Consider the following 72,089-nt stretch of genomic DNA (forward strand, 5'->3'; position numbering starts at 1 on the left):
ATCAACTTTTGTCGAGTATGACAAAAGAGTTTGCTATCGCTGCAATAAGATCGGACAAATGGCTAAACAATGCAAGAAAGTTTTTGAAAAACCTGCCGTAAAAGCTGTTGTTCAAAAACCTCGACCTAAGTCACCAATTGACAAAAAGGGTAAAAAAACAATGGTTTCACCAATTCGTATCTTAAAGAGAGGTGAATCTTTGAAGTCGGAAGATAAGCCGAAATCGACCTTTGAGGTTGGTGAATCTTCAAAGACTCAAAAGACTTCAAAGATTTATCCGAAAACGAAAGTTTTCGAAAATCAATCATGGATTGTGAAATCAAAACCATCGGTCGAGGAGAAAAAGATGGAAAAGATTTTGAAAAATGAAACAAAAGGTTTGGAAAACGATGTAGTTGAGTTTGAGTCTGAGTTTGATAAGTTTCTTGCAGAATTTCCCCCGATCACAAATGAAGTAAAACCAAAAGTAAAAACTGATGTTCCGAATGTCACGTTTAACTTTCCAAAGATTGATGTGCCGTGTGATTTAGTGTTTGGAAGTGTGTCAACCGTTAAGAGGTCATGGGTATCGTTGTTTGAATGAGTTGCTATAATGTTTGTTGGGTCGAAAGATGTCGGTAAACATGAAGTGAAAATGATGCAAAAAGAAAGTGTCGAAAATGATCAGGAGTCAAGGATTGAGGAGGACAAATATGAGAAAGTGTCTGAGTCAGGGTCAAAAGATGTCGGTAAACAGGAAGTGAAAACTGCTCATGAAGCAGAGATTGTTGAGAAAGTGAATTCAATGTCTGAAACCCCATGCCAAAAGTGTTTAAAACCTTGCATGGAGTGTCTTGAAAAAGACGCTAAGCTTTAGGAATTGAAACAACATGCCGACATGTTAAAATTTGATCTAGGACAAGTCAAAGAGGCATATGATACACTAGCCAGATCAGTTAAAAAGATTCAAAAAGAAAGTGTCGAAAATGATAAAGCCACGAAACTAGCAAAAGCAACACTTTTTGATAAACAAGTGGAAGTTAATTTTCATCTTGACACAATCGCATCATTAAAGAAAGAGTTAGAATTAACTAAAATTGAAAATGAGCGAATTGATAAGAAATTGATGAGCTATGTTGCATCGTCCTATGTCCTTGAACAAATTGTTCCACAACAGCCCAATGCAACATCGGTCTTTAACAGCGTTCCACCCCCAATGTGGAATCATTATACTCAAAAGTATCCAGATGGGGTGGAAGCTGCATTGAACCTCAAGCTGAGGACAATTGAGGATGAGTTGCCAGAGAGCATTGACATTACATTCTCTGCATCTGACACAGACAACGAGTCACAGGTCATCAAGACTGTTGTCGACCAGGTGTTAGATGAAGAGAGTGATAACTCAGAGGTTGAAATCTCATTCTGAGAAGTCTGTGGGTGATTCTGAATACGACGGTAACTTTTTAGACCATTTCATACTGAAATCAGATAAAGGTGCGAATGATGATCCGATCATGGTGGTTTACACTATGATTGGAACTGACAAGCTTTACTCTGATTTTGAGTATCCGCTTCAGAACGCAAAGATGGAAAATGTTGAGAAAGTTTTCAAATTGGTTGAAATGGACATTGCTGAAGTAAACAACAAAGAATTCTTTTCAAAACCGAAAAAATCGTTTGTTACGTCACGTTCTAACAAATCGGGTAAAAAAGAGTGGGAAGGGAATGGTAACAACAAGAAAAATGGTAACAACTTTAAAAACAAAGGAATTGGTTTTGAGAAAAAGATGGCTAAGAAGGTTGTAAAGCCAAAAGATAAAATGAATGATATCTTTGTTGTTGGACCAGTGTTGATGAGGAGAAAGAGTACATTTTTACTCAGAAAGCCGTTGACGATTTCAATGCGGTGAAAAAACTGAAAGAGGAGTCATTCAAATCAACTTTGTCGAGTATGACAAAAGAGTTTGCTATCGCTGCAATGAGATCGGACACATGGCTAAACAATGCAAGAAAGTTTTTGAAAAACCTATCGTAAAACCTGTTGTTCAAAAACCTCGACCTAAGTCACCAATTGACAAAAGGGTAAAAAACCAATGGTTTCACCAATTCGTATCTTAAAGAGAGGTGAATCTTTGAAGTCGGAAGATAAGGCGAAATCGACCTTTGAGGTTGGCGAATCTTCAAAGACTCAAAAGACTTCAAAGATTTATCCGAAAACGAAAGTTTTTGAAAACCAATCATGGATTGTGAAATCAAAACCATCGGTCGAGGAGAAAAAGATGGAAAAGATTTTGAAAAATGAAATAAAAGGTTTGGAAAACGATGTAGTTGAGTTTGAGTCTGAGTTTGATAAGTTTCTTGCAGAATTCCCCCGATCACAAATGAAGTAAAACCAAAAGTAAAAACTGATGTTCCGAATGTCACGTTTAACTTTCCAAAGATTGATGTGCCATGTGATTTAGTGTTTGGAAGTGTGTCAACCGTTAAGAAGTCATGGGTATCGTTGTTTGAATGAGTTGCTATAATGTTTGCAGGGGCTGCCCAGGTCAATCATTTCGAAATGGATTATGGACAGCGGGGCCTCAAGACATATGACGGGGATGCCTGCACTGCTTTACGACGTAAAATCAATCAACGGAGGTTACGTGGGTTTTGCCGGAAACCAGGGTGGCAGGATTGTGGGCCAAGGAACCCTGACGAATGGAGTCATTTCGTTTGAGAAAGTGAACTACATCATAGAATTGGAAAACAACTTGCTTAGTATTTCTCAAATCTGTGATAAATCGTTTACTGTACATTTCACGAAAAACGAATGTCTGGTTTTAAAACCTGGGTTCCCTGATGATATGGTGCTGTTGTGCGTTGCACGGGAAAATGACTTGTATATTCTTGATATGAGTGTCGCAACACCAACAAATCATCAAAAACAATGTTTTATGTCGAAAACGAAAGCTACTGAAAAGGAGTCTATTATGTGGCATCGAAAGATGGGCCACATTCATATTAGAAAAATGAATTTTCCGGTGCATAACGATTTAGTAGAAGGTGTAAATTTAAAGAATTTTCATTTGTCTGAAGATTGTGTAGCTTGTAAGAAGGGAAAACAAACTCGGAAGTCACACCCACAGAAGTTACTGAATTCGATTAGAGTACCGCTTGAGAGACTCCACATGGATCTCTTCGGGCCGGTCAATGTGAAGAGCATCAGTGGAGATTTGTACTGCTTGGTAGTAACTGATGATTATACAAGGTTTTCATGGGTAGTGTGCTTGGAAAGAAAGGATCGGACGTTTGAGTCGCTGATGGTTCTTTTAAAAAAGATGGAGACGCTGTATAAGTTGCCTATCCGAAGAATACGAAGTGACAATTGAACGAAATTCAAGAATAACAAGATGCTCGAGTTCTGCAACGAAAAGGGGATTCTTCATGAATTCAGCGCGCCATATACACCACAACAGAACGGCGTTGCTGAAAGAAAGAATCGGACCCTAATGGAAACTGCTCGAACGATGTTAGCCGATTCCAAGTTACCGATTTTCTTCTGGAGCGAAGTAGTGGCTGCAGCTTGTTACACTTTGAACTGTGTGCTCACCGTCAAGAAGTACAAGAAAACAAGTTTTGAGTTGTTACACCGTTACAAGCCAAATCTAGAGTTTCTGGAGCCACTTGGGTCTCCATGTACTTTTATTGATGAAAATGGTAAATTCGGTGCTAAGTCTAATGATGGTTTCTTTGTAGGTTACGCGAGCCCATTGAAGAGGGTGTTCGTACCTTGCCTGGGAAAAGTAATACAAGTTCAGCATGTGGATTGTCAGAAGCACACTGCTTCACCACAACTTCCCGGACAAAGATTCCTGTTCGATTATGATAAACTCTGGGAGTCGTTTCATCTTCCGACTGAGCCAAGTATTGAAGAACTTGTTCTGCTATATCAACAGCAACAATCTAGTTCATAAGATCAAGTGCCAAGGCCTTTGGTAGTTTCACAACCTGAAGTGGATACAAGCATTCCTACAGGTGGCACAAACGATCACGAAGCCGGTCCAAGTGGAACAGCTCACGAACCACCAGAGGAACCAGCTCCAACATTTCACAACTCTGACGACTCAGAAGAGGAATCTGCTCCTACTTTTGACGAGGAACCAAACGTTACTACGACGGAAGCTGAGGATCACACCGGTGATCTTGACATAACGAGCTTGCAATCGGAAGTTGACGTGCCTGACACCGTTATGCCTCGAACCTTGTCTTATCATCCTTCAGAGCAGATTATCGGTGACCTACAAAGTGGTGTTAAAACAAGAGATCAAATCAATAGAGCTCTTACTTGTTTTTATTCGTCTGTTGCACATTTACAGGAAGAATTCTCACTGAAATGTTTTATCCATCGAACCCAGAACATATACAGAAGCGTTGACTGAAGACAGCTGGGTGAATGCTATGCAGGAAGAGCTGCAACAACTCGAGAAACTGGGTGTTTGGGGATTAGTTAATCTGTCGGAGAATCAAAAGTTGATCAAAACGAAGTGGGTATTTAAGTGTAAAAGAGACGATAGAGGAGTCGTGGTTCGGAACAAAGCACGATTAGTGTACAAGGCTTTAGTTAGCAAGAAGGCATCGACTATGATGAGGTTTACGTGCCTGTTGCTAGACTCGAGGCTATTCGGATCCTCCTGGCGTTTGCGTCATGGAAAGACTTCAAAGTGTACCACCTGGATGTTAAATCTGCCTTCTTGTATGGAAAGACTAAAGAAGAAGTGTATGTGGGACAACTACCGGGGTTCACTGATCCACTACACAAGAACATGGTCTATCTGCTGGATAAGGCGCTCTACGGACTTCACCAGGCCCCGAGAGCCTGGTATGAGACACTTTCCCAACATCTGCTAGCCAACGGGTTCACCAGGGGGACAGTCGATAGCACATTGTTCACAAAGGAAGTTGCAGGCCATCTCCTAATTGTGCAGATCTACGTAGATGACATCATTTTTGGTTCCACGAACGACGATTTATGCAAAGAGTTCGAGAAGGTTATGAAGAAGAAATTCGAAATGAGTTCGATGGGGGAGATGAAGTTCTTCCTCAGGCTGCAGGTAGAATAGATGCCCGGCGGAATCTTCATTCACCAAACAAAATATGTGAAGGACGTGCTGGAAAAGTTTGATATGGCTCAATGCAGTCCAGCAGCAACCCCCCTAGCACAGAATCATGGGATTTGTCCTGACGAGAGTGGTGTAAAGGTGGAGGAGACATTGTACCGGTCAATCATCGGATCCTTAATGTATCTCACTGCTTCCCGACCAGACATCATGTACCCAACATGTATTTGCGGCAGATATTAGTCGAGCCCGAAGCAGTCACACCTGACGATTGTCAAAAGGATATTACGGTATTTGAAAGGCTGCCCAAGCATCGGCTTGTGGTATCCTTGATCGGGTGACTTCTCTCTAACATGTTTCGCTGATTCTGACTTTGGAAGCTGCAAGCAGAACGCTAAGTCCACCACTGCTGGGTGTCAGTTCTTCGGAACTCGACTTGTTACCTGGCAGTGCAAGAAACAAACCTCTGTGGCGCTTTCTACTTGTGAGGCTGAATACGTTTCAGCCTCCAGCTGTTGTTCACAGATCCTTTGGATCCAACAACAAATGCGCGACTTTGGTTTGCAATTCTTGGATACACCAATATTCGTGGACAATGAAGCAGCAATCAATATAACTAAAAACCCGGTTCACCATTCTAAAATGAAACATATAGAGATCCGTCATCACTTCATCCGTGATTGTCACGAGAAGAAGTTGATACGGATTGAACACATACACACTGATGATCAGAAGGCTGATTTCTATACAAAACCGTTTGATAAAAAGAGATTTTATTATCTTTTAAAATTGAATGGGATGAAAAATCTGCGTTCTGGGAGGGTTAAAGAATGTGAAGCCGAGGAGGGCGGCGATCAGATGTGAACTACGTCGTGTTGTCAATTTTGTTTGTACAGTTTATTTTCTACTTTTCGATAAAAACAAAAACACAAAAATATGTTTTTATTTTTAGGGGGAGAAAGTTTGCAGAAAAACACAAAAACATGATAAAATTTCAAAAAGCCAAAAACAATAGAAAACTTGAAAAATCCAAAAAACATTGAAAAATCTGAAAATGAGTTTGTGTATAATAGGGGAAATGATAGTACATCAGCTAGACAGACACAGTACGCTAAAGAAATGTAATGTTTAAAATGCGTTAAGCAATCTCGCTGATGATGTGCCGATAGGTTTTTACAAAATTAGTAGATTTGTTTGGGATATAAACATAAAAATTACTTGCTTTTACATGGGGAAAATCTCCAGGATATATGGGTAACCCCCGAAATCTTGTTTGAAAGGTCCCTCTTTCTGAGATACTAGGTCTTTATGCTTAGTGATATCTGGGGTATTATCCCGGGACTTCTTCTGAATGGAAATTCTGACCTAGTCCCCGTATAATACTTTACGCAATGCTTTACTTGTAAAGCCTCCCCTCAGCATAAAAAATGATCACACATTGCAAAATGTTAATCATGTTCTGTTGTAAAAAAGATTCCCTAAAGGGAACCCATCGAAAGTCGAGCCGATCTCTCTGCTGAACGGAAGTTCTGACTTGAGCTCTCACGACCTCGCAATTCATCCCATTACAGATATCATCTAGGTATACTCACCTGTAAGACTGAATATTGGGATCTGGATACGGGAGTATATACTGAGGTGGGACACATGTAAAAGTTTAAGTCTTAAAACACTAAATCTGTATCCCGAACAAATTGAAAGTTGTGTGAAAATTTAAGAGGATCAGTATATCGACAATCTAAGCAAACTGTTTAAAGCTGAGGATGAAATATAAGCTTAACGGTGCTTGTGTCTTGTTGGCAGCTGATATGATCCCCTAACACACTCACAAAAATATTGTATGTACAGATTTATGCTTATCAGTTTCTAAAATCCGAAAAGATTTTATTTTGATCTTATTTTCGACAACAGACGTTGGGGATCAGATGATCAAAGTCTTGTGCAGAACATGTCTGCATCATGAGGGCTGGATAAGTAGGAGATTCTGAAAAGTGACTGGTACATGTTTGAAAGTTTGAAAAGTTCATAAGTTCATTAATTTGAACTTATTTCAAGATCAGAAAGTCAGCATACTTCATAATCTGGTCAACCAAGGTCATTAAGTTGGACTTGGTGGACTGAATAGTTGACCAAGGTCATTAACTTGGACTTGGTTAACTGGGTGTGTCGGTAAAAAATCAGAAAAAGTTTAAAAAATAAAAAATTTGAGTTTTAAATTGTAGTTCCGCTTGAAGCTGCCTCTTATGTGATTCCGCTTGAATGCTTCATAAGTGATTCCACTTGAAAGCTTCTATGACCATTTCAAGCGAAATCAGATAGCCTATAAATAGCTATCTGATTCCGCTTGAACGCCATTTCTCTTATTCCGCTTCAAGTGTTTGTGCTCCAGGCGAATTCAAGCGAAACCCTAGAACTTCCAATTTCCAGCCGAATTTCTGTCCGTTTGTGATTAGATTTGTTGTTCTTAGTTGGTTAACACAACTACGAACATGGGAAAGGTGAGAAATCGAACAAATCTGACCCAAATCATGTCTAATCTTGTTTGTCGGCGGTGAATAGTCCTGAAAACGTAGATTTAGGGTTTAAAGTTGATAAAAATGAACAAAGAACTTGAAGCTGCGAAGGCGTTGAAGGAACATGAATTTTATATGATGAACAAAGTGATAGAGAGTATGCTCGGGAAGTCGATAGAGCAAAGATTTGAGGAAATTCAAGTAGAGGAAGTAAGGGCTAAACGCCAAGCTGAACTGGAAGCTCAAATGAGAGATAAAGGCAAGAGTGCTGCAGGCAGTGTTGCAGTAGCTGAAAGATCAATTGTTCCATCACTAGTTGTTGAAAATCCTGTTCCTATATCGTCTGTGTCAGCTATTTTTGAAGAAAATTGATCACTCGAAGATATTGCTGGGAATGACGATGAAGAAGATGAAGATGAAGGGGATGATGATGAAGGAGGTGATGGCTGAGAGGATGATGATGATGAAAAAGTGTTTTCTGCAAGTAGTCATGGTTCTGATGATGACAATGATGACGATGATAATCAGGGAGGTACATGTGTTACTGTGAATGAAGCTTCAAATGAAAAGACTGTTGATGACTACATGAATGATGATGCGAATGAAGTTTCAGGGGGAGCTGATGGAGAGGGGGAGCATGTTGATGATCAAAATGTTGATCAAGTTGAAAAGTTGATTCTTCGAATAGAGCCTCATGTTGAAGAAGGTGAGATCAGGCATACCTACACATTGGATGAAGTCCTGAAGATGTTCAATGTCAATGAAAATGAATTCATGTTTGATTTCGAAGAAGAACTAAATGCGTTCGATATCAACCATCAACCAGAGTATGAGTACAAATATGTTGAAGATGCAGATGTGTATGATAGGGTTGAGGTTGAAGACTGTTCTGATGAAGAGGGTGTTTCTGAAGATACTTCTGAACTTCCAACACTGATGGCGTTCTTTTGTGACACCTGGGTCACTGAGACCATCAAACAAATACCAAGCCAATGAAATATTGTATTTCATACTTGGGATCTGTATAAAAATGTGTATCTTTTGCACATATCAACCTTTGTTCGATTTTAAACTCTACATCGCTTTCTAGAGAATTATACGCAAAGTGGTGCATAAACGTACTCAGTTTAATGCGACAAATACTCTGGAACATCATCATATACTTAGCATACCTTAAATAAACTTTACATAACTTAGAAATAAGTTTTGAAGGCTTTGGTATGGCAAAAACAAGCTTAGAAATAGGCTTTGAGGTGTTCGGTGTGCTAAAATAAACTTTTGGATCATTCAGTGACTAAAAGTGTCAAAAAGTGCATAAGTTTGCATTTTCGCGCATAACTTACATTCTGAATACATCCGGACATCCAAAAATTTATGTATGCATCTTAATATTACGCCTTAGTGTTTGGCATGAGAAAAATCCATTCGGCGCGTCGTTTGGATTGTTTTTCGCGCTTATGCGCGTTCCGTCGTAATTAAGCGAACATCGCGATCGTACGGCCAAACGAACCGACATCCGGCATAATTTTTAAGCATGTTTCATGTCCACAATGTTTAAGCATCATTTTAGGTTCTTAAAGATGGCTTAACAGGCCTCAAACATGTCGGAAATGCCCTTAAACCACAACAGGGACCTAAACTGTCATTTCTGAAACTTGTTTTCTGATCTGGACATCCAGGCGGCCCGCGTAAGCCCAGTATGATCTTTTACGCGGCCGGCGTCAGCCTCCCAGACCAGATTCAATGTTTTTAATCAACTTGCAACACCCTTTCGATCACCCAAAGGGCAACGCCACTTGTCAAATCCCTATGGTGGGGGCAAAATAAGCTACCACAACATTGCGACAAGTGTACGGGTAAGATCAAGGCACGATATTCAAGAAACGATCCTAACGGTCTTGCATATCCTATATCCCCCCCCCATTTTGGTTAAAAACCCACAAATCTGATCAAAGAGCTCTAAGTTGATGCCATTGCTTCATACCTGAGCTCCTGTATCAAGATTAGCTTTCGGGGACCCTTCGTAAGTGTTCTTTCGTTCTTTTATTCGCTTTTCGAGTCCGAAAGTCAAGCTTTGTTTGACTTTCTGCGTTGACCAGTTTATGGTCAACACTAAGTTCATTTGAACTTCATAACGTAAGCGTAATCACGATGGTTATAGTCCCTAATGACTATACCTACTGATTACCACGTTATCTAGGCTCAGTGACGAATCGTAGTTTCGGCCAAAATGCGCACTCTTGCGTATTTCGTAACCAAACTACTCATAGGTATCAAAACCGTTTGTTTTGATACAAACCTATTTTCTAAACTTAGTTAAGCATGTTTTAACATGCTTAGCTCGTCACTTTTAGTTTAGTGCTTAAATAGGGTCGTAAGGTAAGCGACCTAAGCAACCGCTTATACTTTCGAACCCGACCCTTTTGGTCGATCATTAGGATCCAACCAAACGCATTAGGTGACCACAGTTGTATAGGGAATAATCTTCCGAGGTTATACCTTATGGTCACGACGTTAGGCGTTCCAAACGCGTTTTACGCAAACGACGCGTTAAGATGGCATAAGCTACCTAAACGGGTCGTAATGGGTCGTATGCAAGTAGGTTAGGTTTCATTTTAGTGTGTGGGCTTTGATAAACCATATTACACGAGTCTCCATACTCGTTTGGTTCACGAACCCTCATCCTATCCAATCCTCCGATTTAGGTCCGGTATATTAACATAGTTACCTATATTAGATGCCGTTTGATATCCGTGATCTCTAGCATTGTTTGGTTGTTATACAAGGACTTCAAAGCAATCTCAAGTGAGTACATTGAACCCCATCTTTTAAATGCTTTCAAGGTGTATATGTGAGTACATATACCCCTCTTTCACTGTCTTCCAAACTATTTTGGGGTGAAACACATGTGCCTACTTGCTACTTTCATGCTTTTCTTGCCTTCATATCACATGATTGCTATGATTGTTAGTACATTCATAGTACATGATTTCAATACATTTTATGCTATGTATGCCCATTGCGTGCATACTTAGTACATCACTTAAAATACATTTCATGCTATGTACGCCCATTGTGTGCATACTTAGTACATTATTTTACATTACACTTATGCTATGTACGCCCATTGTGTGCATACTTAGTACATTGTTTTACATTGCATTTCTGTTGCATATGCTCATCCAGCATATGAACACATTATACTACATTTTGAACCGTTGTAACCATTTGACTATGTGAACCGTCTTAACCCTTTGATTATATGAACCCTTTGTAACTATTGAACCGTGTGAACCTGTTGTATCTGTTGACATGATTTACATTTGACAATAGACATTTGACTATACATAACCATTTCTATGATTGTTAAACATTTCATCATGATGGTTTGGTTTGACCAAGTGATTTAAGTAACGAGGCGTATGCAATATGATACAAGCACGGTGGATACGCCGCTGGTACTTCCTATATATAAGTGTTTGTATGGTATTACATATCGTAGCGTTATTTGAATCATTTCAATTTGAGGCATATAACACTTTATACAAATAACATACTTTTTACTAGACATTGATTTGCAAACAACTTATCTTATACAAACTCATTTTACATGGTATTCATTTAACCATACATTATTCTCTTATTTAAACATATCATCTGATCTTATCGTTTTTCAAATGATTTACAAGACAAAGCAAATTACAAGGTTCATGACTAAACATTTTCTCAAACATAAGTCATGAATTCTGTTTTCACAAAACTTATGTATCTCACAGGCATTTTTATGCTGACGTACCTATTTTCACATGTGTTTTCAGGAGATGATGCATAGGACTTATCAAGACATACTTAGGCGGACCTGTGCCTTAGTGACTTAAAACGAGACAAGAACTAGTTAATTTATGTTATGTACTCTTTGGTTCTTGTTTAAAACAATGTAAACTTTCATGTTTGATTAATAAAACGAAACTTCAATTGCCATGGATTTGAAACAACTAATTCTGTTACAACACTCCCCGACGTTTCCGCCACGTTTGGTTGTCCCACGTGGTCGGGGTGTGACAGAAAAGATGGTATCAGAGCCAATGGTTATAGGGAATTAGGTTATTAGTAATGCTTTGACCTAGTCTTTAACCTTCCTAGGACCCTAACGCGAGTTTACTTGCGTTTAGTCATAAAACGATACCGTCACCTATCCTTAGGCGACGACCACAACAAGAACATAAATTTCAAAACCGCTTTGAAAACTAATCATCTGTTCTAGGATGATTGATTACTAGGTTTTGAACCCTCTGTTATAAGGTTTTGAACCCCCTTTGAATTTTCAAAACTCTCGTCAAAGTTTTGGGTCCTAAATAGTGTGAACACGTGCAAACTGGAAGAGTGAATGCCTGTACCCTGGGTTTTCTGTCTAAGGCTAGAGTGTTCGTACAAATCCACATAATCGGACCAGTCACTTTTACCTGGGAACTCTTGGGGTGAGTGTCCACTTATAGGCGAGCATGTCTTCTCGATACAATATGAGGATCTATTTGCTTTGATTCAGCCTTTGTGTTGTTTGTTTGCTTCGTGGTTCAAACAAATGACCATCAACCATGATTATGGTCGGTAATTGTAACATCCTATTCTTACCCAATGCCATTTCATTTGTTTTCTTTCTTGTTTCTCTTTTAGAATGCCTCCTCGACGTGAAAACCAGATATAGCGACTGCCGAACTAGCAGAAATCATTGCACGCTGCTCAATTCCCAAACCTCTTTGCTCAATGGAACCAAGCCAACAACAACAATAATGCCTCCGGCAACTTCAAGACGTTCAACTCGGCTAAGCCATCAAAGTTTTCTGGGTCTCAAGGAGCAACTGCACTTCTGCAATGGTTCGAGAGTTTAAAGAGCACCTTCAGATATGTTCAATGTCCAAACGAGCGAAAAGTAGAATTCGCGTCTAGCGTCTTTGAGAAACGAGCTTTGACATGGTGGAATTGTGTGATGAGAGATAGGGATGCCGATGTGGCATTGGCTCAAACATGGCAAGAGCTTCGAGCTCTGATGATGAAGGAATTATGTCCTCGTCACGAGATCAGGGCCTTGGAAACGGAGTTCGGCGATCTTAAGCAAGTTAGCAGTGAGCATCGAGCCTACACGGATCATTATGAGGAGTTAAGTTTGTTATGCCCGAATATGGTTACGCCTTTGGATAAGGCAATCGAAAAGTACATTGATGGCCTCCCTGACTCAATACAAGACATTGTGACTGGTAGTAACCCTACTACAGTTAGACAGACCATTGAGCTATCTGCAACCTTGACTGAATCAAAGATCAGGAAAGGTAAACTTTTCCGAAAAGGTGACAAGAAACCGGTCGAGGAATCGAACCCAATCGAGGAATCAAATACCATGGATGAACAGACTGGATCCCCTAAGAAGTCAAAGAAGCGAAAGGCTTCTCAGAACTTCACCGTGGTCGCTCACAATGGTCAAGCCGTCCCCAACCAACCAGCTCAACCCCCTGCTAGAAACCATACAATGGAACTGCACCCTTGTGCAACCAATGTAGCCTCCATCATCATGCCAATGTAATGTGCCGCAAATGCCAGACTTGTGGACTTATAGGCCATACAGCAAGAGTCTGCCCAGCTGCAGCTGCGCCAAACGAAGCTGGCAACAATCCCGCTCAAGGTCGTTTCCTACCAGGTTCTTGTTTCAACTGTGGTGAGATGGGTCATTTCCGAAGAAATTGCCCAAAGCTTGCTAATGCAAATCCAGCACAGGGATGAGCATCTGACTGACCAAAAGACAACATCGTTTAGAAATAATCACGTCTTATGTATTATTTTCTTTTGTTGTCAAGGTCCATGAAACAGTTGTTATCATTGTTTATAAATAAATCTTTTATTTACATTGCAATGTATTTATGTGGTTGTATGTATAAAGAACATATCCCCTACAATACCGACAAACGAGGAATCATATTCCTTGAAAAGCAAACTACCCCTAAAATTCTCCCATTCTATGATCTCTTGCGTTTTCCACAAAATTCCTAAGCACCCGTTTCTTCTAAGGAAAACGAAGTACAAGGCACAAGTTACAACACGAGACGAATACCCAAAGTACCACTATAAATCCTTAATAGGGTACCTAGGGGTATTTCCGTAAATCCTAAAATTGATGTGTTCCTTAATTCGAATATTACGTTTCTTTGAAAACAAAATCGAATTTTTTGGGAGATCTTCCTATCTTTTCAGATAGATCCTAGAGGACATTGTAGCCCATCGACTAGTTTCCATATCCATTCTCAATCGATAACAAATTAATAACCAAGTTAAACAACTATGTGATTATGTGCTTATGTGTTCCTTTTATGTTTTTGGTGTAATCCAAGTTTTTGTTATCCAAATCCTCGTAGAATCTTCCATATCTACGAATAAGGGATTATAATAGAATACCCAAAGATACTACATATAATCCTTAATGGACTTCTACGTTGTAGTTAAGTCCCTTGGATTATAAAGTACTACTCCATAATTAGACCCCTTGAGTGGTCTAGTTAAACAGATTGATCCAAAAATCTGGTTAGGAATATCATGTGATGATACAGCTGGAAAGACTCCTTGGTGGTCTAATTAAAGAGATCATCTGTCGATCTAATTAAAAGGACCCTATGGTAGTCTAGTCACCCTCATCACAGGTTTGATTTTCCTCCCCTAAACATTACAAGACAAACTGTGCGGACTATGCAAGGAATTACGTAATTATGGATGCATACATAATTATGGAATTTAGTGCACAGAAACCACAGCGAGCTTTGTCATGTGCCTATAAGTTAACTCTATTCATTTCCGTTTCTGAGGAAGCACTCGTTGAAAATGACTCCGTTTGTTCATTTTCGTTTCTGAAGATTGTCCGTTGAGGAAATGAATATCCGATTGATTATCCTTTTCATTTCCATTTCTGATGAAGCACCCGTTGAAAATGACTCCGTCTGTCGATTTTCGTTTCTGAAGAATGTCCGTTAAGGAAATGAATATCCGTTTGATTATCCTTTTCATTTCCATTTCTGATGAAGCATCCGTTGAAAATAACTTCGTTTGTTGATTTTCATTTCTGAAGATTGTCCGTTGAGGAAATGAATATCCGTTGATTATCCTTTTCATTTCCATTTTTGATGAAGCACCCGTTGAAAATGACTCCGTAAGTTCATTTTACGTTTCTGAATATTGTCCGTTGTGGAAATGAATCCCCGTTTGTTTATTCCTTCATTTCCGTTTCTGAAGAATACTCGTTAAGGAAATGACAGGATTATGCCTTGTATATCTGGTGGTTACTTGACACAAAATCACAGATGGACTCCTACGAATAAATTTCGGGACGAAATTTCCTAAAGTAGGGGAGACTGTGACACCTGGGTCACTGAGACCATCAAACAAATCCCAAGCCAATGAAATATTGTATTTCATACTTGGGATTTGTATAAGAATGTGTATCTTTTGCACATATCAACCTTTGTTCGATTTTAAACTCTACATCGCTTTCTGGATAATTATACGCAAACTGGTGCATAAACGTACTCAGTTTAATGCGAAAAATACTCTGGAACATCATCATATACTCAACATGCCTTAAATAACCTTTACATAACTTAGAAATAAGTTTTGAAGGCTTTGGTATGGCAAAAACAAGTTAATTCGCTTACAGGGACTAAACTTGACAAACTGTGAAAGTATGCCAATTTGAACTGTAACAGACATTCCAGAACATGCCCATAAGTTAAACACACCATAAGTATCCTTTACATAGCTTAGAAATAGGCTTTGAGGTGTTCGGTGTGCTAAAATAAACTTTTGGATCATTCAGGGACTAAAAGTGTCAAAAAGTGCATAAGTTTGCATTTTCGCGCATAACTTACATTCTGAATACATCCGGACATCCAAAAATTTATGTAAGCATCTTAATATTATGCCTTAGTGTTTGGCATGAGAAAAATCCATTCGTTGCGTCGTTTGGATTGTTTTTCGCGCTTATGCGCATTCCGTCGTAATTAAGCGAACATCGCGATCGTACGGCCAAACGAACCGAAATCCGGCATATTTTTGAACATGTTTCATGTCCACAATGTTTAAGCATCATATTAGGGCCTTAAAGATGGCTTAACAGGCCTTAAACATGTCGGAAATGGCCTTAAACCACAACAGGGACCTAAACTGTCATTTCTGAAACTTGTTTTCTGATCTGGACATCCAGGCGGCTTGCGTAAGCCCAGTATGATCTTTTACGTGGCCCGCGTCAGCCTCCCAGACCAGATTCAATGTTTTAATCAACTTGCAACACCCTTTCGATCACCCAAAGGGCAACGCCACTTGTCAAATCCCTATGGTGGGGGCAAAATAAGCTACCACAACATTGCGACAAGTGTACGGGTAAGATCAAGGCACGATATTCAAGAAACGATCCTAACGGTCTTGCATATCCTATAAATACCCCCCCCCCATTTTGGTTAAAAACCCATAAATCTGATCAAAGAGCTCTAAGTTGATGCCATTGCTTCATACCTGAGCTCCTGGATCAAGATTAGCTTTCGGGGACCCTTCGTAAGTGTTCTTTCGTTCTTTTATTCGCTTTTCGAGTCCGAAAGTCAAGCTTTGTTTGACTTTCTGCGTTGACCAGTTTATGGTCAACACTAAGTTCATTTGAACTTCATAACGTGAGCGTAATCACGATGGTTATAGTCCCTAATGACTATACCTACTGATTACCACGTTATCTAATCTCAGTGACGAGTCGTAGTTTCGGCGAAAATGCGCACTCTTGCGTATTTCGTAACCAAACTACTCATAGGTATCAAAACCGTTTGTTTTGATACCAAACCTATTTTCTAAACTTAGTTAAGCATGTTTTAACATGCTTAGCTCGTCACTTTTAGTTTAGTGCTTAAATAGGGTCGTAAGGTAAGCGATCTAAACAACCACTTATACTTTCGAACCCGACCCTTTTGGTCGATCATTAGGATCCGACCAAGCATTAGGTGACCATAGATGTATAGGGAATAACCTTCCGAGGTTATACCTTATGGTCACGACGTTAGGCGTTCCAAACGCGTTTTACGCAAACGACGCGTTAAGATGGCATAAGCTACCTAAACGGGTCGTAATGGGTCGTAAGCAGTTAGGTTAGGTTTCATTTTAGTGTGTGGGCTTTGATAAACCATATTACACGAGTCTCCATACTCGTTTGGTTTACGAACCCTCATCCTATCCAATCCTCCGATTTAGGTCCGGTATATTAACATAGTTACCTATATTAGGTGCCGTTTGATATCCGTGATCTCTAGCATTGTTTGGTTGTTATACAAGGACTTCAAAGCAATCTCAAGTGAGTACATTGAACCCTATCTTTTAAATGCTTTCAAGGTGTATATGTGAGTACATATACCCCTCTTTTACTGTCTTCCAAACTATTTTAGGGTGAAACACATGTGCCTACTTGCTACTTTCATACTTTTCTTGCCTTCATATCACATGCTGCTATGATTATTAGTACATTCATAGTACATGATTTCATTACATTTTATGCTATGTATGCCCATTGCGTGCATACTTAGTACATCACTTTACAATACATTTCATGCTATGTACGCCCATTGTGTGCATACTTAGTATGTTGTTTTACATTACACTTATGCTATGTACGCCCATTGTGTGCATACTTAGTACATTGTTTTACATTGCATTTCTGTTGCATATGCTCATCCAGCATATGAACACATTATACTACATTTTGAACCATTGTAACCATTTGACTATGTGAACCGTCTTAACCCTTTGTATATATGAACCGTTTGTAACTATTGAACCGTGTGAACCAGTTGTATCTGTTGACATGATTTACATTTGACAATAGACATTTGACTATACATAACCATTTCTACGATTGTTAAACATTTCATCTTGATGAATTGGTTTGACCAAGTGATTTAAGTAACGAGGCGTATGCAATATGATACAAGCACGGTGGATACGCCGCTGGTACTTCCTATATATAAGTGTTTGTATGGTATTACATATCGTAGCGTTATTTGAATCATTTCAATTTGAGGCATATAACACTTTATACAAATAACATACTTTTTACTAGACATTGATTTGCAAACAACTTATCTTATACAAACTCATTTTACATGGTTATTCATTTAACCATACATTATTCTCTTATTTAAACATATCATCTGATCTTATCGTTTTTCAAATGATTTACAAGACAAAGCAAATTACAAGGTTCATGACTAAACATTTTCTCAAACATAAGTCATGAATTCTGTTTTTACAAAACTTTTGTATCTCACAGGCATTTTTATGCTGACGTACCTATTTTCACATGTGTTTTCAGGAGATGATGCATAGGACTTATCAAGACATACTTAGGCGGACCTGTGCCTTAGTGACTTAAAACAAGACAAGAACTAGTTAATTTATGTTATGTACTCTTTGGTTCTTGTTTAAAACAATGTAAACTTTCATGTTTGATTAATAAAACAAAACTTCAATTGCCATGGATTTGAAACAATTAATTCTGTTACAACACTCCCCGACGTTTCCGCCACGTTTGGTTGTCCCACGTGGTCGGGGTGTGACATCTTTACTGAAGAAAATAGAGATGAACTGAGGAGGAAAGTAGCTAAGATCCTAAAAGATAAGAATTTCGATGGTACTCCGAAAGATCTTCAGAAAGAAGAACGTCAAAAGTGGTTCAAAGATAGTCATGAAAGGAAGTTCAAACGCCCGTTGAAGTATTATCAAAGAGATAGAAGCATTTCACTTGGTGATATCATTAGCTGGGGTTTTCTACCTCATGTTAATGCATATGCAATCAGAAGAGAATGCGGCGTGCAGTACTTTGAGCGCTTGCATGATATTATGTCCCTGCCATGGTGGGATGTAGAGGAGTTATCGAAGGTGAGAACCTTAGGTTATCCAGTGAGGAAAAATGATGCAGCTATGTGGGGCTTGATAAAGTTTGAAGCTCTGAAAGACTTCAAGCATTGGAAGCCGCAATACCCTAAGAAAGTTAGAAGAGTGAATCCTGAAACTGGTAATGTAGAGATTATCTTGAACGTGAAAAAGCCGAAAGCGATGAAGAATATACCAGTGCCTAAGATGGAACAGGATTTCTATTAAGGTTTCATGGGTTGGGTGTACAGTTGTATCTCTACTGAGGCTGTGATCAGTTATAGAGTTGGGAAGGAAACCAGAGAGATTTTTGTCTACGACCCGATGTGGTTGGTAAATTGTTCAAGGAAAGATATAGAGTGCTTGTTTGTGAACAAAATCCGCTTCCAATCTGAAGATAGAGAGCAAGCGATGCAGTTCCAGAAAGTCGTAACTATTTGCTTTTAGAAAGGCATAAATTCTGAAAGTAAATGGAATTCAAAATGGTGGTCGCTTGAGGAAAAAGAAAAAAAGAAAGCAGAAAAGGAAAGAAAGAAACTTGATGAAAATAGAGGAAAGTGGATGAAGAAGCAAGCTGATGAAGCTAAGAAAGCGAAGAAAGAAAATGAAAGGCTGAGCAGTTTGCTGAGAAAAAAGCCAAAGCCAAGAGAAGAAAGTTTTAAGTCAATGTGAAGAGCTGAACACCCGAAGACCAAGACTGAAGACTCCGGCTGTATCCAAGGGGGAGTTTGTTAGTGCACGACGTCTAAAGCCTACGTCTTAGTCTTAGTCATGCTTGTCTAGGGTCTAGGGGTCTAATATGTCAGTTATGTATAGTGCAGGGGTCAAAATGTAAATGTTATGATTTAAGGTAGTGATTCCGCTTGAAATGACATGTTGTCATTTCAAGCGAAATCAGAAGCATGTGATTCCGCTCGAAATGACAGCATGTCATTTCAAGCGGAATTAGATCAGTATATATATGTGTAGTTGTTTCTCATTTGGCACGGAATCACGAAGTTGTAGTCGAACTGTTGCCGGATTTTCAAGTGAATATTAATGAGAAACAAGTGTTAAAAGTGATGTTCTTCTGTTTTCTACGCATTTCTCTTTGATTCGAAATGTTTGTTTGTTTCCGCCACTCAAACAGTGGTATTTTGACTCTGATTGACTCACTAGATCGTCAATATCGATCCTACATGATTGATATCTACAAGTGATGGTTTGAGTTTGATTTTACAAGTGGTAAGCAGAGATTAATATTGTTATAAATAAAAATCTTACTTTTGGGTAGAGATTGTGCAGGTAAAAGCTTTGAAAGAGCTAGGTTTCCGATCCAAAGCATGTAGATTGTGAATTCCAGACTGCGATCCCAGCATATCGAAAGGGGGAGTCTGAAGACTTTAAAGCCAGATAGAAGCTACTGATGCTGATAAGCGAACGAAAGATAGAGATTGAGGATGCTTACAATGTCAGATACTTTGGAAAGAGCGAGAAGACTGATAAAGACTGAAGATTTGACATACTAAAGACTCGTACCGAAGACTTCGTCAACATCCAAGGGGGAGTCTGTTGGTGCATATGTATGTCGACTTCGTCTTGTATCGAGTCTTGTAATAGGTTAGATAGAACAAGACATGTAGTACGAGATAAATGAGAAAAAGGTAGAACTGACCAGTTCGTGCGAACTAGACAAGGCCAGTTCGTGCGAACTGGGATGACTGGTTCATGGGAAGTGGCTGGCCTATAAATAGGTGTCTTGTGTTTTCATTTGTAAGATTCCTGATTCCGGTAGCGAAGCTCTGCCGAAGTATCTCTAGCCTGTAAAACGTCGTGAAATCAATACAAGAGATAGTTAAAGTGATTCTAGTGTGTATACAGCTGAAATAACTTCGATACGTCTGATTCCGCCTTTCGTATTGGACGAGATCTCTTCTGAACGACTCGTTTGGTCATAACAACGATCCTACAGAAAATATGCTTGATCTGTCACACCCCGACCACGAAGAACATACAAATCGTGGCGGAAACATCGGGGAGTGTTATAACAGAATTTATTGTTTCAAATCCACGCCAAATGAAGTTTCGTTTTATTAATCAAATATGAAAGTATACATTGTTTAAACAAGAACCAAAGAGTACATAACATAAATTAACTAGTTCTTGTCTCGTTTTAAGTCACTAAGGCACAGGTCCGCCTAAGTATGTCTTGATGAGTCCTATGCATCATCTCCTGAAAACACATGTGAAAATAGGTACGTCAGCAAAAAAAATGCCTGTGAGATACATAGGTTTTGTGAAAACAGAATTCATGACTTATGTTTGAGAAAATGTCTAGTCATGAACCTTGTAATTTGCTTTGTCTTGTAAATCATTTGAAAAACGATAAAATCAGATGATATGTATAAATAAGAGGACACTGTATGGTTAAACGGATAACCATGTAAAATGTGTTTGTATAAGATAGGTCGTTTGTAAAACAATGTCTCGTGAAAAGTGTGTTATTTGTATAAAATGTCATATGTCTCAAATTGAAATGATTCAAATAACGCTACGATATGTAATACCATACAAACACTTATATATAGGAAGTACCAGCGGCGTATCCACTATGCTTGTATCATATTACACACGCCTCGTTACTTAATCACTTACTCAAACCAAACCATCAAGATGAAATGTTAACAATTGTGGAAATGTTTATGTATAGTCAAATGTCTATTGTCAAATGTAAATCATGTCAACGGATACAACTGGTTTACACGGTTCAATTGTTACAAACGGTTCATATAATCGAAGGGTTAAGACGGTTGACATAGTCAAATGGTTACAACGGTTCAAAATGTAGCATATTGTGTTCATATGCTGGATGAGCATATGCAACAGAAATGCAATGTAAAACCATGTACTAAGTACGCACACAATGGGCATACGTAGCATGTAATGTAAAGCAATGTACTAAGTACGCACACAATGGGCATACATAGCATGTAATGTAAAGCAATGTACTAAGTACGCACACAATGGGCATACATAGCATGAAATGTATTGTAAAGCAATGTACTAAGTACGCACACAATGGGCATACATAGCATGAAATGTATTGTAAAGCAATGTACTAAGTACGCACACAATGAGCATACATAGCATGAAATGTAATGAAATGCAATGTACTAAGTACGCACACAATGGGCATACATATCATGAAATGTAATGAAATCATGTACTATTATGTACTAACGAACATAGCAAGTATATGATGTGAAAACAGGAAAGCATGAAAGTAACAAGTAGGCACATGTGTTTCACCCCAAAACAGTTTGGAAAACAGTAAAAGATGGGGTTCTATGTACTCACCTGAGATTGCTTTGTAGTTCTTGTATAACAACCAAATAATGCTAGAGATCACGGAATATCAAACGGCACCTAATAGGTAGCTATGTTAATATACCGGACCTAAATCGGAAGGATCGGATAGTATGCGGGTTCGTAAACCAAACGAGTATGGAAACTCGTGTAATATGGTTTAACAAAGCCTACATACTAAAATGAAACCTAACCTAAGTGCTTGCGACCCATTACGACCCGTTTAGGTAGCTTATGCTACCTTAACGCGTCGTTTGCGTAGAACGCGTTTGGAACGCCTAACATCGTGGCCATAAGGTATAACCTCGGAAGGTTATAGCTATGGTCACTTAATGTGTTTGGTCGGATCCTAATGATCGACCAAATGGGTCGGGTTCGAAAGTATAAGCGATGGTTTAGATCGCTTACCTTACGACCCTATATAAGCACTATACTAAATGTGACGAGCTAAGCATGTTAGGACACGCTTAACTAAGTTTAGAAAATAGGTTTGGCATCAAAACAAATGGCTTTGATGCTCACGAGTAGTTTGGTTACAAAATACGCAAGAATGCGCATTTTGGCCGAAACTACGACTCGTCACTGAGCCTAGATAACGTGGTAATCAGTAGGTATAGTCGCCATGGACTATAACCATCGTGATCACGCTCACGTTATGAAGTTCCAATGAACTTCGTGTTGACCATAGGTTGGTCAACGCAGAAAGTCAACAAAACGTTGACTTTCGGACTCGAAAAGCGAATAAAAGAACGAAAGAACACTTACGAAGGGTCCCCGAATGCTAATCTAGATCAAAATGGCTCAGGTATGAAACAAAGGTTCCAACATAGAGCTTTTGATCAGATTTTTGTGGGTTTTCACCAAAAGGGGGGGGGGGGGTATTTATAGGAAAAGTAAAGCCGTTAGGATCGTTTCTTGAATATCATGCCACGATCCAAGCCTTACACTTGTCAAGATGTTGTGGTGGCTTAATGTGACCCTTAGCTCCTGAGATGGTGAAAGGGCATTGCCCTTTGAAGTGTTTGAAAGGCCAATGTTAGCAAGAAAACAACTTTTCTGTTACTGAAGGGGCCATGCGGCCCGCATCAGGATATGCACAAACTCAGGCGGGCCGCCTGGGCCTGTCTGATCCGCACATACTTTCAGAAATGGCAGTTTTGGTCCCTGTTGCGTATTTAAGCCATTTCCGACACTTCTAAGGCCCGTAAAGCCAACTTTAAGGCCCTAAAACGATGCCTAAACATTGTGGACATGAAACATGCTCAAAAATATGCCGGGTGTTGGTTCGTTTGGCCGTACGATCGCGATGTTCGCTTAGTTACGACGAAATGCGCATAAGCGCGAAAGACGATCCAAGTGACGCGCATATATGCCGGGTGTTGGTTCGTTTGGCCGTACAATCGCGATGTTCGCTTAGTTACGACGAAATGCGCATAAGCGCGAAAGACGATCCAAGTGACGCGACGAACGGATTTTTCTCATGCCAAACACTAAGGCATAATATAAGGATGCTTACATAAATTTTTGGATGTCCGGATGTATTCAGAACGTAAGTTATGCGCGAAAGTGCAAACTTATGCACTTTTTGACACTTTTAGTCCCTGAATGATCCAAAAGTTTGTTTTAGGATACCAAACCCTTCAAAGCCTACTTCTAAGCTATGTAAAGGATATTTATGGTATGTTTAACTTATGGATATGTTCCAGAATGTTCGTTATAGTTCAAATTGTCAAGTTTAGTCCCTGTAAGCGAATTAACTTGTTTTTGCCATACCAAAGCCTTCAAAACTTATTTCTAAGTTATGTAAAGGTTATTTAAGGTATGTTAAGTATATGTTGATGTCCCGGAGTATTTGTCGCATTAAACTGAGTACGTTTACGCACCAGGTTGCGTATAATTCTCCAGAAAGCGATGTAAAGTTTGAAATTGAACAAGAATTGATATGTGCAATAGATACACATATTTATACAAGATCCCAAGTATGAAATACGATATTTCATCGGCTTGGTATTTGTTTGATGGTCGCAGTGACACAGGTGTCACATGATCGCCATCCGAATTGAGTCCAACATCACCTAGTGTCCAAACCACATTAAATGTTACTTTTGTCAATGTTAAAATATGCATAAATGAGTTCTAGCATCAAATCATCAAAATAAAATAAAATTTCAGAATTAAGTCTGTCGCGCCACGCGACAGACTTCTTCCACTCGTTCGCATGTCGCGAGAGCCCTCATATGTCGCGCCAAGGTTAATGACTCATGTCGCGTGCCGCGGGGGAGCCTGTTTTCCAGCAGGTGCAGGTTTGAGACCTGTATTTCCTGCCCAGCTCCGAATTTCGCAATACGAACTTCAAATGCTCATAACTTTTTATCCGTAGGTCCGTTTTAGGTGATTCTTTTTCCTACATGACTGTAATTTAATTACCGACGCGTCTACTATGTTTATTTTTCCAAAATTTAATTTTACAGACCGAATGTCTAAAATCACTATTGTGTTTATTCAACCCACAATTTACACAAATTTTACTACCGATATTATTGTAGCTTTCAGGCGCATTTACCCAACATCCAGGGCTTACGATCACCGAAATTTTATTACCAATCTATGGTTTCATGCTCTTGTGATCCGTCATCGCCAGTTACTATCCAAAAACACAATTTTTACTACATACTACACATTTATTCGACTCGTTCGGCTCATTTATGGAATCCTCCCTTTCTAATGACTACCAAACGTTTTTCCAAGCTAATTTGATTCGTTCAATTAAGTAGTGATCATTATCACTTCAACTAATACAATTCCTTATTCTAGAACACAACTAAGAATGATTTTAGTATCAAATTTGCATAATGTAACGAAGCAAGTTACATACCTTCAAAGCACACCCTTCAAATGTGTGTCACCACCGGCTTGTCCACTTGACGCTCCGGTTTCCTTTCCTATGGAGTTCAACACAACCCGTTTAGAACTCTTTGCTTAACATATAACGCATAGTTCGCCATAATTCTACAAAGATGCGTTTTAGCTCAAATTTCTAGTTTTAAGCCTTCTTTTAGGCATTTTCACAAACACCTTAAGGGCATATTTTCTCACAATTTATTATTATGTTCAATTCTTGTCTTTTGGCCAAGATTAACATCATCTAGGAAAATTCACATCAATTTTAACATCAACAAATCAGAAATTACTTCATATAATTCAGATTACACTAGAACAACAATCATAACCCTAGTGTTTATCATGTTTCTACAAAACCCATTAATCACCTACAATGGTGATTATGAATCTCACAAGTATTAAGCAAAATTCCAACAAAAAATTGACTAGGGTTTATCCCTAGACACTATTTCATTCCTATTTCATCGAAGCAAGCATCATGCATCATCAAATTCGAATTTCAAGTATTGATTTAGAATTTTAATTGGAATCATTCAACGAAATTTCACATACCTTATGATCCCTTTACTAAGGAGATCACCAATCTATGCTCGGATTTTCTTTTGGAACAGATTTGTGCCTTCAATTTGTGAATTTTGTGTGAGTTAGGGTTTTGGAGATGTCTGGTCGCCCCCCTCCTATGTTCTATTCAATCCACACACACCAGTGTGTGTTGGATTTTTAATTTTTTGTTTTTAATAAAACTTGTTTCACATTTGGCACTTTTAACCCTCATACTTTCATGAGGTTTTTATTTTAAGTGTTTTTAACACTCTAACTTATTATCGCTAAACTCTTATCTAACTAGGTTAGTTTTATTCATAGTTAGTTTATTTCATTTAATATCAACGTCGGATTTATAATAAAAGGATTTATATTTTAGGGGTGTTACATGAACGACAAGAAATTTATCTTGATAACAGATATGGGGTTTTTTTGAACTGGTGAAATCTACAAAAACGCCTAATGAATTTGGGAACGCCATGGACGCAAAGAAGTTAGAATTATTAATTTATTTTAATGAATTTGGGGACGCCATAAACGTCAAAATATTTACTATGAAATACAAAAACGATAAATTCATCGAGGCAGAGCTAAAAAAACAATACAACGCCATGTAATTATTGAATCTAAATAAACGCCAAAAAATATTACACGCCAACAAATGAAGCGGTGTTGTGAGACGCATTGAAAAAAAGAATATAAAAGGACAAAAAAGCTCCTTAGCCCTTCATCATATCGCGTGCCATGTGTACAACCATGATCCGTTCTCACCGTTTTCAAACTTTTAGGCGTTTTCTGTTGATCCTGTTTCTATATATATATTGAGGTTCCTGTAAAAAAGACCTAAAGTGTGAGAAAGGTAAGAAAGAATCTCAGCCACTAGATCTTTCCATATCCATTTCATTAGATCAAGGATATAATTGTGATTGTACTAATAATTCTAATTAAGGATTAAATTTATGTAACCGAATTTAGTTAGTTATTTTAGGAATTCGAATTTTGAAATTTTTATCATTATACGTAAAGATTAAATCACTAATAACAATAAGTCTTTCTTCTCAAATCTGCTACTCCGAAACATCAGTTCGTAATTATTCATGGAGAACGATGATCCAGGTAAAATCCTTATAGTGTTTTTTCGTTTATTATGTGAATTTCTGTTAATGTTAATTAATATTCGTTAAAGCAAAGATTCAATTTTCAATCATCTGTTTTGTGGATTGTGTTGATATTTTTGCTTTTTTTTCAATCTGTTTGATTTAGTTTTCTGATGAATATGGTTTTAACACTTTGATGTTACAGTGTATGGTGTTTTTTGCATGGGTGATGGTCCTTTAGTATACAAGTGTATTTAATGACACCACGTGTAATCCTTCCAGAGTGTTTTTTTATGTACATGGTGTTTTTTATACCAGTTGTTTCTTTGCTATAGTTTGATTAGCTGCGTGTGGTGTTATGTTATAGAGATTATGTTGTGGTGTTTTTTCTTTTTTTTTTTTTGCACATCTTTAGTGTTGAGTGGTGTTTTCGGCATTAGTCGTATTGTTCTATATGGTGTTTTTTTTGTAGTATATTATTTTCTTTCTTTTGTTGTATTCAATATGTTGTCTTACCCATAAGTTAGTTATTTCCATATGGTGTTATGTTGTAAATGATATCCGTGGTGTCTTATTTTCGTCTATGTTGTATTTAATATATACGTTGGTTGTTTAGTGGTGTTTTTTCTATATGATATGTTGTCATATTTTCCAATTTTTTTAACTGAATTTAACCAGGCTCAAAGGAGGGAACTAAACCTTTTAAGGCGATCGATACATCTAAAGAAATTGACACCTCAAATAATGGGTCAAAGAGGAAATCTATTTGACGTGTTCCTTCTATAAGGACGGGTTGCGAAGCACGTATGTGTGTAAAGTTAAACACTTCGAATCTATACGAGGTATATTCTTTCAAGGAGGCCCATAATCACTATTTTGTTGCTGAGGACGATTGGCATTTACTCCCCGCTAACCGAGGTATGAACTATATGCAAGAACAAGTCGTTAACACGTTGAGCGCCTTGAATATTGGGCCGGTCAAAGTGTTTAACATCACGAGGATACTATATGGTGGGTTTAATAAGGTTGGGGCAACTAAAGCCGATTTTTAAAAATTTAAGCGAGACCTGAATAGGTATATATCTGAGTTTGACGCTGATATGATGATTAAACGACTACTGAGAAAGAAAGATTACATGCAAAACTTTTTAATGGAGTATACAACCACAAAAGATGGTATTTAAAAAGGGAGTTGTTTTGGGCCGATGAAGATGCCAAAAGGAATTTTTCGGTGTTTGGGACGTTGTTTCATTTGATGCGACATATCATCGTAACAAGTAAGTTTAATAATTATCATCCTTATTTCGATTTCTACAACTCCTTTGTTAAGTATATATCATTTAATTGTATGGTGTTTTTAATCCATATTTGTTGTTTAGGTACAAAATGATGTTGTTCCATTTACTAGTATCGACAACCACAATCGTAACGTTACTCTTGGTGCCGCTATAATAGGCAACGAAATGGCTGAAACTTATAGTTGGTTGCTTAAGGTGTTTCGTGAAGCATTTGGTCGTGCCCCTCCAGTGATTGTCACCGACCAAGACCCAACCATGAAGAAGGCTATTGAAGATACATGGATTAAGAGTAGGCATAGGCTATGCATGTGGCACATTATGGACAAGCTTACTGCTAAGGTGTTTACTTATTCATCCTTTTAAGTATTTTTTTTTTAATATTTTTACATACTTTTCTGGTGATTATTGTGTTATATGTTGTTCAATGGTGTTTTAGGTTGGTGCTACAATCTGCAATAGTACAGATTTCAAAAAGAGGCTGTGTGCCATTGTGTGGACCGATTCAATTCTACCTGAGAAGTTTGAAAGTGATTGGGCTACCATAATGAATGATTTTAACTTGGTTGATTATGAGTGGCTACAGTCAATTTATGAAATCAGGGATACTTGGATACCGGCTTATTATCGCGAGGAGTTCACGTCCAGGCTTATGCGTACCTCATCCTGTTCAGAGAGTGAGAACCATTTCTTTGGACAGTTTTTTTAACCCGGAGTGTACTCTTGTCGAATTTCTCAGGCATTTTGATTCTACAATTGAAGCTCAGAGACATGAGCACAGGAAGAACGACCATGAAACTAGAAACATGAACGCTGACATATGGGCTGTAGACTTTGTTTTAGAGAATTAAGCGGCCAGTATATACACATGCACTATATTTTTTGACTAGCAGCTAGAGATACACAATGGTTTACACAGATGTGCTATCGGAAAGTAGGAAACGATGGGTGACTTCGTTAATTTTTTTGTGAAGGACTGGGAACAACCATGCACTACTTTCTTCGAGGTATATACAAAGAATTAAATATCTTAGTTTATATATAATCTCCTTGAGTTTACACATGTTGTTTTGTAGTGTTATATCTCAAAACGTATAGCACTTGCCGATTTACGGTTACATATGGTGTTATGGTATATTTTGTGGTGTGTTTATGTTGTCAAGTATGTAACAAAATTTTAGTTTTTTAATGGTGTTTTATAGGTTATGATGCGGGAGGACAACATGACTGTGTACTGTACATGCAAAAGATTCAAACAGTTTGGGTTGTTGTGCTCACACAACTTTTGTGTGCTTAGGATGCTTGATGTTAGGGAGTTTCCACAACGTTATATCTTACGACGTTGGACTCGAGAGGCTGTTCCCAATAGTGCCCATGGTGCTATTCTAGGTATCAACGAGAGTGATGATCGTTATTGTGAAGTTAACCGTGTTGTACGTGAGATCACATACTCTACGGAGTCTGTTATTAACAAGCTTGTCACCAACTTTGATGCGCTGTGCTCATTCAGGGATCATGTTGTTAACTATTTCAAAACAGCTGATGAGGCAGTGGTCAATCCCCCACGTAAGAGCCATCATGAATGGTTTGCTGAAATTACCAGTAACACACAACTATCAGATGTAACCGTTCGTGTTCCATTGGAACTAGATACAAAGGTATGGGAAACCTAAACGGATGAAGTCCAAACGTGAAATTGCTATAAGTCAGTTGGGCAAAAATAGACATCAGTGTCAAAGCTATTTTAGATACGGGCATAACAGACGTACTTGCCAAAACCCTACACGGACTAAAGAACAAGCTAGTGAAGCTGATGAAGGTGACGAGGAGGAAGCTGTCTGGGGAGAAGTTGAAGAAACTCTGGATGAACAAGATAAGAACGAAGAAGACGAGGAGGATGGAGAAACGGATTAGGAAGTTATTTAGAGATGTCTAAACATTTGGTTATTTTTAACGTATTTTCTTTTTGTTTCGTAAATTGTTAGGTTTTCAATGGTTTTTCCGATTGGTAGAAACTCGTAGTTTTATTTGTTTGGTTTTGGTCGTATTTTATATTACCGATGAGGACGTTTTATATTTTGTGTTTTTGTTTCACTTAAATCTGCTTTTTTTTGTTATTCAATGGTGTTATATTTGTTCAGGGTGTTTTATTATGTATGTTGGAAGTTTAATGGTGTTATTTATTTGCACACAGTGTTTTAATGTGCATATTACTTGTACTGTTTTTATATATATATGTGTTAGATCTGTTTATGGTGTTTTATTATGTACGTTGAAGCTTAATGGTGTTATTTCTTTCCACACAGTGTTTTATTGTGCATATCAGTTGGTATGTTATTTCATTACATTAGTAACATGTTAACACTTATTTCGTATAATCCTATGGTCGCGGATGGATCACAAAGGTCATTACAAACTCTTTCAACGAAAACGGTGTAGATTTGGTGTCTAACTAAATGAAAACACCAAAATTGAACATATAAAAGACAAACAGTTTACCAAACAAAATCAGACTTTACATAGAAAACGTATACCAAGATCCTAATGAGCGACCAAATGTTTTTACCACTGTTTAAAACCCATAACAAGAGTGCTAACATGCTAACACATCATATATTCTAAAAATGCCAAAATTATTTTGTTTTCTAACAGAAAGTTGATGTTGTTTTGCCATCCATCTACATGGTACCGTCCAACCATTCACAAATCCGCTCGATTGCATTCACTTCCATACTCACCCTTTCATTCTCGTCTAAACGTTTGAATTCTTGTACTTCTCGTTCTACATTGCACCGTGCCGTGTTCACGTCGCTTAGAAGCATTTTTGAGAGGTACTTCTTACGCAGATCCTCGATTTCTTTCGCTTGATTAGGCAAGATTTATCCTTTGATGTCTCTCTCAGGCGAGAAACCACACATCCGCTGTCCCACAGTTGTTCCTATAGAATCTCAAAACAGTAGCATTTTTCATATTTCGTATATATTTTAAGTACATGTATTTCAAGTTTTTTATTAAGAAACAAAGTGACACGAGCTTACCATTGTAAGTTTTCATATGTCGCATCAGGAAAATACCACAGTCGATGCCATTGTAACATGTTTGCCATGGGAATTTCAGTCGAACGAGTTGTGTAGTCCTCAGTTTTTTCAGCGATTTTTGGATGTATTTGACTTAAATACCGACAAAACGTATTTATCCGCAATTACACTTTTTTTTAAGTTAAGAATTAGATTTTTTTTACACCATATGCTTATGGCAGTCACTTTTATATAAATCTACACCAAACTTACCATCTTCTCCACATTTTCGTGGTATCTTTCTAAGCCTTCATCACCTTCTATGTTGTCAATAATCAAGATCTCTTTTGTTTTCAAGTTGAAAAACAGGAGATAGTAGTGATCACCTGTCAAGATAGGTATAAATACCATCTGGAAACCTTTAAACATTTTTGCTTCTGTCCTAGCCAGCACAACGTTCATGTTTGTTGTAAACTCTGTTATGCGGTCATCATCAGACTTCGCGAAATCTTTCTCGAGCTGTGGTGTTATTCAGTAATCAAACAGTAGATTGTTAAACAACCCAAAAATTTGTAAACATACAATAAGCTATGGTGTTATTTATGTAAACACAAATAAGCTACGGTGTTATTCAGTAAGTTCACTTAACATGGTGTTTTTATAGTTACTTAACTCCAAAATTTGAAAACACAAAAATGTGGAAACATACAATAAGCTATGGTGTTATTCAAGTAAACACAAATAAGCTATGGTGTTATTTAGTAAGTTCACATAATATGGTGTTTTTACAGTTACTTATCTCTAAATTTTTGTAAACACAAAAATGTGTAAACATACAATAAGCTATGGTGTTATTCAAGTAAACCCAAATAAGCTATGGTGTTATTCACTATGTTCACATAATATGATGTTTTTACAGCTACTTATCTCCAGATTTTGGTAACTTAGAATAAACCATGGTGTTATCTAGTGAGTTCACATAATATTGGTAAACAAATTTAAAGATATGGTGTTATTTTAAGTAAAGGAATAACTTACCAACATTCCTGTGTTGCAAAATAATTTTGGGGCTGCCTCCATCCTCCTCATTTTTTCTTCATAGTTTAAGAATGCGGCCCAGGTACTGATGACATTCACGTGTATAGTTGCACCAGGTATCATGGATTCAAAAGGCCCCCTCATCACCGACACGTTACCATTGTTGCTGAACAAAAGATCCCTACGAACCGAAACACCATCGACACGAATGTAAAATTTAATATAGACAAAAAATAATGGTAACGTATAATACTATACATAAAACAGGTAAAGGTCCAGTTCAGATTCATGCCACTTGTTTCCTACGGCACAAAACATACAACGAGCCAATGTGTCTTCAGACTTATCACGCCCGTCTCTCAACGAGACAGCGCGCTTGACGTACGGCGACCACAGTGCAACCGGAAGAATGATTGTTCATTTCGGCCTTCGTGTTTTACCTCGCTGCTCAGGTTGTGTTACCTCGTTGCGTTCTTCATCCGTTACAATATCGGCCAACCTTGTTGACAAGTTCACCGCTTCAATTCCCGAAATGTTGAATCTTGTCTCAGGTGTCTTTTCACTTTGTCCCTGCTTAACGGCTCTATCCACCACTGCGACAAACGACGACGTCATTGGTGAAAAGGGAGAAGTGTACTGTGTTATACCATCATTATTTTACATGTTCGTAGGAGTGTTATCTCCGACTAAAGATACACTACCTTTTCAAAGATCAATGGGTTCAACTGCTTCAACCACATTATCTTCTTCAGCTTCAACGTTTTTATTTCCCTTTTCCGCATCATCACCCTCATTTTCTTTCTCATCTTCAACTTTAAGGTGTGTTTTGATTATCTCCTTCCACTCCATTGCTTTCCGTTTCAACATATCACTCTCGGGGAACATCACACATGATTCTGTTAAAGTGTTATTGATTTTGTTCACGCAGATCTCAAACTCTCTAAACATGTTATCCAACAAATTTGACCGAACCTGTACGAAATCCCGGTTTAATAACATATCAACAGAAATAACATATAGTGTCAAATCAAGTACGAATCATAATATGTTAACCAGCTCAAAATCGCCGTCAGATGTGCCTGATGGTGATGGAGTGTTCACGTACTGTGAGATCATTGGCACACGGCATTCGCCATCCGCACCTACAAACAAGGCACACGTTTGGCTGTCAGTTTGTGACAGTAAGTAGTCTGCACAGCGTCTGTATATATACCCAGGTGCACATCATCTTCGATCTCTTTAATACCTTCATCCAACAGCTTCGCTGTTTCCATTTCCTTTTTCCGTGTTGTTTTTCGCTTTTTGATTGGTTTCTCTATATCCGTTGTCCTTGTGTGTTTCTATTTATCCGCCCGTTCGACACTTTATGTGTAACACCTCGTAAAATCACGTCCAATAATGTGTTGACACGTGTACTAAACTCTAATGAAGTCAAACGTTGACTATTAGGGACTAATTTTGCGAAAAATCAAAAACTTTGAATGTGGAAGGACTAAAAGTGTCGACATGCTTAAACTAAGCCTCTGAATGACCTTACACGGTATTCGTATTCTCAGATTAAACCACTTGTTGGATAATCGAAACCGTTTGCATAATTAATTGAAAGTTCGTGCGTCGAAGGGTTAAAAGCGTCAACATGTTTAATTATACCTCTGAGTGACCTTTTAACAAACCTGGAGCATTATGGTGTTTAATCGTATTCTTAGGAATACATAATATTGGCCATTTAGGGCTTTAATGCCGATAAACGATAACACGCACAAGTTTGTGCATTAAAAGGGTTAAAAGTGTCAACATGTTAATTCTTACCTCTGAGTGAACTTTTAACGAACTCAAAGCATCATGATGTGCAATTATACCCTCGGGATGCTTAACATGGGCTACATAAGGCTTTGATGCTATTAAACAATAATACGCGCAAGTTTGTGCGTCATAGGGATCAAAAGCGTCAACATCTAAAACTACACCTTTGAGTGACCATTTAACCAAACTGGAGTGTCGTAATATTTGGACATATTCTCAGGAATGCTTAATATGGGCCATGAAAGGCTTTGACATCATTAAACGATATTACGCACAACTTTGTGCGTTAAAAGGACTAAAAGCGTCAATGTGTGAAACTACGTCTTTAATTGGCCTTTTGAACGAACCAGAAACTACGTGATGCTCGGTCGTTGATGTGCGTGAAGTGTGTTATATTTTAGATGAGTATTTAAGCCCCTTTTTACACTTTTAGCCAAGTTTTAAATTTATAAAACACGATATTTACTAACACTAAACACACATATGGGCAAGTGCACCCATCGTGGACGTAGTATAGTGTTGGTAAGATACCGAGGTCGTCCAAGGACACAAGAGCTTTTAATACCGGTTTATCCTCAACGTCTAATCAAATCAAAAAGTGAGAAAAATGTTTTAAACTAAGAAAAATAAAAACTAACTAAATGCTGAAAAATAAAATAAAATAAAAACAGATAGACAAGATGAATCACTTGGATCCGACACGTGTATTAGTATAACCTTTGATTATTTTTGCACTTTTGCACTTGTTTAAGAGATTATCTTAGTTATTGTAGTAGGCCCCTCTTTTGAAGGCAACGTTACCCTCAACCCAGTAGTTTGAGTCAGCAAGGATACAATCCTAAAGGGTCGGATTATTGAAAGATAATTAATTAAGTTATTAATGCAAATTGTGGTAGGCCCCGCTTTTGGCGGTGACGTTACCCTCGGCTAAGTAGTCGAGTCAGCAGGGATACAGTCCTAAATAGCCGGGTTATATTATTAATAGTAGTTAACTTATGAGGGGGTCAAAGAGTTTGGATCCCCGCCATCCAATACCTATGGGCATTGAAGGAGATCCTACTAAATTTGACCCAGGTCCCAAGCAGGACCTCTAAACGCTGAACAAGGGCAAGACCCTTACCAAACCGTTCCCTTAAACCCCGACCAGGTAGCCAACATACCTCCATATAGACCGTGGAGATATGAATGGTGAAAATCTTTTATTTTATATAGACAGTAAAATAATGCCAAGACACCACGGACAAACGATAAGGAAAGATCACCTTCAACATAAGTAACTAGTTATTAAAGTCATTAATACAAAACCAAATAAAAAGTGCAAAAGATTAAAAATAAAAAGTATTATACTAAACACTTGTCTTCACCAAGTGATGTAAGAGACTTAGGCAAACATGGCCTTGATTGTCAAGAACTCTTACGATCAATCTTGGATCCCGAGACGACTCACACACTCTACGATGGACAATGGATGATGGTGGTGGATGATGGTGTTATGGTGGTGGTGGGTGGTGGATGAAGTGTGAGAGAGGTGGTGTGCCAAGGGATGAGAGAAAATGAAGCCAAGCTCCTCTATTTATAGGCTGAACAGAAGGCTGGACACGGCCCCGTGTCCGCTGGACACGGCCCCGTGCCCGTCTGACATTCTCTCTCTTCATTAATTGTAATTGCGAATTACAATTAATGCGCCTGCTGTACTTTCACCATGCCCCCGTGCTCGCTGGACACGGCCCCGTGGTGGGCAATGGAAGCTTCTACTGGTTTGTCTTTTCTGCTGCTTCCTGGGCACGCCCCCGTGTTCGCTGGACACGGGGCGTGTTCAGACTCTGTTTCTTCTCCTTTGCTTTGCGAGGTGCCGTTGAGGGTCCGGGCAGTCTACTTTTGTTCCTTTTCTTGTATTTATGGTAGAATTAGTTGTCTTTTTGCTTCTTTTGTGATTTTGAGCTCATTTCATCCTGAAAATACAAAAGGAAGACAAAAACACTCTTTTTTCAACATTAGTACTTAAAAAGGGTTAGTTTTATGCCTTAATTGATGTGATTTATATGTTGCATTTTACACACATCAAATACCCCCACACTTGAACTTTTGCTTGTCCTCAAGCAAAACTCTTTAAATGTGGCTTACACTCCCAAATGGAATAGGTAGAAGAGAAGTTTTTAGCTTGTCCTAGAGTGTCGGGAATCCAAGGTCTTTGTAAGTTTTATTTTTATTTATTTACAATCCTATTCGTTATGATTTATTTTGAACTTTTCATAAGATAAATTACTTATTTGGGCATAGCATGCCTTATTAAAATTCCATTTATATACAAGTTCACATACCTCACGGGAGATCACTCAACACTCGGCCGAAGGTGTATATTTTTAGTGAATCACTCGAGAGCGGCATGGAACTTACGCCTTCCATAGGCTTGCCAAGCAATCAATCCTCCTCCTTTTTAACTTTTTACCTTTGTAAATATCAAGAGGACTTTTGGGTGAAGGGTTAGGCTTGGGTTAAAGGTGGGTGGTTGGGTTAGTGGTTAGTAAAAAGGGCGAAAATCGTAAAAAGCGTCGGTTTTCGTAAAATACCTTGTTTTTAGTGACTTTTTATTTTGAAGTATTTCTCCAAACAAGCTTTTATATAGCTTTTGTTTGTTTTTGACTTCATCACTATATTTTATTTTATTTTATTTTTTTTTTTTGATCGTCACCTAAAAAGGTGAGTTTACGAAAAAGCGAGCTTGTTACTAAAATAAAGGGTGAAAAAATAAAAAGGTTTTTGGTGGGTAAAAATGGTTTTTGGGGTAATGAAATGAAAGGTTTAGGCTCAAAGGGGCTATCTAGGGGGATTTTGGGTAGGTAAAAAAAAATTTGAAAAATAATGGTTTTGAAAGAAAAATGGTTAGTCCTAATGCCTCCATCATTTACTTACTTGGGTTTAAGTTGGTAAGGACCGGGAATGTATCGTTGTGGCAAGTTCTAGATTTGTAAGAACCAAGCGGCTATTCACACAAGAAACGAAAAATGAGCATTTAGTCTAAATATGTATATTTTTATGCTCAATAAAGGCTCAAAACTCACTTTTGTGGGAATGGTTTTTATGTGACCAAGTATATATAATCGAATTTTTAACTAAGCTTGTCATGCCGTTTCATAATTTTCTTATGTTGGTTCTTTTTTTTTTTTTTTTATCACGACGCTATCATAACCTTTTTAGAACTTGTTATTCCCAACTTAAACTCAGACAAGTAAATAAAAAAAATGAAAAGTTTTTGAAAAAAAATTTGGGGTGTTTAGCGGTTCCAATAGAGTTTTGTGTAAGGCTTGTGTTTAGGATTTTGCAAAATTTCAAGGTTTTAGCATCCCCCCCACACTTAAATTACACCTTGTCCTCAATGTGTCCAAAAATAATGTTTTTGGTTGATTAGAATGTGTAAAAGTGGGTTTAAAAGCAAAGTTTTGTGTTACTGGCATCCTGGACACGGCCCCGTGTTGACCGGTTAGAGAATTGAAACAGAAGCCTGGACACGGGGGCGTGTCCGCTGAACACGGCCCGTGTCCAGTTACCTGAACTAGGTGATTTTCTGCAGGGGGCTCAGCACGGGGTTGTGTTGGTTGGGCACGGCCCGTGTTGAGCCTTCTGTGATGGAGATTTTTGTCGGGTTGCTCTGTTCTTCGTGCATGGTTCCATTTTTCTCGTTCCCTTTTTCATTCATTACCACCATGAGTGTGTTTTATACTCAAAACAACCATCAATCTTAAAAACCATCATAGCATTGCTAATAGAGAGACATTACATTAAGTTAGCTAAATAACTAGGGGATACATGAGGTTATCATAAGGGTTCTACTTATTTAGGAAAATTTCGGGAATAGCTTCCCGATGTAGTAACACTCTCTAGCCGATGGCTCCTCGATTTTCACTCAAAGCCATTCTTCTATCTCCCTTGGGAGGTAGAAGGTAGCTTCATTCTCTTCGGTGTCTCGTGGAGGAACGCTCACCGGGACTCCTTGCGCCACCCTTGGTTGAGGTACTTGGTGCATGGCGTGCCATTCGGCTGGAATGATGACCTCGGGTACTACATTCCACGCCCTTTGGGTTATCACCGGAACCAAAGGTGGGGAAGCGAGAAGGTTTAATCTCTGGTGCAGGAGATTTACTTCTCGTAGGCAGCCCTCCAAACCTACCGTCAGATGATTAATACGGTCCACCAATGCTTCTTCTACCCCCGTCATTTCGTCTATGGCTTCCCTCAAAGCGTAAACGTAGTTTACTAGGGAATCCTCCGCCGTGGACGATCTCCTTCCATTTCGGTTATTTCTTGAAGATGTTCCGCTGTTTCTGCTGGCCATTTTCTGCGAAATAAGCCAAAGATAACTAAACTTTTGCAAAACAGTACCTCGAACACGGCCCCGTGCTCAGTGAGCACGGCCCCGTGTTCAGCTGTCTGCAGGATTTTTGTCTAACGATTCCAGGTTTTTAAATTATTTTAATACACTTTTATTGCGTTTTAAGCTCAAATAATTTAAAAAAAAGTTATAGAACTAACTTTAGACAAGAATCCGTAGCAAAAACTCCTACAAACCTTTCATAGAAGGTTGGAATCATGGGTTTCCAAGCTTCCATGGAGGTAAGGTTTGAAAAATTTTTGGAAGAAGGAGAAATGAACAAAAGTGGAAAAGACAAGATGGTCCTTAGGAACCTTCTTTTAGCACTTACCTAGGATGGTATATGTGAAGATCCCAGGAATCTCTGCTTGGTGAAGTGGTCAAAAATGAGCAGGATTCAGGCTGCATTTAAAGAAAACGACAGCACACTGGACACGGCCCCGTGTACGCTGGACACGGCCCCGTGTGCAGAGAAAATCCTGACACATTTTGTCCGTATTCTGACAGAATCAGCAGAGAATCTTCTGAGTGAACACGGGGGCGTGTTGACCGGGCACGGCCCCGTGTTGGCAGGCTGTTTTATCGAGTTTTGTCTCTTACTAAGGAGTTAATTTATATCGGGTGGCTCTTGACTTGTTGGAACAACCCCAAAGTGCCTAAGATACCTTAATTGTCCTATACTAAGGCGAGAACGCAAGAGGTTGTCGGTGAGGGTAATTCCTATTTTCATTCTAGGTGGACAAGTCCAACCCTTTCCCGGGCTCTCGTTAAAGAAGGTGTATGCCGAATCGCTCAGGTCTATGTATGCACCGAACGAAGTCGATGGGGAGTCCTTCACGGCACAATCGGCACAGGGACGACTATCGTCCACGTCTTTTCTAGGTAAGAAGGTATTTTCGGGAGCAACGAGGTTGTCGGAATGCGGTTCCAACCTTTCCTCATGGTCATCGTCTTGGGATGGATCTAAAAAATCCTTCCTAAGTACTTTTGACCAATTGAGAAGTAGTTCTTCTAGTTGAAATAACTCGTCAAGGAGCATTTCTCCTAGAATATCTGGCTGGGCGCATTCGAGGGAGAAATAGTGCTTATTTTTACTTTCGCCCCTCTTAAGGTTACAAGGAATCGGTGGGTCTATATAGTGGGGCCTATAAGTGAGAAAAAAACATTTTAATTCCTCATGTTCGCCTCCACATATTCGACACCACAAACCATAAGAGTGCCGAAAGTAAAAAGAATTACTATCACTCATGTTTGTGTCAGAAATTACCAACCGCCGGGATCTAACGGTTCTGTTTTCAGCAACTGAATCTTGGGCACGGGGGCGTGTTGAGTGGACACGGCCCCGTGTTCAGCCTACTGTCTGACTTAAAACAGGATTGCCAGTTCCAATGATTGAGCACGGGGCGTGTTCAGCGGGCACGGCCCCGTGTTGAGCTCTACAGAAGCTAAAAATCTAAGAAAAAAATCCTCAAAAATTAAAGAAAAATAAAAATATGATTAGGCCGTTGATTCCTAACTTTCTTAAAATCCTTGTGTCCCCGGCAGCGGCGCCAAAAACTTGATGTGCGTGAAGTGTGTTATATTTTAGATGAGTATTTAAGCCCCTTTTTACACTTTTAGCCAAGTTTTAAATTTATAAAACACGATATTTACTAACACTAAACACACATATGGGCAAGTGCACCCATCGTGGACGTAGTATAGTGTTGGTAAGATACCGAGGTCGTCCAAGGACACAAGAGCTTTTAATACCGGTTTATCCTCAACGTCTAATCAAATCAAAAAGTGAGAAAAATGTTTTAAACTAAGAAAAATAAAAACTAACTAAATGCTGAAAAATAAAATAAAATAAAAACAGATAGACAAGATGAATCACTTGGATCCGACACGTGTATTAGTATAACCTTTGATTATTTTTGCACTTTTGCACTTGTTTAAGAGACTATCTTAGTTATTGTAGTAGGCCCCTCTTTTGAAGGCGACGTTACCCTCAACCCAGTAGTTTGAGTCAGCAAGGATACAATCCTAAAGGGTCGGATTATTGAAAGATAATTAATTAAGTTATTAATGCAAATTGTGGTAGGCCCCGCTTTTGGCGGTGACGTTACCCTCGGCTAAGTAGTCTGAGTCAGCAGGGATACAGTCCTAAATAGCCGGGTTATATTATTAATAGTAGTTAACTTATGAGGGGGTCAAAGAGTTTGGATTCCCGCCATCCAATACCTATGGGCATTGAAGGAGATCCTACTAAATTTGACCCAGGTCCCAAGCAGGACCTCTAAACGCTGAACAAGGGCAAGACCCTTACCAAACCGTTCCCTTAACCCCCGACCAGGTAGCCAACATACCTCCATATAGACCGTGGAGATATGAATGGTGAAAATCTTTTATTTTATATAGACAGTAAAATAATGCCAAGACACCACGGACAAACGATAAGGAAAGATCACCTTCAACATAAGTAACTAGTTATTAAAGTCATTAATACAAAACCAAATAAAAAGTGCAAAAGATTAAAAATAAAAAGTATTATACTAAACACTTGTCTTCACCAAGTGATGTAAGAGACTGCAAACATGGCCTTGATTGTCAAGAACTCTTACGATCAATCTTGGATCCCGAGACGACTCACACACTCTACGATGGACAATGGATGATGGTGGTGGATGATGGTGTTATGGTGGTGGTGGGTGGTGGATGAAGTGTGAGAGAGGTGGTGTGCCAAGGGATGAGAGAAAATGAAGCCAAGCTCCTCTATTTATAGGCTGAACAGAAGGCTGGACACGGCCCCGTGTCCGCTGGACACGGCCCCGTGCCCGTCTGACATTCTCTCTCTTCATTAATTGTAATTGCGAATTACAATTAATGCGCCTGCTGTACTTTCACCACGCCCCCGTGCTCGCTGGACACGGTCCCGTGGTGGGCAATGGAAGCTTCTACTGGTTTGTCTTTTCTGCTGCTTCCTGGGCACGCCCCCGTGTTCGCTGGACACGGGGCGTGTTCAGACTCTGTTTCTTCTCCTATGCTTTGGGAGGTGCCGTTGAGGGTCCGGGCAGTCTACTTTTGTTCCTTTTCTTGTATTTATGGTAGAATTAGTTGTCTTTTTGCTTCTTTTGTGATTTTGAGCTCATTTCATCCTGAAAATACAAAAGGAAGACAAAAACACTATTTTTCCAACATTAGTACTTAAAAAGGGTTAGTTTTATGCCTTAATTGATGTGATTTATATGTTGCATTTTACACACATCAGTCGTACTAACGGATGCGCCTAAGATTGGCCATTAGAGATTTTCATACCTTAATCTAACATAGCATATTAAATATATAAAGTATTGTGCCAAAAATGTAATATTTGAAAGTTTAAAACATCTGAAACATAACAGGGATAAAAGCTGCCAAAGCAGCAAAGTTTGAGCTGGGCCGGACCAGAGTCGCGGGCCGCGACCGTGGGCTGGTCTCCCTTCGCGGGCCGCCAGCGAGACCAACAGCAGCATTTTTTTTTATTTAAACTTTGCTTGCTCCCCACACATATTACCAAAACCATTTAATCAATCTAGGGGCTTGCAAACTGATTTGTAACACCTGTTTAACACTTGTAATCATCCTAATAATTCCCCAAACACATGGCAAGATCCTATTCATTTCCAAAATCTATTAATAGGCCTTAAATTTCACTTGAACAACTTGCACCTTCATTCCATTCTTGCTATCCTCTCAAACCTGGAAGTTCCTATGCACATTGGGAGCATCCTATGAGTTCTTTTCAATCCCTAGGACCATTTGTAAGTGTCCTTTCGTGACTAGTTCATTTTATTTGGCTTTCAAATCTGAAAAGTCAAGCATTTATGATAAACGCTTTGACTTTTAATTAGACCGTAAACTGTCAATCCATTGTTCACAACGAACATGGCTACGTAATCATAATTAGGTAGGTGTTAATCCCTTAAAAGGGCACCACCTAAGAATCACGTTTGCTTGGTCAATTGACGAGTCAACGTAATATTGTTTTAAAAAGTAAACGGGCCAGTTTTTGAAATAATTGCAATATGAGTTTAGAAATGTTCTAAAATACGTTTTATCATTTAAACAACTTGGTAATAATTATTAGAACATGTGTAAACATGTTCGGCTCGCAACCGAAAGTCGTGAAGTTTGACTTCTGCGTTGACTTTCGATTATGAACCGAATTAGATTAGTTTGTTACTGATTTTAGGTTCTGTTATGATCGTAATATAATGTAGCATAACCCTATAAGGTTATATTAGACGATCATACTAGAAATCTGAGTTTTTGCACATGTTCCGTTAACATGCCGTACTTTGACCGTTATGCCCTTTTTAGCAAAAATAAGGTTTTAGACACCAACAAGCTTTCAAACAACTTAGGTACTGATATGTTAACATGTTTAGCATATTACGATGTTATGAACCTGATCATAAACTTAATTTGCGCATAATATCGTAAATTATGCCTTAAATTGACCAAAATGCCCTTTGGGTGCATAGATCAGTTTTAAGCATAATTTATCATACCAAACTCATTGCCCACTGATATAATATCATAATTAGGATAATTTGGGATGTCCATTCAGTTTACAAACTGAGTTTACGCATACATTCTTGAATTATGTCTATAAATGACGATATTGCCCTTTTTGCACCTAAAATGATTTAAAAGCATAATATTCATACAAAACCTTTTTATTACTGATATGTTATATTAATTAAAATATTTTAGTCATATAGACCTGGTCATAACATCGCACATATTGTCATTTAACGATTTTAACGTCGTTTCGGCGCGTAGTATGGTTTTAAACCATAACTACCAATCAAGACTTGTTACCTACTTATTTTATAAATCATTTTAAATATTTTATAGTAGGTATATGGTATAAACTCAGATTCCCAAATTATCCTTCAAAACTATGTGTGAAATTACCAAAATGCCCCTACGGAGCATAGTTAGGTTTTAAACTATAAAACACACATATGTTTGATATCATACTGATATTATATCATAAATAAGGTGTCGTTACAGAATATTTATGGTCGTAACATCAGATGGTACACAAGTTTCTTTTATAAGTTGAAAATGACCAAAACGCCCTTATGAGGCATAGGTTGATTTTAAAACCTTAACGGGCATACAAGTTGATATCCTACTGATATTACAACTTGTTTAAAGTATATTGGCATATGGAACTTGTTCATAACTTATCCGTTTATTCGTTATCGCTTATGCGCGTACGGTTAGACTTACGTAACTAGTTTATGTAAGTTTACCGAAACGAGTTAAACCTTATCATTTTGACTTCAAAATCCAGAATGTAATTAGTTTACCCATGTTATACAAGTCTTCATACTTGTTGGGTCTAAATTACATTCCAATCCGGTCATCACTTAATCCAGCGTTTCGTACCGTAAATCTTTCTTTAAACTAACCGGTCTAAGTTTACAACTTAAATAAGACCCGTTACTAATCTAATAGGTTAACAAAACCTTCGTTCCAGATTAGGAGCCCTAGTAAAAGCTACTTGCACTAGTTGATTAGATTATACGGCTGAGTAGATAAATCTCGCATTTTAAAGCTCAGGTAAATACTTTTAACTTATTTTCCCTTATACGGGCCTGGGATATGGTAAAATATATTACCACCTGGTCAGGTATGGAAACATTTAATCGAATAGTGGTTAATTAATTACATAACCCGTTTTAATCTGTTTTGTTTGATAACATAAACATTTGGGGGTTAATACGATCGTGTCCTGAATATCCTCGGCTCATTTCGGCTGATACAAGATTATTTTTATATAATTGTCCTAAGTTATAAAAGAATATTTGTGCCTTGTGCATTTAAATCAATTTTCATAAATGTTTTCAAAAGAGTCGGTTAATTGTATTTACCAGTGTAAACTGACTTATTTTCAAAAAGGCTAAGCGACAGGTACTACTCGTAATTGGTTGGGAGCTTCTGGGCGTTAATTAGAGAATCTTGCAAATTCGTAATGCTTTAAGTCTGTTGAACATGTTTTGTATTATATTTTGATCCGCCTGTGGATCCTTTCTTTACAACCGTCTGTATATTATTTTATTCGTACTTTACACTTTCGGTTTGTAATAGTAATTTCTACCAAGACTTCTGCTGTGCTATAAACTGTGTATATTTGACTATGATGATATCAACTACGTCACGATACTCCCCACCGGGCCCACCGGTTTGTGGATAAAATATCGGGGTGTGACATTGTGTCTTCCTTTTTTCACCACATTCAACGTCGTCGGCTGATTTGGTTTTTTCTCTTCCCTTACCTTCTTCTTTTCCTGTTGTTCTTAGTGCATCCTTTCCATATCCCCTTCAAGCTTGTTCAAAACATCATCATCGAAAAGTTCAACAATATGTGAACTGTGTGATGAAGGTATCTTCTTTATCTCAATCCCATATGTAATCTGCGACAATATATTACAATATGTTTCAAAAGATTTGTAAACAACTTAACATGTATGGTGTTATAATAAAATATCTATGGTGTTATTCAATTATCAATGGTGTTATTCAGTTATCTATGGTGTTATTCAGTTATCTATGGTGTTATTCAGTAAGCTATGGTGTTATTTCACTTATCCATGGTCTTATTCAGTAATCTATGGTAGTGTATTAGTTATATCACTAAATATTGGTCAATAACTCAACTGGTTTGGTGTTATTTTACTAAAGATGTTATTCAATAATTTTGTAATGCAAGATGTCAAATACGAGCAACTTACCGCCAGTAACAGCATTGGTCCTCGGAAAGCATCCTCACCACCATGCCGTGCCTTTTTCGTTTTGTTAAGACATGAGACCATGTACGAATACCAGTTGAAGCTTTTGATATCCACCTGCGGCTGTATACATGGAATGTATCGCACGTTCACCGTATTGTTTGTTGTGGTTTCACCTAGGAGTGAAAAGTAGAGAATCAAGAAGTTCACGACAAACAGCCTTCCGTGATCATGCCTATCTAATATGTAATGCTCAGTTGCAATGGTGACAATCACTTGCTATCCATATGCTCAAACTGATTTCTGAATTCTTGGACAACAACATCTTTCTTTTTGTTTGCTTTCTTCTTCTCAACAAGATCTGTTGGTCCCATAGGTAGCCCAAAAACACGTTTCACCAGCTCCGATGTTATTTCTACAAGACGACCGCCGCCCATATTCAAAACACATGTGTCTGGGTCGTAATTTGAGACCAACCAGTTTGCCAATGCTGTAGGCACACATGTCACCTTATAACCAAATATCGACCCAAACCCAATTTCTTTTACCGTCTGACGTTGTTCCTCATTGAGGCCGACTGCTAGTGTTATCAGATTATCGATCAATACTTTTGGCCTGATCCGTGCACCCGTGAATGGATGATATGGATGTGTCACTGTTTGATGCCTTCCATGAGTGGGTGGTCTTTTTGCAGCCGATTTTCGTTGCTTTCCCGGTGGGGTGTCGACTCGCAACCGATCTACAACATTTTTAATATTTGTTTTAGTATACCGTACACCACATGATAAACACTTCAATATAATACTTGTGTTGGATGTTTTATAGACGGACGGGTGTACGACCAGTTGACTATCATTCCCAACTTGCTCCTCTACTTCACGCATATCTGTTGTGGTTCAAATCAATTGTTACCATGTCTTATATGCTAACAAATTATAATCACAAGAGCTTTTTTTTCTTCTTTACCTTGTGTGTTTTTTATCGATTGCGGAACATCTTATGTTGTTTCTGCATTACCAGCATCATTCCTTCCGGCATCACCACCTGTTTAATACAAAGCAATTTTTATCATATACAAAACTCATCATAAAACATACATACTCACATATGGGCTACTTAGCATACTGTAGTGTTTTTTGTTTGTTTATACTTTAAACTACATTGGGAATACCTTTGTCCTCGTTATTTGATGTTTCTGAGTCACTACATACCAACGGTCTTTCAAATGTGTTTTTGAATCATGATTTGTACATTTTCCCTTTAAGCCGTTGGCTTGACCTTACTATAGAAGACATTCAAACACTATATTTAAAAGACTGCATCTAATACAACTTATCCTAAATCATGTTTCAAACAAATTTAACAAAACCATGCCACAGGACCCTCCACAGACATATAACAAGATGATATCACAAGTTAACAACATAACCAAAATACAGTTAACAATATCATAGAACTGTTTACCATAATATAATGCCATAGTTGCCAACAACAACATATATAACACCATTCATACAAAAAAATTCATATGTTTAACTCAATCTATTTAAAAACACCATGTAACAATATACATAACACCATACATACAAATAAAATCATATCTTTAACTCAACCTCTTTAAAACCACCATATAACACCATATCTGGAAAGACCAATATACATAACACCATACATATGCTTAACTCAATATATTTAAAAACACCATATAACAACACATAACAGTTTGTTTTAACTCAATGTTCACCATGTATAAGGATATAACAACATACAGCAACAAAAATAACACTACAGTTACACCTAACCTATATAACACCCTATCTAATAAAAACACCATGTTCAAAAACAACAACCACAATCTTATAACACAATTAACTGATAAACATACATAAAACACCATTAACATCCTATCTAATAAAAACATTAACTCATTGAACTATAAAACAACATTATATGTTGTTATAATCGATCAGTTCCGTTTGTTCTCTGTTAATAAAAACTATCTTAAAATTAAAAAAACACCATTACACTTCAAAAAACTCAAACAAGAACGACGAACCTTTTCGAAACTCAGATGTTGTTTTCTTGATTTTGGGTAGTTTAAGTCGTCGGCTTGTAGTGTTTTTCCGACTTGAATCATCCATCTTTGATGTTAGGGCATTGTCATTATTGTAGATTAAAATCTTTGATGGGAAGAACACCCTGATTTTCGTGCGAAATGATCGCTATGAGAGAAGTTTTAGGAGTTATTAGATACGGTTATTGATTTGAGTCTGTGTGAAAGGCCTATTTTACCCCTATGTAATCAAATTAGTATTAAAATATCACTATTTTAATGACAATATTGCCATCTAAATATTAACCATTAGATCAATGATCTAATGGTTTAGATTCTTTCTTACCTTTCTCACACAAAACACCTTTTTTACAATAACCTTACCCTGTATATATATATATATATATATATATATATATATATATGTATATATATATATATATATATGGTTAGGATTTAGAGAAAACGGGGGAAAGTGTGAGAACGGTTATGGATCGTCAGATCAAAACAATCTATGGACTAGATTGGCGCGGTGGCGTTATCGTAAATAACACCAATTCTATTAAGTGGGCGCACTTCATTAAGGGTAAAAGGGTCTTTTACGCTCAAATTTAAAACGCCAATAGAAAATGATAACACGCAATTCAAAAAAAAATAAAACGTCATTAAATACAAAATGCCAAAAATTAGTGATAAAACGCGTTGGAAATTACAGGAAGAGGAACCAACACAGTAACTGAAATTCAGTTATTAACATTTATTAGAAGAAATTCCCTCCAAAATTACACGCCAAAAACATCATTATATAAACGACGTTAAACATCAATTCCATAATCACTTCAATCTATCATTCTGCAAAAACATCTTTTACCAAAAACGCCAAGTTTAACGAAAACGCCAAAAATGGCAATCATCGTTTGGTGGAGATACACTCTGGCAATCAGGCGATTCGTCCTACGTTTTGACAACAGAAGGAGGTGTATGTTAGGACGATCAAGGCAATTTTGAAGATGGAAGAAGAGGTACAGAGGGGTATCCTATCTCTTGGCATCTCTCTGGATAAAGAATGTCATGAAACACATAAGCTTATGAAAACATTAACAAGGAAATTTGGACCAATCAAAGCAGATGGAAATCGGACCCTGTAGTGACATCATGGCGTTTTGAAGATGAAACAGACATGGTGACCGTTATATACGACAGCGGAGAGCAGGAAGACTACCTGCTTGAAAACATCATGACAAAGCAGGGGCTTGGGTTCATGGAAGAATTGCACAACACCACTTGTTTGAACACAGACATGGACTCAAAAATGGCATTAATGCAGGACGTGTTCTAATGGAGGCTTCAGAATCTTCAGGAACAAGAAGCCGATGAAAGTGAAGGTGATGACATGGATGAAGGTCTAGATGAAGACTCCGAGGAAGAAGACGACGGGAGTGATGGATACTTCTCGGATAAAGTACCTTCTGACGAGGAGTTTTAATTTTTTTTTTTGTTTTTATCTGTGTAATCTTCTTTTTATTTCTTAAGATAATTAAATGTTATATTTCTCTATTTAGTTGAAAACGCCAAAAAAAAAAAAATACTACAAAAAGTTATTGCTTACAAAACGCCAAAAATAATAAAAAATATTTTTCCTGCTTAATATTTTCTCTGTTATTGTATTTTGTGTGACAACTGTCAAAATTGCATGCATCCGTACAATTATTAAACAATGATTAGTGCTTAATAACTGTGCTGAATTACAATTAATTACTTGAATTGCTTTCTGATTATTGCCATATACATTCATGTGCATCACATACTGCTTAATGTCATATCCTTATTGCATGAGAACTTTATTGACTCAAACGATGCACGAAACATAGTTAGCACAGTTATCAGACAAATCAGAAAAATGCTGACAGAGTTCAGTAGATAGACAGACATTGTATTGAGACACAGAATGAGCCAGAAGCCAAGTATTACACTAGTATAGTGTGTAGGAAAGTAAGGATCACAAAACTGCCTTTCTAGTGATAGTTTAAGTGCTGGAAAGTGCCTAAAACTCACATAAACTGCAGAATTCTGCAGAAAATCAGCAAATTCAGCATTTAAACACATTTATATCATGTAGAAATATGCTTAAATGGTCCTGAATGCTTTCCTAAGTGTCGGGAATCGAAACTGTCATAAAAGGGTATATAAAGCACACTAAACCGCATAGTTTAGCACCTTAACAAACCGTTAACCGACCGAACAATCGGACACTACCCGAAACACCAAATTTTCAGTAGAAGCATTGTTCTAGCTTTACCAAGCTAGTTATGGTCCCCGAACATCATAACACACTATATAACATACTAGTAACTAAACACCTACTAATACTTGATTTTTAACCAACTAAACTAACTATTTAGTTATAACCTAAGTCTAGACCCCACCCCACCTATTCACGGCTACTTGTGACCCCCACACAAAGATTTTATTTGGTAATTTTAAATGATCTTGTTTCCTCTTTTTGGAGCATATTACACAATAGAAAAAGTGGTGTTGGAAGATTATAAATAAAACCACAAGATCATAAGATTCATTTCTCTTACTCACCCACACTTGAAGTTTTTCTTCTTCTTCTCCTCTCTTCCTCCTTGGTCACGGCCCAACACCACCATCCTACCTCCACCATTTTCATTCCACTAGCAAGCAATCTAAGGTGAAATTAAGGTGTAAGAAGCATATCTAAGGGGGTGTGGAGCTTTGGAAGTTAAGGACCTTCACCGTTTACTTTTATCCACTTGTTTTCTCCTCTTGATCATCCCTAGCCTTGAGCTAGTGGTAAGAACCATGATCTTCCGTTTTACTTCTATTTTAAGTGGTTAAAAGAAGATTCATAATGTTAATCATGAAGAACACTAAGAATCACAAGAAGTAAACTTGAACATAAGCATGAATAATGAAGAAACTAAGTTGTTTATGTGTTGAAATACTTGTTGATCATTGTTTGCTTGTGAAGATGATGTTGATCATCATATGATCTTGCTAGATCATGATTAAGAATATAATCTAGCAAGATGAGAGGATGAACATGTTAAGAGATTAATGGATCATCCACACAAAGATCATGAACTTGAAAGAATAAAGTGTTTCTTGTTAAGAAATGATTGTTGGTGCAGTCATCTGTCGTCTTCGTCTTAATATCGAGTCTCGGGTTCGTTGCGGTTATAAGACGAACATGATGTCATCATCTTGGATGATGACATCATATGATGACATCATCAGTACATAAGCACATGAGATAAAACGACAAAACTCATTGAATTGGATAGTGAATTGTGGTCTTTGGTGTTGATTGGACCATATGAGGGTCCAATGAGTGCCATTCATCTAAAGGTCCAATTACATGATAGTTCACTTGAAGACAAAGCATGAAGGTTCTCGTGAAGATCAAATTATATAAAGTCAAGGTGGATCGCTTTTATGGCAACAAAAAGATTCGCTTTTTCATGCATTGAAGGATCGCTTATTTGGAATCAACATGGATCGCTTTTATGGTAGATGTCCCTATGAGCGGTCCTAGATTAGTATAAATAGGCTTGATGTTCATTTCATTTGTAACATAGTTCAGATCTGATACCGAGGTATTGCCGGTTTTTCCTTGTAAAAGTTTAGAACTTAAAATGAAATCAAGCTTAACGGTGTTGGTGATTTGTCTCATTAGCTGATATGATCCTCTTACACAAACTCACAGAAATAATGTTTGTAAATATTTCTTTACTGCATTTTAATTCTCTTGTGTCAAAAATCCAAAAAGATTTTCAGTGTGTTTTAGCATAAATTTTTTGAAAAAGTAAAAAGATTTTCGACAACTGATATTGAAAAGTTGATTTTCAAAATTCTGGGTGCTAAACATGATGAACAGGTGGTTTGGGAGAGTGTGTTGTTTTGAAAATTAAAATGATATATCTTCAAGTGGTTCTTCAAATTGTAAAATCATTCTGTGATTGTATACTGTCTGCGAATGATTCATTAGATCTTTACATGTTATCATCGGAAGATTTATTTTTGGGTAGAGGATGTGCAGGTTTCGAAGTGTTAGAAAACCAGGTTCCGATACCTGAAGAATTTGTGATTTCAACATGCCAGACTGCGATCTCAGCATATCGAAAGGGGGAGTCTGAAGACATCCAAGTAAAGATTGTTCGTGAAGAGTTTATTGGTGATGATGTAAAGAGAAGAGTAAGAGTTGAGGATGCTTGCACTGTGAGAAGGACTGAAGTCGTTGAAGACTCGACACTTTAGACTCGTCAACATCTGAGGGGGAGTCTGTTGGTGCAGTCATCTGTCGTCTTCGTCTTAATATCTAGTCTCGGGTTCGTTGCGGTTATAAGACGAACATGATGTCATCATCTTGGATGATGACATCATATGATGACATCATCAGTACATAAGCACATGAGATAAAACGACAAAACTCATTGAATTGGATAGTGAATTGTGGTCTTTGGTGTTGATTGGACCATATGAGGGTCCAATGAGTGCCATTCATCTAAAGGTCCAATTACATGATAGTTCACTTGAAGACAAAGCATGAAGGTTCTCGTGAAGATCAAAATATATAAAGTCAAGGTGGATCGCTTTTATGGCAACAAAAAGATTCGCTTTTTCATGCATTGAAGGATCGCTTATTTGGAATCAACATGGATCGCTTTTATGGTAGATGTCCCTATGAGCGGTCCTAGATTAGTATAAATAGGCTTGATGTTCATTTCATTTGTAACATAGTTCAGATCTGATACCGAGGTATTGCCGGTTTTTCCTTGAAAACGTAAACGTTGTAAAATCAATCTACAAGAGGATTAAAGTGTGATACAAGCTGTGTACACGTCCGTTTCCTTGTTTCCGCCTCTGAAACGGAGTTGAGCTCTTCCGAACGACTCGTTTAGGTCGAAATTCGATCCTACAATGATCAAAGTAAGTCGTTAATCATGTAGATCTAAAAATTTCAAGGAAGATTTCTAAAGAAACCAAGTTAAAAATATAAGTTTTTCTAAATCTTGGTTCTTACATAAACAAACCTTATTTTTGGTGGTTAAACAAGTGTAGAAACACTTGTGTAACAAGAAGAATTCATAAAGAAACATTTTTAGAAATTGTGATCATAAGTTGTAAAGATCTATCTTTTTCAAAAATGAAACTTTTAAAGAATTAATCACACTTTAGAAGGTAACAAGGCTTACTAAGAACACTAGTAAGTTACTACAAATTTTTACAAATATTCAAGTTCATGAAGTAGTAGATTATGCTTGTTTTTGGCAAAATTGGTAAGTAAAGGTTGTTTATTATTGATTCTGGATTGATTGTGTTGATTTTTACAAAAGAAAATGATATACCTTCAAGGTATGGAAACCTCCATTTTTAGGGGAAACTATGGCAAAATTTTTCTAAAAATTAAACACTTAGAAAAATATTGGTAAAACCAAACTATGGAATAAGACTTATAAAATATTCCTGAAATTTTATTCACAAAGTATATTTTGGTAAATAATATTTTGGACGCCAAGGAAACGAAAATATGATTTTTACAATTACTACAAGAATATGTCATATTTTTTTGACAAAGGGAAAAATATATTTTTGGCAAGTATGAATATATATTTTTCTTGAAAATTTTAGAAGATATATTATTTTTAAGAAATATATATTTTCTTAAACAAGCATGAAATACATTTTTTTGGGGTGAAAGATATATTTTCTCAAAAAAATATGAAATATATCATTTTTGGAGAAAAATGAGTTTATATATATTTTCCAAGTTAGACATGAAAATATTTTATTTTTGAAACTTATGAGAAAATACAAATATTTTTGCCAAAAGAAAAATTATAAATAATCTTTCCAAATAATATTTATTACAATATATATTTTGGAAATATATATTGGTGGACTTTTATTAAAGATAATATTCCAGAAAAATTAACACGAAATTAAGTATAAGAATACGATAAAAATACGTATGCTCATACGTATAAATACACACCGGAATACGACCCTAATACATGGCAAAAATATACAAATATAAGAATACGAATACAAATACACCCATCCTTGGGAAGGATATACATGTATAAATACTTGAAGAGTACCAAGTTAAAATATATTATTTTAACTAATATTCCAAAATTTGATAAATATAATTTAAGTTAAAATATTTATTATTTTAACAAATAATTATATACTTGGAATAACATTGACGACACAAACTAACATAACTTAAGACACTAATTAAGACCAAGGTCAAGGCACGACCTACCCGTCTAATGGACCGTAGTACGCATGTAGGTAGTCGTGCGTTCTAGAGGAAGCTTTGAGTTACACTGGATAGGAGGAACGCAAAATTGTGAGTTCATGTCCCCCTTTTCTTTTAACTGTTTTCAGTTTTATAACTTCGGGGGTGAAGTACATGTTACATACTGTTTACAAACAATTACAAATGGTATGATTAGCTAAGGAATGTACTGCTAGATCATGTGAATGGATAGGCGATTGACTTAAGACCATTAATCCTTGTATAAGGACCGAGGGGCATGAGTGATAGATCTATTGGGTGTTGCGAACCCCACCCATGGGCCTGCGAGTTGGCCGTATGTGGTGACTATGTCGTTCCGCCGGAGGAGCCAGTACGAAATACGCTTACAGGGTTGTGTGCTTCATATACCATGTCAGTTATATAAATGTATTAACTATACATTAATTGATCTGTTTTTCCTTGTTGCTTCATACTAATTTACAAATACATACATACATACATACATACATACATACATACATACATACATACATACATACATACATACATACATACATACATACATACATACATACATACATACATACATACATACATACATACATACATACATACATACATACATACATACATACATACATACATACATACATACATACATACATACATACATACATACATACATACATACATACATACATACATACATACATACGTACATACGTACATACATACATACACGTACGTACGTACGTACGTACGTACGTACGTACATACATACGTACATACATACGTACATACATACATACATACATACATACATACATACATACATACATACATACATACATACATACATACATACATACATACATACATACATACATACATACATACATACATACATACATACATACATACATACATACATACATACATACATACATACATACATACATACATACATACATACATACATACATACATACATACATACATACATACATACATACATACATACATACATACATACATACATACATACATACATACATACATACATACATACATACATACATACATACATACATACATACATACATACATACATACATACATACATACATACATACATACATACATACATACATACATACATACATACATACATACATACATACATACATACATACATACATACATACATACATACATACATACATACATACATACATACATACATACATACATACATACATACATACATACATACATACATACATACATACATACATACATACATACATACATACATACATACATACATACATACATACATACATACATACATACATACATACATACATACATACATACATACATACTTACTTACAAATGTTTTCAAGGTTGTTCGCGCACACATACAAAACACATCAACTCGCTCAACTTTTGTTGATGTTTTCAAACTACATGTATTTCAGGAAATTAAGTATGGATCTGGCGGGCGTTGGAGTTACAAGTCATGTCTCTAATAAAAGGTGTCATCCGAAGTCGAAGGCTTTGGGTTATGTATTTTATCTTTGATAAGATACATGGCTCGAAACCTAGTTTGGTTGTGTCTTTTGTGAAGTCCAGTATGGAACTTTAAGCTTTGGTAGTCATGTGATCTAAACTTAAAGTCTTAATTTGATGTTAAACAATGACGGTTGTATTTTTTTGAAAACTATCTATGGATGAACACCTTGGTTTTATAATATAGTTGTTTATTATGGTTGAATGCAATGATATTAAACAAGTCACACCAAATCACGCTTCCGCAAAAGTCAGAGTGTGATAGTTTGGTATCAGAGCTTCTATTGTAGCGAACTAGGATTCCTTCTCGAGTCTAGACTACAATCATTAGGGCTCTCACGAAAATATTTTTACGACATGTTTTCATTGCATACACGAAAACGCCCAGATCCAAGAAAAAAACATTTTTATAAAGAAAAGACATGAATCACGTTTCAAGGTTTATGTTTGTGGTTCAGTCTGAGAGACTGGTGGTTCAGTCTGGGAGACTAGGTGGTTTAGTCTGGGAGACTAGGTGGTTTAATCTGGGAGACTGGGAAAGATAGAAAGTTTCATGAAGGATAAATGTGAATACATGATTACATGATAAATTGCCTTTGTTTGCACATATTGGGTGTTAGTGGATTACTATACGTACATATGTTAGGATTACGATGTTGCAGACACACATGTTATCCTCAAAGAATGGGTTGTCGGATGCCCGCAACCCGAAGGCAGTCGTATCAGACGAGAGGTCATGCCCGAGCCAGAGATATATAGGTCAGACACTGAGATTGATCCTGACATGCGGTCCGAGGATGAGGACGACTTCCAACCGTTCACGCTACTAGACTTTGGCGATGATTTACCCTTGCTGATGGCTTCCCTGACGAGGATCCTTTTGTCATTCTTGTTTCAGTCCATGACCACCTCATCACTGGTCATTTCGATGGTGAGCCTATCATGGCTCCGATCCTCGATGTCGTACCTCTCGTGGTCATTCCTCCCGAGAATGTGCCTTTCGACGATTAGTTTGATGATGACATTGATTTGTTTGTTGATGGTCCTCCTGATGACGCCTATGATGATGGAAAGTTAGACGAGAACGTTGTTGCTATTCCATTTCTTAAGATCCCTGTTATCGAGTTATCCCATGATTCTAGTTTGCACTTTGTTTCAGACTCCTTTGAGTCTGTGACCCTTTCAGCTTTACAGACGGCCGGATTGCATCTTTTGCTACTGACTCGGACGACGACACCGCTATGACCGCTGCACTATCACCTGCCCGAGATCCCACACCTCCACACGACCCAGAGTCTGCTCCTGAGCTAGCTTCTGTTCCTTTTTGGGTCAGTCTGATGTTGCGTCTATTGATCTTGAGCCGATTCCTAATCCTGACCATGTTTCTTTTGGTTTACCAGACATTGCACCCCTTATACCTGATCCAGATCCTGCACCTGTTGATTCTCCTTTTGTTAAGGACATACCCGCACCCCATCCAGAGGAAGGTATGTTGGTGCATACGTCTGTCGACTTCGTCTTCGTTCGAGTCTTGTATTAGAATTGAAAGATCTAGGCACGAAATACGAGAAAATGAGAAAACATATGTGATAAAGTCATTTCGCATGAAATGAGAAAGTTCATTTCGTACGAAATAGACAAGTGTCTATTTCGCACGAAATGACACATACTCATTTCGTACGAAATCAGGAGTCTATAAATAGGGTGCTTGAGTCTTTCATTGATGAAGACTTTTGAATCCGAACGCCGAGGTGCTGCCGACATGTCATTTGATCTGTAAAAGTGTTAAATCAGTATACAAGACATTTAAAGAGTGAATCAAGTTGTTTCCAAGTCTATATCATTGAATTCCACCTTTGATATGGATTAGAACTCTTCTGATAGACTCGTTTAGATTGATTATCGATTCTCAATCCTACATGTGGTATCAGAGCTCGATTATACTGAAAATTATGACTTCTACACCTTCTTTTCAAAATTAATCAAGTTTACACAGTTAAAATGGACTGATTTTCACATATAACGTGCGAAACACAGTTTTAACAAATCCTTGAAAGAATCAGACCTAAAATCGACCTGGAACTTGATCAATTTTGTCAAAAACAGATCGAACAGGTGACATCAGCAGCATTTCGTACGAAATAGCTTATTTCGTGTGAAACAGTGTCTTATTTCACGCGAATTGGATTTGGTTGACCTCATTTCGCACGAATTAGGAAGGATTTTACCCCATTTCGCACGAAATCAACTCATTTCGCTTCAAAAGTGTCATTTTGTGTGAAAATTATATTCATTTCGCACGAAACACTCATTTCGTGTGAAACACATTTTCATTTCGTACGAATTGAGCTTGGTGATTCATTTCGCTTAAAATTTCATTTCATTTCGCACCAAGAGTCATTTCGTGTGAATCCAGTTTGTTTGAAAGTTTCATTTCGTGTGAAACTTGTCAATTCGCTTGATAGATATTTTTGGTTGTACGGTTTGGGTAAATATCACATCAGGTAGTTCGAAGTGTGGTAAAAATGTTTGACGAAGAGGAAAACAATGATCTTGAAAGATTAAATAATTGGTTTTATGGGTATTTGGATTGTAGGTATAATGGTGTGAAAAAGGATGGTTGGGTTAAAAGATATGAATATTTTTTTTTGTATGGAAAATGAAAAGTTGGATGAGTTGGAAAACCGATTTGAATGTTTAGTTGATTATTTGAAAAGGTATGAGATTAGAATGTCAAATGCAGAAAAGATATCAAAATTTGCAGATGCGTTACCGGCAGAGTGGAATGAATTTTTGATCAATCTGAAAAAGGATTCTAAATTCTAAGGGTTATATCCAAATGATTTCATCAACAAGCTTAAAACACGCAAATATGAAAATGATAAGAAAAAGAAGTTGTTGATAAATGATATAGAAAAGAATTTAGAACAAATAAGTTTGGATGTGATGGTTGAAATGAGAAAAAGAGTCTATGTGTGTCTTACAACAAAAAATGTTATGAAATATGACATTAAGAGGAGTTGTTATATTTATGAAAATATGAATCCTCTTGATTTTGTTAAAATTTTTGTGCAGGCACATACAAGACAGAGACAAAGGCACATACAAGTTCTGAAAATGTGTGCTCAAAATGTGATAAATTCAAAGCAGACAATGTCAAACTCTTGAAAGAGGTGGAGAGTTTGACATTGGAAAATAAAAATCTGAAAGAAAATGAAAAGAAATTTCAAAATAAAATAACTTTTTTGGAAAGTGAAAAATTGAAAACTGAAAAAGATTTTGAAAACAAAATAAAATCTTCAGAAAATGAAGATTTTTGGATAAAATTAGAAAACAAAAATTTAAAAGAAAAAGAATCAAAATTTCAAAATCAAATAAAAGTTTTAGAAAATGAAAAATCTGTTTTAGAAGAAAATAAAATTAAAAATGAAAAGATAATAAATTCTCAGCTTGAGAAAATCACTCAACTTGAAAGTGAAGTTGAGTGTGCTAGAAATAAAATTGATGAACTAGAAAAGAAATTGAGAGGTTTTGTGATCTCGTCAGTATTTCTGAATCATTTATGTCCAAAACCGATCAATGAAATTCCAATAAGTGACAATGTCACAAATTATGACAAAGTCATAATTGAGGATTGTGATGATAAAACTGATGATGAAAATGAGAAAAAGAAAATCTTTTTGAAATTAAAAGAAAAATTTCAAGAAGCTGTTTTACATTCTACTGAAAAAGGTGAATGCTCAACGCAAAAACCTGTAAAGAAGAATGTGGAACAAAAACAAAATGTTATAAATTCAGAAAATGTGCAAAACAAAAATAAAAGATCATCAATTCAATCATCCAATCAAAAACCACAAAAAATTAAAAATCAAAACTCACAAAAAGCTGGTAATAAGTGGTGCAGGTTTGACCACAGTGCTCAAAAGTCAAATCAAGCTTGCAAGAGGAGTGAAGATTACCACAAGGCCAAACAGTGTTATGATTTGAGTGTGTGGTTTGAAAGAGGAGAATGGTATGATAACAGAGTATGTTACAAATGTGGTTTGAAAGGACACATTGTTGTTAACTGCCAGAGCAAGACTTATGAGACAAGAAGATGCTTTGAATGTCAAATCATAGGTCATATTGCCAAAGATTGCCCAATGAGATCAAATGGAAGATCGAGGGCTGAATCTCATGGAAAGATGAAGAAATCAGTCAAAGTCGAAGAAAAGCCCAAACAACTGAAAAAGAAAGAACAGAAAGTGAAACTTTCACAAGGGCAGAAAGACAGACTGAGAAAGATAAGGAAGAAAGCACGGGAGTATCTTGAAAAGATTTTGTCCTCGGGTACAACTGGTGATGCTGATAAAAGTTCTGATGAATCGATTAGTTCAACAAAACATGATAAGTCAAGCAAAATGAATTCATCAGATACAAATCTGAGGACAAAAGAGAGGATAAAGAAAGAAAAATTAACTAATCAAACTGATAAAAATCAAAGAAAGTTAATTTTTCGGATAAAATCTTTATCAAGGTTTTTGAGTATAAAAGAAACTGTGAAAGATTATTCATGTCATAGGTTGATAAGCTTGGAAAACCTAAATCCAGAAAGGATTGGGTTCCAATGAAGAATGGCGATGAATTTGTTTCCTTGAAAAAAAAAGAGCCATCTTCTGGCAATGAGGTTGACTCGTCAAAGTCAAAGGAGCCACGTTCGGGCGGTGAATCTGGTTCGTCAAAGTCAGAAGAGCCATTTGTTGAGGTAAAAGGTGATAATTCCATTAATAAAATGGATGATGCAAGTTTTCCATCATTGTCAAACGGAAATTTAAAACAAAAAATTGAAAAGAAACCGAGTGACGATCACTCAAAGACACCCAAGGTTCGTCAGGCTTGGGTGGATCTCTTCAAATGAAAAGCCTGCCTTGCCAGAGCTCCCAAATTGGTAAGTGTGGAGTAGGAATCGACATCTTTCTTGAGAAATGTTTTATCAAGGACATTAAGTTGTACTTGATTTAACTTTCGTACAAATGGTTGAAAAAAGAGAAACAAAGTGATGAGTTTATCTCCTATCCTACAAGTGGTATCAACCAAACTAATTTTTCCAGAAAAACCATTTTGATTAAAACAAACTTAAGTGTTTTGAAATCATAATGGGAAAATAGTTTGTTGTCAGGGGGAGTTCTGATTGTTTACGCCAAGTGGATGGCGAATTGAAGCAATTCGAATCAGTTTGTCAAGTTTGTACAGTTTGTTTTCAAATTTTCCCAGAAAATCAAAATTGAAATATATTTTGATTTTAGGGGGAGTAAAATTTTAGAAAAATTCAAAAATTTGAAAAATTCAAAAATTTGAAAAATTCAAAAACATTGTAAAATTCAAAATGCGTTTTGTTGTGAAAAAAGAGGAAATGATAGTACATCAGTGGTCTATCACAACATGCTAAAGATTTGTAAAGTCAAAATGATTTTAAACAAGTCTCACTAATGATGTGCCAGTAGGCTTCACACAGTTAGTAAATTGTATTCGAGATATAAACCTAAATATCAAAACTTGTTTATCTCGTGGGGAACAGCTCTCGGATATATGGGTAACCCCCGAAATCTTGTTTGAGAGATTGCCTGATTCTGAGATACTAGGTCTTTATGCTGTTTGATATCTGGGGTATTATACCTGGTCTTCTGATTTTGCGGGAGCAATAGCCTAGACCTCGTATAATACTTTAATGCGCTTTCAAAGCCCTCCCTTTGCTAAAAATTGAAAAAAATATCAAAAGATATGAATCAATGGCAGTTGAAGAAAAGATTCCCTAAAGGGAACACACCGAAAGTCGAGCCTTCATCTCTTTGATCGAACGGTAGTTCGTACCTGAGCTCTCAAGGTCTCGCACTAACCCGAATACAGATATCAGATTGGTATACTCACCTGTAAGACTGAATCCAGGGAATTTTGATACAGGAGTATATTCTGAGGTGGAACACATGAGTAAGTTAGTTCTTAAAACGCTAATTCATATCTCAAATCAATTGAAACTTGTGTAGAAGTTTAAGTGGACAACAATACTGACAATCAGAAGTGAATTTGTTTAAGATTTAATGATTAATCAAGATCAACGGTGTTGATGATATGTCTCAAAGCTGATATGATCCTCTTACACAAACTCACAAAAATATTGTTTGAACATATTTCTTTATTACATTTCATTAAAATCGAAAATACAAAAATAATGTCTTTTAGCATAAATTTTGAAAAATCCAAAAAGATTTTCGACAACTGATGTTGAACAGCTGATTTTCAAAATTCCAAGTGCTAAACATGATGAGCAAATGGTTTGGGAGAGTTTGATTGAAATGAAATTTGATCTTGAAAAGATTAAATGGTTCATTAAGTTGAAACCAATCTTGAAGTGTTGTAATTGCAAGTGGTAAGAAAAGATTCTAAAATTGTTAAATCTTAAATAATTATGAATCTTATGTTCTGGGATAAGGATGTGCAGGTTAAAGCCATGTTTCTGAGTCAGAGTGTTACAGAAAGCCAGGCTACGATCTTGAACCTGTATAGCATGAACAAGAGTTTGAGCCAGGATTCGATCTCAAAGCGATAACTAATTCCAGACGGCGATCCCAACTTGATGAAAGGGGGAGTCTGACGAGGTTAGAGCGAGAGATAGTTCCTGGAATATCATTCGAGAAAGAAAGGATGCAGATGCTGAAAATTTTATGATATCAACATTCAAGGAGGAGTGTTGATGTTGATAAAAAGAAGATAGAGATTGAAAGATTCTTACAATGGAGAACATTTTGGAAAGTATGAAGAAGACCGATCAAGACTGAAGAGTTGACATGCTGAAGACTCGCACCGAAGACTTCGTCAACATCCGAGGGGGAGTCTGTTGGTGCATACGTCTGTCGACTTCGTCTTCGTTCGAGTGTTTTATTAGAATTGAAAGATCTAGGCATGAAATACGAGAAAATGAGAAAACATATGTGATAAAGTCATTTCGCATTAAATGACACATACTCATTTCGTACGAAATCAGGAGTCTATAAATAGGGTGCTTGAGTCTTTCATTGATGAAGACTTTTGATTTCGGACGCCGAGGTGCTGTCGACGTGTCATTTGATTTGTAAAAGTGTTAAATCAATATACAAGACATTTAAAGAGTGAATCAAGCTGTTTCCAAGTCTGTATCATTGAATTCCGCCTTTGATAGACTCGTTTAGATCGATTCTCGATCCTACAAGGTACTTCTGATAAGCACCCGCGCGACGATCCCTTTGCTTCAGCAGCTTTTCCACGGAGCCCTCAGGCTGCATCGTTTGCCCCTTACACTTCTTCACCACCGGACGAGCCATTCCGATAGTTCCTGCCATGCACTATGCTGATTGCAGACCCCTACCATCCCTCACATTATGGAGGCTACACACGGGATGAGTTGCTCCTGTTACTTCAGCTATAGTTTGAGGTTTTGAGTTATAGAGTTTTGGAGCCTGAGCTAACACCATGTCATCCACCCTGTCTATGATAGTATATTTTTGATCCTCCACATTCATTACTTTCTCCTTTTGCACTCTCACATGCTCCTCTTACTCCTTTCCCGGAGTTGATGATCGTTTCCTTACGATCAAGCTGCAGACCAGTTACTTGCTTCGACGTGTCTATGAGCTTGAGGAGGAGCTTGCGCATGTGCGCAGCTTGCTTTCCTTTCCTCTACTTCCTCCTCCACCATCAGCATGGTTGGTTTTTGGACTTATGCAGATGCATTACTTTTGGGTGAGAGCACCACTATTGAGCTAAGTTGTGAAGCCTTTTGGAGATCACCTTTTTATTGCATGACTTTTGTAGATTGGTAGAATTGTTGGACAAGGGTAGTGTGACCCTGTGTTCCTTTTGATATGATACACTTTGTAAAACATGTAACAATACTTTGCGGTCGATGATTAATGGAAGCCCAATCGTCATAAACATGTAAATCAACAATGTGCTTGTTTGTTATGTTCTCATTAAACATGTTTCCCATCTACATGATTGATTGTTATAACGATTGCTTATATATGTATGTAAATACACCTCCTAGGTCTTATTCGTTAAGTAGGTGCTTATGTGCCTGTATCCTTAATAAGACCTGACCTAACCGATCTTCTTCTTAGAAAATGTCGCTTCAAAGGAACACCGATACCAACAACCCTCTGCCGACGACAGAGGCGGAATTACAAGAGCGCATCTCACAGGCCATCGCACAGCACGAGGCCCTTCACTCCGAACACAGCTGATGTGTGCAAAATGCAACATATAAATTACATCAAATGTGGCATAAAACTAACCCTTTTTTTGTACTAATGTTGGAAAAAGTGTGTTTTTGTCTTCCTTTTGTATTTTCAGGATGAAATGAGCTCAAATGAACAAATGAAGCAAAAAGGCAACTAAATCTTACATAAATACAAGAAAAGGAGCAAACATGGCATGCCCGACCCCCCGACAGCATCTTCCCAAGCGAAAACAAGAAAATAGAAGGCTGAACACGCCACGTGCTCAGTGAGCATGGGAGCGTGCCCAAGTGTCTACAGAAAAGACAAAGTTATAGAAGCTTCTATCACCCACCACGGGGGCGTGCCCATCTGACACGGGGCCGTGGTCAAATCTATGATTCGCAGAATCTAGGGAAATCTTGATAGTACAGATACGCTTCTGCACACGGGGTCGTGCCCAGCGGACACGGGGGTGTGGTCAACTAATGCAGACAAACTGCAATTAATGAAGAAAGAGAAGATGGGTGGACACGGGGCCGTGTGTTGGTGCATCTAGTGTCTGTTAACTACGTCTTAATCGAGTCTTATGTCTAGATAGGATAGATTAGGTTTTAGAATTGAAAAGTGGTTTTTAGTGTTAATTCCGCTTGAAATGATCTAGTTCATTTCAAGCGAAATCAATTTATTTGCTATTTCGCTTGAACACACGCATGTGATTCTGCTTGAGAGGTTTGGAGCGAAATCATGTAATTCCGCTTGAGCAGTTTCAAGTGGAATCAGTCCTCCTATATATATGTGTGTGCTGTGTTCATTTGGAGCGGAATCTGATAAGTGTTTCTGAGCCGAGGTGCTGCCGAATTGTAATCAGAACGTGTAAGAGCTCAGGATTAATCAGTAAAGTAAAGGATTGAAAGGAAACAAGCTGTTTGACATTGTTTGCATTGATTCCGCCGTTGTAAATGATGATGAACTACTCAACTTGACTGTTTAGGGTCACGAAACCGGTCCAACAAGTGGTACCAGAGCTCAGGACGAGGAGTTCATACCAATTCAGCTTGATTTCACCGGATTCTCTCATTTCTACACCTTCTTTTCTGATTTGAACTAGTTTTAACGGTTGAAATGGCCTAATTTTCACATATATCACGTAAAACATAGTTTTAACAAACCCTACAAAGAATCAGAACAAAATTCGAATTAAAACTGGTAAAAATGGCCCAAAAACCATATTCTGCTTGAACGAGCAAACATCATATTCCGCTTGAAAATCAGTGTAATTCCAAGCAGAATTACATACATTGGCATATTCCGCTTGAAAGACATAATCTGATTCCGCTTGAATCAGATTTCGCTCGAGATTATTGTGTGATTTCGCTTGAAGTTAAGATTTCGCTTGAAATTCCAAGCGAAATAAGAGATTTCGCTTCAAAAGTCTTATTTCGCTTTAAAAGCTGATTTCGCTTGAAATAGTGATTTCGCTTGAAGTTGCTGTTTTTCAAAACCAAAAGTTTTCTAAGTGTTTGTTGATCGTTTCAGGTACTTGAAAATGGATGATTTGTTCATGAATCCATTTTGTGATATGTTTGCTTATACCAGTGGTTCGAGAGACGGCACAACAAACAACACGAATGAAACTACACCAACCCCGAATGCGAAGAAGATTCTTTCTGATGCGATGAGCGTGGAAAGTGCTTATGGTACATACAACAAGCCTCCTAAACTGATGGCGATCGAAGATTATAATCCGTGGGCTACGAGATTTGAGGAGTGGCTTAAAGCTTTCGCATTTTCAAGTTGGAAAAGTTTAAAGAATGGTTTCAGTTTGAAAGATTGTGTTGGTGAAAGTTTGACAGATACTGATGATGTTGAAAGATATGTTGCTGAACAAAAATGCATAGCGTTGATTCATCAGTCAGTCAGAGATGATATAATTTCATTGATCGAATACGAGAATTCAAATGATCTTTGGGAAAAGTTGAAAGTTAAGTGCATAGGTAGTGCTGAGATTGTAGAGAACAAAAAGAAACTGTTGCGTAAAGAGTTTGATTTATTTGGTTGTATGAAGAATAAATCTGTTTGTAAAATGATCGAGAGATTTAGGCATCTGAAGATGGAGTTGGCTAGACATAGTATCACTTATACTCAAGAGGAGCTGGTCGACAAGTTGTTTGATTCGTTGCCGAATGATCAAGATTGGCAATACTTTGCCTTAATGATGAAGAATACCATCAAGCCGCCAGAAGTGTTGACTGTGGATTTGCTGATCGAAAGACTAGAAAGCCATGAGTTGGAGATAAAGAAATCTAAAGTCAACAACACAGCTCATCAGCAGAATGTGGAGTTGTACTATAGAGGAAATCTACCAAAAACTGGGTCTCCAAGAACAGCCTTTTCCGCAGAAAGTTCAAATACTGTGAATCATGAAACACCTCATAGTGGTTTCCACAATGGATCTTCTTCAACACCTTCAAGCCAATCTGCATCAAAGAACTTATTTCAATGCAACATCGCTGTAGATTTGAAGAAAGGTCAAAATTTCAGCGAAGAATCTGCAAAGCAGCAGATGATTTTCTTAGCATATGTGCTTGACTCGTATGAAAGCCTTGTGGCAGGCAAGATAGGCAACACCAACCTAACAAAGGAAGACTACGATCAAATAGATCCTGAGGAAATGGAATTGATCGACATAAGGTGGTGTATGGCCAGTGCAGTGAGAAGGGCACAACGTTTCATGGAGATTACAGGAAGAAAGTCTATTGGTGGACCTTCTACCAAGTTAGGCTTTGATAAATCAAAAGTGACCTGTTTCAAGTGTAAACAGAAAGGTCATTTTAAAAGAGAGTGCCGAAATGCTTATGCTGATGATTCTGAAAATCTGTTCAGAGAAGATTACTACAAAAAGGCAATTTATCATCAGAACAAGGCTGAACCCCCCAGGATGAAGCAGATTGAAGACAAAGAAAAATCAAGAGCTCTTGCCGTCATTCATGACGATGAAGGTTTTGACTGGAGTGAGCTGCTACCTGAGGAAGACGCAGTAGGTTATGCGGTTGCAGCAAAAACAGAAGTTAACCCTTACAAAGACACCAGAACCCCAGTAGAAAAAGCATATGATAGAAAACTGAAAGCTGAATGGAAAATGTTGAGGTTATCTCGTGTATTCAGTGAAGCTAGAAAAGCGAAAATATGGGATGCGGATAGAGAGTGTTACCTTGATCCTGAAGGAAACATTGCTATTGATGCAAAGACTCTTAGTCTTGATGCTTTAATTGAAGAATTTGTTGAACAAGAAGAGGCTCAACAGAGAGAATGGTGGGGAGGTGGTGAAGAGAAAGAGAAAGAGAAAGAGAAAGAGAAAGAGCTGGAACAAAAACCAAAGAAGATTGACGAAGGGATCATTGATACGACACAGAAGATGACAGCTGAAAACTTTGGAAAGATGGCTGACAAGGTGCTGGCTGCTAAGGCACTTGAGGTAGACTCTATGTCTGTATCTGAGTCTAAAAGCCAGGTCAGTTCAAATGTGTCGTCAAGTGAGTTAGGTAAGAAAGTCAAAGGTGATAGTGACTGCAAACATTGCATGAGAAACTGCAAAGTGTCACACCCCCAAAATCCACACGCGGAGTATCACCGCTTGGAGGCGTGACATGACCAGGATCAAGCCACCAATCATATTGAACATAGCATTTAAATAGTAAAAGTCGTCCATCAATACGAAAGGTGTTTTCAAAACCAAACAAAATCAGTTGTGTAGCGGAAGCATAAGTATGTAAACCCAATGTAAATCATAAGTTCTATTGTTTAAATGTTTAACATAGCATCCACGATCCATGTCCCACAACGACCCGCTCCTCCCTGTGCAAGCTCCATAAGTACCTAAGGTCCTGCAAGGCATGCAGCAGAGAGTCAACAACTAGTTGAGCAAGTTCACAGAAAGTAAGTTCAAAATAACAAATCGTATGGTCATGTAGTGGGGGCTTCCCATGTATGTATGTACTAATAGTGGGGGTTTCCCATGGTTATACTTATTACTAGTGGGGGCTTCCCATATTTATACTTACTACCAGTGGGGGCGTCCCATATTTATACTTACTAGACTATTTGCAACCATGTGTTCTTCTTAGCCCGAGAACAGGAATACGTACAAGGTCACGTAGGTTTTACGTGAGTGCCCTTCCCCGAGGACAGTGGTACGCGTGGGGTTTACGTAGGTTTTACGTAAGTGTCCTTCCGACCCGGAAGACAGTAGTAGGTATGAGTTTACGTAGGTTTTACGTAAGTGTCCTCCCGACCCGGGGGACAGTGGTGGATACTAGTTTACGTAGGTTTTACGTAAGTGTCCTGACTAACCTGAGGACGATGGTATATAGTCTAGCAATAGCGTAAGTGCGAGTAATTATCCAAATCAAATCTTTCAACCCAATTCCCAACCCGGGAATCCCATGCCTTGGCTGTGTGAACTCACCTTGGTTTGCTCGGTAGATACACAAAGTTCGGTTAAGCTATATAGTGATCAACCACGTCCTAGCATGGTTATCAGACAAGTCAGGTTTGTATTCAAGTATAGCACGTATGTCCTACACGTATTGTACACAAGTATAAACATGGCATGCACAAGTATTCATAGCAGTTCAATAGCAATCACGTAACATGTCCAAGTATCCGGCCTAATCAGTTGGGCTCGTAACAGCGAAAGTCCAATAGTGTTCAAGTGTTCGCGGTCTCGAGTCGAGACTAACGATCTCGAGTTGTATTGGTTTCGGGGTCTCGAGTCGCAACAAAGGAGATCTCTAGTCATCATGGTCTAGTCGAGACTACACGGTCTCGAGTCGCAACCGGACCCGCAACCGTGGTCTCGATTTGTGCTGTTGTGTGTCGGCGATGTGGTCTCGAGTCGAGACTGAGGGTTCTCGACTCGCAACCCTTATCGAGACAATGTGTAACAGATTTCCATAATTAATCAGCAACAATTATTCTGTAATATCAGCAACATATACGACAGTTTCATAATCCAGATCAAACAACAACTTATTCAGGAATCAAACATGTTCATATACGTTCATATCATATCAAGAACAACCATTTACCAACATGCAGAACATATGATCGGATTCATGTGATTAATCAAATTATAAACTGTCATGTACCCTAAATCATAATCCCATATCATAATATCACAGCCGGTTAACAACATACATTCGAACCAACTTACAACAAGAACAATGACAATAACAGTAGCCTTCGATTCGGTTATCATGCATTCATCATATCATACAACATATGAACCCAGTCACTAGCATAAACCCTAACCGATCATGTAATCCGATTAATAACAATGTCATCACACAAGCATACATATAAAACATGTAATCGGTGAACATAATACTAACCGAGATGCGAAAAGGAGGATCCTAATCCAAAAAGAAGCTTCGATGAAGGGGATGTTCGGCTGCCTTGGTTCCGAGTCGAGAGATAGAGTGTGTGTGTTCTAGGGTTTGTGTGTAATGATGTTTGGTAAAAGTGTGAGATGGTTACAACCATCTCATGTGTTATGCGCATAGGGTGAGTGGGCCGAACCCCTCCATGGGCCGCCCTTGAGATCTCGAGTTGTGTAGGGCCGATTGAGTTAGTGAAATCGAGTGGGTCTTGTGTGATCGGTTCAATTACACATAAAACATATAGCTAAGTCATGCATTCATTCAATCGTTATAATTCACGTAATCACAAATAGTTCATACAGTTAACACTTAGTACAAGAGACGGTTAAAATACGAGTTGTCACACAAAGTTTGTAGTACACAAGAGTACCTCAAAGATACGAAGGTTAATGATCTGACAAAAAGAGTCAGAAAGGTTGAAGATCGGATTCTTGATCGTGACAGAATGCTCAAATTTTCAAATGATCAAGTTAAAAAGTTGACTGAGAAAATTGACAATGATAAAATTGAAGTAGAAAGAATTAGGAAGGAAAATGAGAAACTAATTCATGAAAACCGTCAACTCTCAGAAAGTTTTAACAAATTAAAACAAACAATTCAAGATTCTGATGAACGAAACAGTAATACCAGGAAAGAAAAAGAACATTTAACTGTGATTCTTAGACACAAAGAAGAACAAATCAACAAGCAATTGGATGAGATTGCTAAGTTGAAGCTTCAGTTTGAAGAAGCTAAAATTGAGAATGTACGCATCAATCTGAAATTAACCAGTTACAACTCCGCAAGCTTTGTTTTGCAACACATTGTTCCCAAACCTATCGGGAAAAACAAAGCAGGTGAAGATGTATTCTCTGATGGAACAGGGGTGGGTTATCATCAAGTTCCACCACCAGTTTTGAACAATTATTCAAAGAAAAAATCAGGGTTGGTTAATGATGATGATGAAAATAAGGTGAAACTTCCTGACACAATAGATGTCACGTTCACTTCATCTTCCGATGACGATAGTGTCCAAACTGAAGTGGTAAAAAGTGTTGTTGAGAATGTTTTAAAATCTGAAAGTGACACTACTGAGGAAGATGAATGTTTCTTGGACAAGTACATTCCGAAACAAAAGTCCAAGAACAACTTAAATGAAGGACCAAATCTTGTAATGTAGAAGATGTTGGGCTCGGATAAGTTGTTTTCGGATTCTGAGTTTCCACTAGAGAATGTAAATGTTGTTAAACTGACAAATGTGTTCGAATTGATTGAAGTTGATCTGTCAGAAGTGAACAATTTAAATCAAACAAAAAGACAAATGAATTTTGAGAAAGATAAAACTTACTACAAGAAGCCAGTTGTTCCACCACGGTTTTATAACAACAATCGAAACAAATGGTCGGGTGGTTATCAGGGTGGTAAGAATTATCAGAAAAAGAATGTTCACAACAGAAGGTTTGTTGAGAAGAAAGTGTTTGTGAACAGTTCAAGTTCACTTTCTGATGAAGAATCAAAGATTTTTTCAAAATCAAACAAAGAGTTCTTTGAGAAGAAGGCTTCACAGCCTCAGTCTGAAGGTACAAGTCGGGTAGTTGACACTCGAACATGCTTTAAATGTAATCAAGTTGGACATATTGCACGGAAGTGTACCAACTTAAAGCCTAAGACTGAAGTTGTGACGAATCAAAGAAAGAAAGTTGATGGGAAAGGAAAAGCTCCATTGATTGTTGAGAAAAAGGTTTTGAAAAATGAAAACATTAAAGTTAAAACTGAACCCGTAAAGAATGTGGTAACTAAAAATGATAAGTTTTACAAACGGGTTGCATCGTCTCAACAAATTTGGAAGCCTAAAACAGAGAAACAAATTTCAACTCCACAAGTGAAAAAGGTGGTGAATTCAGTTCCAATTGTGGATGATGCAAACTTTCCACCACTTCAGGCTAAAAATTTTAAGAAACAAAATGGGAAAGTTGAAGATAACACGGTATCACCCAAGGCTGGTCAGGCTTGGGTGGATATTTTCTTCATTTGAAAACCTGACTAGCCGGAGCTTCCTTGTTGGTAATTGCGAAGCATGAATCGGAATCTTTATTGAAATGTGTTTTTAAATCAATTTGTGATATGTGCATGAACTTCCGAGATCCGTTTCACGATGGATTATGGATAGTGGAGCTTCTTGACACATGACAGGGAAGACAGCGTTGCTGTACGATGTTAGAAATTTCAATGGAGGTTATGTAGGTTTCGCAGGAAATCAAGGTGGTAGGATTATTGGTGAAGGAACGTTATCCAATGGGATTGTGACATTTGAAAGAGTTAACTACATTGCTGAGCTGGAGAATAATCTGCTGAGCATCTCGCAGATTTGTGACAGGATGTATACCACTTACTTCACTGACAAAGAATGTTTGATCTTGAAGCCAGGATTTGTTATCCCTGAGGAATGGAGTATCATGAGGGCACCAAGAGTCAATGATCTGTACATGTTGGACATGAGCGTAGCTACTACAACCACGGGTCAGGCTCATTGTTTTGTGTCTAGAGCAACTGAGAAGGAATCAAAATTGTGGCACCGAAAGATGGGCCATATTCACCTACAAAAAGTGAATCACCTGGTGCATAACGATTTAGTTTTGGGGGTTCATGTGAAAGGTTTTCATCTAGAAGGGGAGTGCATTAGCTGCATCAAAGGCAAGCAGAAGAAAAAGTCACACCCTAAAAAGCAAGTCAATTCAGTTTCAAGACCTCTTGAGAGACTTCACATGGATTTGTTTGGTCCTGTGAATGTCAAAAGTATTACAGGAGATTACTACTGTCTTGTGGTTACTGATGATTATTCCAGATTTTCGTGGGTATCATTCTTGAAGTCGAAAGATGAAACGTATGACAGTTTAATGGCGTTGTTCAAGAAAATTGAAAATCTGTACCGAAGGCGTATAAAAAGAATCAGAAGTGATAATGGTACTGAATTCAAGAACAACAAGATGGAAGAATTTTGTGATGAAAGAGGTATATTGCATGAGTTTAGTGCTCCGTACACTCCGCAGCAGAATGGAGTCGCAGAACGCAAAAACAGGACACTAATCGAAACGGCTAGAACAATGCTTACTGATTCAAAGCTTCCGATAAATTTTTGGGCAGAAGCTGTTTCCGCCGCATGCTATACGCTCAACAGAGTTCTCACTGTCAAGAAATTCAACAAAACGTGCTTTGATTGATCAATAACCGCAAACCTAATCTGAAGTATCTTGAACCGTTTGGGTCACCCTGTACTGTTCTAGAGCCTTTTGGAAAGTTTGGTCCGAAGAGTGTTAAGGGTATATTCATTGGTTATGCAAGTCCTTTATAACGTGTCTTCGTTCCAAGTGAAAAGCGGATTATTGAAGCTCCAAATGTTGAATGTCAAGGTAATACAATGTCGCCGCAGAATCCTGGAGATTCATGGCGTTATCATTACGACACTTTGTGGGATTCGTTTGACGTGATGGAAGAACCAGAAGAAGAAGAAGATTTCATTGATGAGTTGGATATTCTGAGGGAATATGAGTCATCGCAGGAAAGGTTCCCAGCTGAGTATTCTATACGACCACGACAAACTTCAAATGATAATGAAGCCGGTCCCAGCAATGCAGGTGAACATGATGATGTCCAACAAAATGAAGTTGCTCATGATAATTAGACGGTTCAGAATGATAATCAAGAATCTGAGAATATGCCGATATTTGATCATGGTGATTCAGATTCTGAGGGGGAGCAAATTCAGAGTTCAAGTCAAACAGATCCTATCAGTGAACAAGGTGCAAATCAGAATGTTACGAAT

Source organism: Helianthus annuus, chromosome 2 (genome assembly GCF_002127325.2).
Source record: "Helianthus annuus cultivar XRQ/B chromosome 2, HanXRQr2.0-SUNRISE, whole genome shotgun sequence".
Classification (NCBI taxonomy): Eukaryota; Viridiplantae; Streptophyta; class Magnoliopsida; order Asterales; family Asteraceae; genus Helianthus; species Helianthus annuus.